General features: G+C 42.5%; 1 protein-coding gene across 4 annotated transcripts; it reads right to left on the bottom strand.

Moving 5' to 3' along the window:
* Positions 1 to 19,695: 19,695 nt before the first annotated feature.
* On the bottom strand, positions 19,696 to 45,499 carry GHITM (growth hormone inducible transmembrane protein). 4 transcript variants are annotated; one of them, XM_089683346.1, is made up of 9 exons: positions 45,351 to 45,499; positions 39,117 to 39,266; positions 35,758 to 35,860; positions 31,927 to 32,038; positions 25,884 to 26,025; positions 25,492 to 25,600; positions 25,137 to 25,325; positions 24,578 to 24,749; positions 19,696 to 20,611 (listed from the first exon to the last, which is right to left on the bottom strand). In XM_089683346.1, the coding sequence occupies exons 2-9, from the start codon at positions 39,243 to 39,245 to the stop codon at positions 20,524 to 20,526; spliced, it is 1,044 nt and encodes a 347-aa protein (XP_089539472.1). In that variant the 5' UTR covers positions 39,246 to 39,266; positions 45,351 to 45,499; the 3' UTR covers positions 19,696 to 20,523. The 4 variants fall into 4 exon arrangements, with proteins under 4 accessions (XP_089539472.1, XP_089539474.1, XP_089539473.1 ...); XM_089683348.1 differs by having other exon boundaries at positions 45,337 to 45,428; XM_089683347.1 differs by having other exon boundaries at positions 45,283 to 45,395.
* Between the last annotated feature and the right edge of the window lie 26,590 nt (positions 45,500 to 72,089).

Raw genomic sequence — 72,089 nt, 5'->3', positions numbered from 1 at the left:
AGCTGCCTTTAGCTTGAGTTACTGTCTGTGTTATACTAATGTTTTGTCATTTATGTGCCATTGATAGCCCCTGCGTGGGTGCATCTTTTGCTCTGTTAGTGTTAGAGCACTGTTTTTTCTATTTTTTTTTATGTGCAATTAATAGCCCCTGCGTGGGTATGATTTGTTGCTCCTGTCTTAAACTGTTTAAAAATTTATAAAAAACATTGAAACACAAAAAGTGAAGCATCCTTATGATGCTTAGGATAAGGGCAAAAAGATGCAATTGGGTACTGTCTGTGATACTTTTTTATCTGCATTAACATCAGAACCATATATTGCCCATTTAACCCTGGTCACTTCAGAATGTCCTGCTCCTCCAGGCTGAGGAGGGAACACTCCCAGGGTTGACTGGCCATGGGTAAAATTCAGCCCACATCTGTATGTTTGCATATGCACTAATACGACTATGATCACCTCAAGCATAACAAAAAGATGGAATCACAATTCCCTGATTCAAAAAGTCAAAGTCAAAACGTCTGTAAACCAGGAAAAAAGAAAAGGTCCCATGGAAACAGAGGGCAGCACCAGCAAAACAATCAGCGCAACACCATGTACAAAGGTTGTTGGGCATGACACCCTCCTGGTACTCAGGACATGGGCTTCAACAGCCATGCCATCAAAGCCAGTTAATGTAAGCCAGGATGGATGATTGGAAATTACAACAGCAAGTCTGGCTGACCTGAAGAGCCCATGACTTCTAGAAATTTACTTTGTTCACATATCACGCTGTTATTGGCCAAGCTGTTACAATCAGAATCATGAAAGTGTTCTACATATTTATCTTGAAAAACAGACAAGGAAGAAGCTGCAGTGGAGAAAAGGCAAAGATCAGATATAACTGATCCCGAAGAGTCACCAGGACATTCATTGCACATGCCCCAGGATCCCTGATCCAAGACACGAAGCTGTTCAGATTGTTGAATCTAGTCACCAAGAGATGTCCTCCACCACAGATAAATTGCTGCAAACACTCACCTGGATTTAGTGGTTGATGGCTGGGAAAATCCATCTGCCAATTTTCCACATCAGTGTGTGCACAGCAAAGAGAACCTGAACATGTTTTTCTCACTACAAGATCAGGTCTACTTTCTCTTGAGTGGCACAATGTCTTGTCCCTCCTTGATGATTAACATATTCCACAGCAGTGGCATATTCTGACTGCTCCCTGAAGACAGGCAGACCAATGCTGAAGAGACAGTCTCTCAAACTTCCAGGACATTGATTGGCAAGCTCTGTTCTTCTGATAACCATGTTTCCTGAACAGGTTTTCCAGAACACCTTCCCAACCCAGCAAACAGGCATCCCTTATCAAAACCTTCCAAGCCATCAGCAAGAAAGATTTTCCAGCATCTGTGTATAAATCCACCATTCCAGAGCTGACCCTGAAGATCAGTTACACGAGCAAATCCAAGAATTGTTGATGTCCATCTCATGCTTGACAATATATAAAGTATTGGGTAGTAATACCCTGGAGTGAAAATGGCCATACAAAACTGCATCAAAGGCAGTTACCATCTTGTCCTGTACCCACATACAGACATGAATAAAGAGACTCTTCAGCAACTTCAGAGACTGTACCTGAGGGCAAAAGGAAAGGCATGTCTCCTGCGGAAGCAACACCATTGCCTGTGCCATGTCTATGACCAAATCCAAAAACTCCAGACATTGCATCAGAAACAGCCTGACTTCTGAAGGTACATAACCAAACCGTTAGAGAACAAGCAATGTCTGTTTTTGTACAAAGCTCTAAACTACAAAGATAGAGGGATGGGATTCCTGTGCCCTGTGATTTACTTCAAGCTTCAGAGGCTTATGGCAAAAAGACAGCAAAACAATGTCCTTATCAGGGGCAGACTGACAACTCATGGGGCCCCAGGGCAATAGGGGATCATGGGGCCCCTGTGTCCTCGCCCACACCCAAGAAAGCCTATGAAAAAGCCAATGAAAGGTACCATGGGCATCTCATGGGGCCCCCTACTGACCCCGGGCCCTCGAGCAGTGCCCAAGTGCTCGAATAGTCAGTCCTCCCCTGGTCCTTATTGATATGGAACAAGGAAAACAGGGCGGTTGAGTCTGTAGAACCACCATGCCATGGTGTAGCTCCAGGAATGGTTCCTTACAGCAAAGAGTAGCCAATTCCGAACTCAGCAAGCCAAGGTAATGGCAGCCGGAAAAATAACCTTCCGAGTCAGGACTAAAGGAATATCTTGGATGGGTTCAAATAGAGACTTCTGCAGTACATAAAGCACCAAGTTGAGGTCCCACAGAGTCAATGGAGTTTCGAACAATGCACGTGATGCCTTATACAAAGGCAGGCACCAAGGAATGTGAAGCAATAGGATTCTGAAAAAACCCACCATGGCTGAAATCACACCCTTGATTGAACTTAAGGCCAAATCAACTCTAGATTAGAGAAAGGCTAGGATGTGGCCCACTACATGCTTGCAATAATGTATACGATTTCTACATTCTATGGTAAATGTTCCTTGAAGTCGCCTTCTGAGTCTTCAGTACGATAAGAATGACCAGTTCAGAGAATACTCCCAATACCCTAGTTCAACAGCCATGCTGTTAAAAACAGTGACTGTAAAGAAGAATGGAAGATTGGACCTTGTGACAGAGAGTCGAGTCAATCCAGAAGTATGCAAGGGTCGTCCGCTAACATGTTTACAATGCTGGAGTACCACGCTCTCCTGGGCCATGCTGGGTCAAACCAGATGTGGTAGACATCTGGTTGTAACAGTGGGAAGGAAGAAATTAGGGAGAACACTCAAGGATCTCTGGTCCTGGAGACGAACCTGTCCAGCTTCGCAGTGAGCCTGGATACCAAAAAATGTACAGCCCGGGGTGCCACACAGTTGACACAGTTTCATGAACATATCTACATGAAGGTCCTACTTCCCAAGAGACAGTTGTTCATGGCTAAGGAAATTAGCCTTAAAGTTTTCTATGTCTGAAATATAGACGGTGGACAATGCTGGAACATAGAGTTCAGCCCAAGACAGGATGAAAAGAACTTTCTCCTGAGCAGCCTGAGTTCTGGTGTAAACATGATGATTTATGTTTGCAGATCTGCTAATTTCCCCTTGCTAAACCTCTGCGAAGGCCTGCAAACGTCCCTCCAAGCAAGTGTGTGTTCATTGTTAAGAGAACTTGTTCCCTGGCTTAGCAGACTGTAGAGTCCATACTTTCTTGTGGGACTGAGACTATGGTATGGGCTTGGAGTGCGGGGCCTAAGGTCAGCGATAGAAATGCTTTTTGAAAGGAATGGCAGATTTTTGAACCATAAGTTAACTTTTTTTTTAAACAGTATCGGAATACTTTTACCACTAGTTACGATTTTGGATGTAATCATCCAAGTTAGGACCAAACAAACATTCTTTTACAAAGGATAAACTTTCCACATGCCTCTGTCAGGGTAATTCTACTGACCAACACTTCAGCTATAAGATCTTGCGCGTGTATACAAACAAGACTCCTAGATGAAAAGGTTGTTGTATGAAGTCTTTCAAAGAGGTCTACTGAGAAGCTGAGGGCATGTGGAAAATCTTCCAGGTTTCTGCTCATTTCCATATCTCTATTAGAAGGAACTCTCTTTCTCTTCATGTAATGAGCCCAGACCTTGAGACTTTGGCAGACTCTTATAGCCGCAATCACTGAATTTAAAGTTGCTCCCACTAGGGCAAATAAGGCTTTAAATAATGCCTCCAGACATCATCAACTGAGCGTAAGAGATAAGAACCTGCCAGATCAATACTTCAGTTCTAAATTAATTCACTATCCATGGGGTATTGTTGAGCAAACCTATTTGTCAGAATGAACACTTTGTTAGTAAGAGCCCAGTCTGTGTACAAAACATCCCTTAAATGAGGAAGTATAGGCAAAGATTGAGAATCTTGTGACAGATCCAAATACTGATACCTTTAGAGTAGATGACTCGGGAAGCGTCCATGTCAAATTAGTTGGGACAACTTTTGCGAGAAAACACACAAAGACCTTCTGGGTCTGTGATAAACCCTGACCCTGAAGTTTTTCAGGAGTAGATTCCACAGCTGAGGATTCTTCTGCATCTTCTTGTACCTCACCCACCACTGGTTCCTCTGCCACTAATATGAATTGAGGAGAAGAAGGAGGATGTTCCCATTTGCCACCAACGTGGTCTAAACTGGTAAATATTCCAGAAAACTGCAGCTGTTCTCCAGAAATAGCAGATGAGAATTCCTTCCTTGTCACAAAGGAACTGGAGGAAGGTGCTCTAGAAGTAGCAGAAATACCTGATAGGTGAAGGGAATCAAAGCCTCATGGAACAAACTGATTTCTAGTGAAAAATGCACAGGAGGCAGTGCCTAGGTTCCTCCCTACCTGAAAAAGGTATTTGGGATTCCTTACCTCCTACGTTCCTTTCTCTCTGCCTTTGATGAGACATGGCCTGCTGACACGTATATAGGGACCAGGGGCAGACTGACAACTGATGGGGCCCACGGGCAATAGGGGATCATGGGGCCCGTGTCCTTGCCCAAACTCAAAAAAGCCTATGAAAAAGGTACCAGGGGCATCTCATGGGGCCCCTACTGACCCCGGGCCCTCAGGTAGTGCCCAAGTTTCCAAAGTCTCACAGTCTTGCCTGTACTGCTGATCCATATATTCAAGATGGCAGTTGCAGAAACAATCCACCCTTCTTGTGACAACACAACTGTACTGTGCATGCGCGTGTAGCTCTGGTTGTTAAAGAGTGAAAAACAGGGGATTTCCTGTCTTCTTTTTTTCCAGTGTCCAATCACCTGAAGGTGCAGCTTACACACAGCTTGCTGAGAGGGCATGCAGAGGAAGGAGGAGTACTGAGACCCCAGAAGAGGAGCGAAGGGACCGTTCTGTTTAAATTAAAAAACATCCTTTACAATCACTTTAGGAGTATTCTTTGGCAGGCATCTTTTTTAGAACTTTTTTTCAAGTGACAAAGTTACTTTAAGGAAATCTCTATTGTAAAAAAAGGACTCCATTTGCTGACCTTCTTAAACAGTTGGTGCCTGGCTGTCTCTTGCATTAACATTTAGGTCATTGACCTGGAGCAAGCATTTTGATTTAGAAACAGTGAAGTCAGAGCTTAAAATCTCCTGTAGTCATTAAATAAAAATGACAACCAGGCAAGTAGCATATTCAGAAGTCATCAATTGCAGCCACCACACTCTTTCAATACACATTTCTGTAATAGCCTGCAGTATGTATTACATTCAGATCTTAAAGTCATCAACTTAATGGGGTAGAACACTGGTGGAGTGATTCGCATTTCTGTCTTGCATCCCTGCACTCAAATCAACCTGAGATGCTTTCTGCAAGAAGTTGACATGTTGTCCACATGTCTTCATATACACTCTACAATTGTTCAAAAATGCTCCCCAAAACTAAATTGGTTCAACAGTGTTCATGCATATACCTCTACAAGTGTATTCAAGACCCAGGACTATAAAGCCACCCTTACAGAGAGACCAGATGAACAGTTCTATGTTCCCTGTAAAGTGTGGTATAATACTTCAACACTTTGTAACTATAGGAAATTATTCTTATGTACCCTTATATTTTATACTTTGCAAAAATTGCCAACTGACTATGCCATTTATCCTTCTAGTTCATCCTGCAGAGATTGTGCTTTACTAAAAACAACAAATGTTTATAGATTTTTATTTCTGCATTCACTCAGTTAAGAGTCTAAAATTTCCAAAGACATGCAAAGTCATTCATGCATGCACAATCCAAGGACCTTTGGGGCAAAGTATCTGTAGAAAGCTCTATACATCTGTAAGTTCTCCAACTGTGTATGAAGAGTGGATGGAAGCTGGTTCTGGTTTGTCAAAGGGAAACAAAGGAGTTCCTGTCAAGCTGTGTAGACTCTTGAACAAGCAGCCACCCAGGTCACAGACCTTCTATAGACATAAGACTGTCACTTGAATGGAGTGACTGTCACCTCACTGCAGATTCCAATAGCAATAATAACATGATAAAAAATAATAACATAAGAAAAGAAAAAATCTGCAAATAGTGTACAAAGTACACTAGGTATTCTTAGGTTTAAAAAGGCACAAAGTACTTTTGAGGAAGAGTTTATTTGGTTCCTTTGGGCCCATGTCACTCCAACTAACAAGATTATCTTAATAAAATCAGGATATAAAATACAATGTAGAAATGCGAACAGTAACATTTGCATAAAGAACTACTTTAAAATGGTTGTAAACCCCTGAAATAAAAAAATGTACACAAAGCATACCCTTCTCTAGTTTGCTCAAGCGCTGTACAATATAGTGGGGGACAGTACATGAGACAATACAGTAACGAAACAATATACGAGAGGTTCGAGGGCCCTGCTCTTTCGAGCTTACAATCTAGGAGGGAGGGGATAGCGGTACAGGAGGAAGTGGCTGTGGGGGATGGAGTGGTAGGAGGAGTGGAGAAGATCGGCTGTTAGGTGAGGGTGGGGTAGGCTTCCCTGAAGAGATGGGTTTTCAGGGTGCGCCTAAAGGTGAGGAGGGTAGGTGACAGTCTGATGGATTGGGGTAGTGAGTTCCAGAGAATGGGGGAAGTCCTGGAGAAGTCCTGCAGTCGGGCGTGGGAGGAGGAGACCAGGGAGCTAAAAAGTAGGAGGTCTTGGGAGGAGCGAAGAGTACGGGTTGGGTGGTATTTGGGTATCAGGTTGGTGAGGTAGCTTGGGGCAGTGTTATGAATGGCTTTGTACGTCAATGTTAGTAGTTTTAATGTAATGCGTTGTGCAATCGGAAGCCAATGGAGGGAGTGACAGAGGGGGGTGGCAGATGCGGAGCGGTTGGTAAGGTGGATGAGTCTGGCCACTGAGTTCAGGATAGACTGAAGTGGGGATAGTCTGTGATGAGGTAGGCCGGTGAGGAGGGAGTTGCAGTAGTCGAGTCGTGAGATAATAAGGGAGTGAATGAGTTGTTTAGTAGTGTCTCGGGTTAGGAAGAGACGTATTTAGAGATGTTGCGGAGGTGGAGCCTGCATGAGTTAGTCAACGATTGGACATGGGGTTGGAAGGACAGATTTTAGTTTTTACTTGCCTCAATTTAGAACATTAGAACTCTTTCCTCTGCTATCTGCATGAATCACTTCTGACAGTTTTTCCTGACACCACACAATCCTCTGAGATGGCTCCTCCCATCAGCACACAGCAGGTGATTGACAGCCTCAGCTGTGCATGTTTCCCTGTGAGACTGTGTAGAGGGGGTGCGTCCATTCCCTCCACTCAAGTTTCAGAGTACACTCACCTCTCTGCTGTGCATAGTGTGACATCACATTCCTGCTTCCTGCAAGCTGAGAAATACATTTTGATCTGTGTACCTTAAATAGCTCTGGTAAAGAGAGGGCTGTAAATAAACAGGCACAGTTTATGTAAAAGATTTGCTTCCTCAGTATCATCTGAGGCCAGTCATTTCAGTGGGCTTATGTATGGGTCTATTACCACTTTAAATGAAAAGTTGACCTTTTGTAACATGTTACATGATACACCCGTATTCATGGTATAACATGTAACATGTTATTGTTGTGGAAGCCCTTCGCACCAATCACCCCATCACTGTGGTAGTAGGCCGAGGATCCTTTCCCCGTACCCGCTCTCACAATTAAAAAAAAAACATAGCCGTGTGGGGCTCTGTCCACCCAGCAGCGTCATTCACTCACAGAGTTCTGGGAGTGAGAAAACTACCAGGCCACTTTTGAGTGCTCTAAGTAGTTAATTGATGCTTCCTGTCAGTCATTAACTGCCTGCCAGTATTAGGTACAAGCTGACAGTTTGCAGGAGCCCAAGATTGTACCCCCGATCTGCTGATTGCGGGTGCAATGCTTTGCAGGCTCCTAGTAAAAATAAATAAATAAATGCAAATTTTTTTACCTGCGAAAAGATATGTATTTATTTATTTTTTATTACAAAGGTGAACTTATCCTGTAAAGTGTAAATGCACAAATCTTTGCGTACATGGGGCTGCTAATTTCTGTATTATGGAACATGGCATAGCACTGCGGCATCTGTCTGCAAGTGGGAGAACCCCGATGCAGGCCAGGTCCAGATACTTGGCAGAGCAAAGTAACGTGATTGCGCATGTACACAATCTTATATGCACCCTCAGTAAAACTGTCTCCTGGGAATGTGTTATGTCACAATCCAAGGAAACAGAAGATGTACATACGGAATTCTCACCTAGGTGAAATAGTAAAAAAGTAAAGTCAGTGCTAAAAAATGTGACAAAAAGGGACTAGCAATATGGGTTGATATACATACACCTGGATTAACCACATCAACTCCAGAAGGTTTTATCCCCTTCATGACCAGGCCATTTTTTCATATTTGGCACTGTGTTACTTCGACTAGTAATTGCGTGGCCATGCAATATTTTTACCCACACAAAATGTATATATTTTTCACACAAATAGAATTTTCTTTTGGTGATTTTTGATCACCACTGGGTTTTTAATTTTTTTGCAATATAAATGAAAAAAGACCAACATTTTAAAAAATTTGGATATTCTCTACTTTCTGTTATTAAAAAAATCCAATAAACTCAAATTTCTTCATAAATTTAGGCCAAAATGTATTCTGCCACATGACTCTAATTAGTAGCTAGGATTGCTTTTGCAAGAAAGCCAACTGCTGGATGAAAAAAACAATATCAGGGTGATGCCTGTAGCTGCAGGCATCATCCCAGTATAACCACTCAATGACATACCGTTACGTTGCTGGTTCTTGTTGGGCATACATGTAATATTCTTTTTTTTATACAGCCCATGGGCTGAAAAAAAAGAACAGATTCCTCCATTGACATCGTTTGATGTGGATAAAAAAATCTGTGCCACACCCCAAAAAAAATGCGTCAAAGCATAGGAGCGATCTGCCCACTGACCACCCCATGCCCCTCATGCTTGGGCATATACTTTCTTTTTTGTTAACTGTGAATGAAAAATCTCCTGCAGTTCTGACATATACAGTATATTCTGAGAGCAACACCCTGTTGCTGTCAGAAAAACAGATCAGTTCTGCAGCTGACTGGCATTCCTGCAAAGCAAAGGACAACGGTTAACAATAAAACACAGTAACAATAACATTAATGCAATAAAACAGCTTTTTTCCTACTTTTTTCATTTTTTATTTAAAACTTTTTTTTTTGTAATATAGTAGAAAAGTAACCGTAAAAGTTCCCCAGAGGTCTGGGAATGGGGAGACTCAGGCAGTTTTGGCCTGGCCTACTCCCCAGGCCAAAAAGCAGGTTTCGTCAGTCTTGGGTGCAGCTGGCTACGGTAAGACACCTGGGTGCAACTATCATGGCTCAGCTGGACCTGTGACTGACCTAGCAGACAGGAAACTGACGGAACTGGTGTCCTAGATGCTAGCAGGTAAAGAGGACTGTTCATCTTGGACGAAGGTACCTGTGGACCCATCTGGACGGCGAGTTCCAGAATTCACCTGTCCGGTTCCGATACCCACAGGCGCCACTACCTTCAGGTCAGATCTAGTCCTGGGCCAGAGGGAAGAGATGGGAGAGGGAAATCTCATTCTCTATCTCAACAAGAAACTACATCTCAATATGTTAGCATACGACACCCCTGAACAGAAGTGTTTTGTGAACAGGTGGGCACCCCGGCAGTTGCCACGATATCCGGATAGTCACAGCTGGTGCTCACCCCTGACAACTCACTTGGTTGGCACAACAGTGTTGCTGGGGAGAACAGCACCCTTCTCTGAAGGAATCTGGTTCTCCTGCAGTGCAATGGCACCATATCACCCCAAGGTGAACCTCTGGGCACAGTGGCTCTGTGCCCTGGTCAGGCAAACCAGCGGCAAGAGTCAGTTGCGTCAGGAGGGAAATTGCAGTTGTCTCCCATGCAACCACCTGAGGGGGGAGGTGTAGCAATAGTGCACACAGAGACGGACGTGGTCCTCCATTTTGTTAAGAGTTTTCCATGTTGTACCATCTCTCACTCCCAAAGCAGGCTTCCTCCTCCAATCATCCCCCCTCCCTCTCTGTTGAGTGACATGTGGTCTGTTGGATGCAGAGTTCAAAAAGGCATCGAAACCCAGTGGGAGGGCGTCCTGGCTACAAAACCTCTAAGGACTTACCAGAATCTGAAAGCCCCCTTTAACAAGGGAGCCCCTAGATCCAGCCCCCCCCCCCCATGTGAATGAGTATGGGGTACATGGTACCGCTACCCATTCACAAAAAAAGACCTGTAGTGTCAAAAAATACAAGAGTCAGGCTTTGACAAATCCTTTATTAAAAGAAGGAAAGTAAAAGAATGTCCCCCAATGTAGATCGAACATCAATCGCAATACCCTACCCAAAAAACAGAAGAAAAAAAATGGCTCCGTTCCTGACCATCTGACTGCTCTGCTGGCTTTACAGCTCTTACATATGCAAGGGACGGGGCCACCCAGTGACATTACCCATGTGACTCCACCCCTGTGTGACATCATCAACCGGGGCATGCTGGGTCAGTGATGTCACGCAGGGCGGGGTCACATGGGTAACAAATACAAAGGTGCAGCGCTAAAATGAATAAAATGTCCATATAAATATAAAGTGCCAATATGCAAAATGGTAGGTGACTATTATAATCCGACTGATGGTGCTCCAAAGAAATAGCTGAATTACGCACTCACCAGATGCACAATCGTAAATACGCATTAAGTATATATTCATATAGTAGAGGTCCCTTTAAAGTGATGAAACGGTCCCCCTCTGGGAATGGTCCTCCCTCTAAGTATGGTGGGATGAACAGGAGTAGTCAATCCAGCCGGTCAGAGATCCCTTGAAGGGATGGGTGGGTGTTGATGTCAGCTTAGGAACTCCCTCTCTGAATACTGGTAAGACAGGATCAGGTGGGCTCTAAAAGCAAATGGCTCCAAAACAGAAGCCCTAAAGAATGCCCATAGTGCAGTATACTCAATGAAAATAATGTTTAATGAGGTTTAAACTAATTTGCAAATTCGGATAACATACGGGTAAAAATCCACAGGGATCAGCGTTTAACTAACCCTCCAGGTGTAAAGATGGCCGCCAGGCCTCCACAAGGCGCCGGCGGCGTGACGTCACGGCATCTTTGGCTCCTACTGGCGTGTTTCGTGTGCACGCACTTCTTCAGAGGGCAGATACCAATGACACCATGATGTCAGTGGAATCTATTTATAGGTAAAGCGGCGCCTGCGCATTCCGTCGGTGCCATTTTATCGAAGTTTGGAATAGAAGTTGGCGTCCGCGGTGCCATTTTGCCATGGATTTTATGTACACCAAGTAAATGTAAGGCTGTTAAGCATTATATGATCGTAAACAGGTAAGTAAGGTGCAAGAGCGAAGGAAGAAAAACTACTGGAACTCGTACACAACTATGTATCGGTCAGAAAAAGGGGAAATTAATGAATAATAATAATATTACGGGAAACTTCAGTGACAAACTTGGTGATTGTTAAAATGGACATATGATAAAGATAGAATACCATTAATTGAAAGAAAAGAAAAATGCCATTGGTCAGAAAACAGGGGTCACATGGGTTATGTCACTGGGTGGCACTTCCCCTTACATATTGGAGCAGTCAGACGGCCAGGAGCCAGCGTCAGTAGCTGAGCCTTTTTTTCTTCTGTTTTTCAGGTAGCGGCAGTGGGCATCGCGATTGATGTTAGATATACTTTGGGGGACATTCTTTTATTTTCCTTCTTTTACTAAAGGACTTGACAAAGCCTGTCTCCTGTCTTTTTTCACACTAGTTTTTTTTTTTGTGAATGAGTAGCAGTACCATCTATCCCATACTCATTCACATGGGGGGGGGATCTGGGGGCCCTTTGCTAAAGGGGGCTTCCAGATTCAGATAAGCCTCCCACCCGTAGACCTCCACAACCACAGCCCAGGGTTGTGGGGAAGAGGTCGTTGTCATGAGGACAAGGTGCTTTGGGGGGGAGCCCCCTTGCCCCAAAGCACCCCATGTTGAGGGCATGTGTCCTGTTATGGTTCAGGAGGCAAGGTGATGCTCGCATGTCTCCCCCCTCTCCTGACCTGTCGGGCTGCATGCTCGGATAAGGGTCTGGTATGGATTTGGGGGGGGGACCCCACGCTATTTTTTTTTAATTTTGGCATGGGGATTCCCCTCAAAATCCAAACCAGACCCAAAAGGCTTGATATAGATGGAGGGGGGGGACCCCACATAGTTTTTTAAAAATTTTTAATTGCCAGCAATATTTTTTTTTACTTTCAGCTGTCAGTGGGGAACCCTGCTGACTGCTGATGACTCATAGGTTGTTAAGGACTAGGCAGCCACTTATTCCTTAACAATCCATGACAATATTGACAGATAACAGTACATACCGTACAGTACAGTACATACAGGCCTGGACCACTACTTATTTACCGCATGCATTTAATTATTTATTTCCTTTTGTGAATTGACTTTAAGGTCTTTATATACGGTATTTAGAGTGTTATTGCTATTTTCGGTATATATCGCATACTAGCAATAGTGAATTGACATTTTCATTATCGCATGCGATATGTGGTCATGTGACTGACTTAACTCATGCCATAAGCTTTAGTAAATTGTGCCCAGTGTTTCTTGACCAATAAACTAAAAAATAAAACGTATTCTTCCACTCCGCAAATCATCAGAGATAAAGATGGTACACCTCATGGGGTCAGGGGGTGTGGTCGGCCGCAGAGATGTGAGGAGTGCTCTGTGAAAAGCTCCAGCGGCACCAATCTTTTATCGCTGATCCTGTGGACACAGCAACCCGACATTCTACTTTCCACCTGCCTTCTGGGACAGCTGACAGCCCCCTGCTGCCACTGAGATGGTGAAGATTGGGCATGGAGTACCCAAGCAGACAGATCGTTCTCCTCAGCTCCCCTCTGACTCCAAAGATGGCAGTGGCCCGGCAGCCTCATGTGCCCTACCACAAAGCAAGAAGCACAAGAAAACAGTGGTGAGTGATGGAGCCCCCCCATACCCAAGAAAGCCGCCAGCATAAAGCCCAAAGCTCCCTCTACCATTAGGGAACATTTTACTGAGCACTCTCCCTCCACCCCTCTGAGAAATCATGCAGGGGGGGAGCTGAGCTGCAGTCTAGTTAGCATGGGATGGAGTGGGGCAAGGAGAGGGCACCCATAGCGACATCTGCATGCCCGCTCCTGTTTCTCCCACAATTTCTCCTGATCCTTCTAACTCACCTCAGGAGCAACTGACCCTTAAACGTGCTGGAAGTCATTCATAGTTGTCAGGCTACCCTTACTGCTCAAATTGATTCGGTCAAAGTGAACCTGTCTTTTCTTAAACATGATATGCAAGAACAGCATATTAGCGACATAGTGGATGCCACGGCTCCTTTGCACACTGACGTCCACTCTCTGCAGCAATCTACCTCGGATCAGGCAGCTAAATTGACCGATTTAAAGAACAGACTGCGGTGCAACAATCTGTGCTTTGTGGGCTTCCCAGAGGGATCTCAGGGCAAGGATCCAGAGGGTTTTATGCAGAACTGGCTTAAACACATGATGCTGTCGGACACTTTGCCTCCTCTGTTTGCCATTGAAAGAGCCCATAGGGTACCATTACGCCCATTGCCCTCTGGAGCCCTCCTGGGTCTCTGCTCATTAAGCTTTTGCACTTCAAAGATAGAGACCAAATTTTTCATGCGGCCCGTACCCTGGATAAGTTGAGTTTTAATGGGAACCACATCTCCATCTTTCTGGATTTTTCCGCGGCTACACAGAAGCAGAGAGCTGCCTACACCACGGTAAAAAAGAAGTTGCATGATAGGAATCTTCCATATACTATGCTCTATTCAGCCAAACTCTGAGTTTGTTAGTGATAGAAAAGCACACTTCTTCTTTACTCCTGAGGATGCCTGCGCTTGGCTTGATGGCTTGGCGTGAAATCTTTGTTTTTCTCTCCTATTGTATGTCGAGAATATGTCTCTGTCCCTCTGATGATGTTCCTTGCTTTTTATGTTTGTGATTGAACTTGCTGTGTCCCAAATATGAATTTTTAAGTTCTGCCATTCTATGATGTCGAAATTTTCTGCTCTCGCTTATTGATGTTTCTTACGTTTATCCCTTTCTTAGGGGGATGTTTTCTTCTATACTGTTTTGTCTATTGTACACTTACTAGGATTTCCCTTGAGAAATCTAGGGGTATGCCTCCTAAAGGTTCTACAGGTTTTGGGAAAAAGCCCGCTGTATGTTTTCTGGTTGGACCGGGAGGGGGGATTGGGGATTTCTGTTTTTGTATACCCTACAGGTATTGTCTTTACCACCCAGGTGTCTGTAAATCGATTATGCTCTTGATCTATCCAATGTATGTTGTCCCAAATGGTGCCTTCTAGGTATCGTTAAGGAATTGGAGATCCCTTCAGTGACCAAACATTTCCTTCACTTGCTATTTTATAAGCAAGGAAAACTATTGCTCTGCATTGGACCCAAACAGAGGTCCTACATCTTGGGTTATGGAAAAGCTTATTAATCAGAAACTGCCCCTTTATAAAGTAACGTATGAGACAAGGGGATGTCCTAGCAAGTTTCATAAAGTGTGGGGCCCATGGTTAGGCACTCAAGATACATCATCCACTGTCCCCATCTCTTCAATCCCGCATACAGTGCTACCTAGCATAAAGCGGTAAGCCCACACGTTCTGCCTCTGATCTCCAACAGACCTATTATGAAAGAAGAAATATAGGATACACTTAAGTCTCTGCCCAATCATAAGCCTCCTGGACTTGATGGTCTTTCTTATGAATACTACCAGACCTTTCTCCCTATCTTGCTACCACATATGGTGTGCTTATTTAATGGCTTTTTGCATCAAAGGCCTATACCTCAGGATATGCAGCTCTCCTATATCAGGTTAATACCTAAACCGGAGAAGGATCATACTCCTTGTACTAACTACAGGCTGATAGCCTTACTGAATTCAGACTTTAAAATATTCACTAAATTACTTTACATGCATTTCAGTGAGGTTCTCCCATCATAATACACAAAGATCAGGTGGGTTTTGTCCCGTTCTGGCAGGCAGGGGATAACACAAGACAGGTGATTGATTTTGGTTGATGTAGCCAACAGCGATAAACAGCCCATGCTTTTGCCAAGCCTTGATGCTGAAAAGGCATTTGATCGCCTTAGTTGGCCCTTCTTTTTGAAACCCTTCAACAGCGTGGGAATGACCAAATCAGAGACTCTCATGTTCCTTAATACCCTGGTTTCAACATCTATATAATTTAAGCAGGGACTGTAAGATCAGATAGATCCAGAAGGATAAAAAAGATCATCCACTGATATGACAAGAGTCTAAGTACCAAATTCTCCTGGGCTAGGCTGGGGGTGGTTAGAGTTACAAGAATTCCTTCCACCTCTTTCCTGCAACCTGCTTGAGGTAGAAACTGAAAAGGGAGGAAGGTATAGATTAGGGATGTGGTATCTGTTGTCAGGACCCTTCAAAAGAGAGGGAGAAACAATTTTCTTATCTCCAGCATTCTTGAGGAGATCCACCAATCCAAAGGCAGGCTTGTGCTGGGGACTACAGCATCAGGAATACAATGACTGTGTCCTATTGTCACATGCTACCAAGACATTAGCACTGTTGGGCAACATTGACCCTGCTGGAGAGGTCATGTTGGAGAGCCACTCTCACCTAGGAGGAGTCCAAGGTAAGGCCCAAATATTGTAACCTTTTAGCAAGGTGGACTTAAATTCGGAACACATGCAAACCTCTAACAAGTGTGCACTGTGTGAGACACATTGGTCTCCAGAAGCAAAGCAGATTGCTCCCTAAAATGTTGGTCGTCCAAGTACCCTATAATAGCAATACCTGGGTGTGCAAGATCCCCAGAAAGCACAGAAAACTTTAGGTGATGTGTATAAACATGCATCTTTGAAACTCCCTGTTGGAGAGAGACAACCACTGAGTGCACAGATTCCATCTGAAACTTTTACAGCTGTAGAAACTTGAGTCTCTTGAGGTTAAAGATTGGAGGAACATCGCCATTCAGTTTCAGAACTGTGAAGGTTTGAGTAGAAACCACAAAAACCTTTCACTCTCTGGAAAAGGAATAATCACTCATTGAGACAGCTGATCAAGAATTTGCAATTGTGCAAATCTTTTTTTGTGGATTCAAATAAACATTTAAAAAAGATGAAGTGCAGATCTTTGAACCACAAGTTTTGCCTTTTTTATAAGTGGTAACAGGGTACTCTTGCCCAGTCACCTTCTGGATGCAATCATCTAAAAGCAGGACAAAATAAACATTCCCCCTGGAAAGGTAAACATTTCACATTTCTTGTAGGGCAATTTCGCTGACCACACTTCAGTCACAAGGGCCTGCGCATGTGAATGGATTCAATCCCAAGATGTGAAAGTTGCTGAATGGAGTCCTTAGCTCTTTCACTGTCAGAGCCAGCTATACTTTTTGTTGCTCTAATTAAAACATAACTTTAGGTTTGAAAATTAGTTAAATTATATATTTTATGAAAGCAAAGACTCTTGAGAATAAAATAGTGGTAATTCCAATTTTTTATGTCATATACAATATTTGTACAACAGTTTATCAAGCACAAAATTTCAGTAATACACTGAAGTTAATTTTAGGGCACAAAAATGCAGCATATTACCCAATTTTTGTTAAAATTGAAAAGATAAAAGTTGCCCCAATTGAAAAAAATACAAGCTTTAAATTTGCACTTGCCTGCAAGGCAATGACAAACTTCAGTACCCCATAGGCGACAATTTAAAAGCCCCCATCAGTTTACAGTTAACCATGAATAATGGGCCTAAAATGATTGCGCTCACTCTGGCGTGCATGGCGATATGTAATGTGTATCGCAATGTTTTTGTGCATAACTACCCTGACAGGTGCATTTATATTTGCATGTGGACATGCTAAATATTTTTTTGGGGGGGTTAGGTGTTCAGGAGTACTTGGTTCATACTTTTTTAATTTTCACTTAAACTTTTTTTTATATCACATAGGGTACAAAGTCCCCTATGTAATATTTTTATGCAAAGTTCTCTTTAACAAGAGATCGGGGAGGGTACACTTCGGGGTCAAGGAAATAGATTGTTTTCATTTATCTGCTTGTGGAGTGTGTGTAAAGCCTTCTGCTTCCATCCCTTTTGCAGTGAAAGGGTTAAAGGTGTTCATTGAGCATGCGTAAAATCCTCCAGGTTTCAACTTGATCCTGCATCTAAACTAGTAGAATCCCTCTCTTGTCATGCAAGAAGTTCAAACCTTAAGGCACTGAAATATGCTGCAAACGCCGGATGTAAATCTGCTTGTACCAGCGCAAATGAGGCCTTTTGAATAGGCCTTGCTTTTTTTTTATGTGCTACTGGGACCTGTAGTTCCACAAGGACACTCTGCTGTTACCTGCAGTTCTTCAGGATGCTGCCACAGAGCTGTTACCCCAATTCTTTTCTGTCAATCTGTGCAGTAGTTTGCCACCAGGGTGCCCCACCTCACTCATGACAACATGGCTATAATGCATATATAGTTCTGAATATACAGAGTGCATGCAGGGTAAGGATGCAGGGTTAGGGGGAGTAGGGGGTTATTAGTATAGGTCACTCACTAGTCCATGCTGCAGGAGCCCCTAAGGTGTCCAATTTTTACCCATCACATCAGGTTCTGCCACTGATAGTCTTCAAGGACTTCCCAGCTGAGGATCACTGCACCTGTATAGAACCCTACCAGTCCACAAGGCAATATGTCATTATACAGGGTTCCAATGCCAACCAGCAATATTACAGGCCATCCTCGTGTGTCCAGAGCAGGGTCTGGGTACCATTCTTCTTAGTGTAGAAAGCCATAGGAAAAAGGATCTGGATAAAGCCAGTCCTCTAAATACCAGTCAGAACCGTCATGAAGCTAGCTATTCTGTTGTGCAATGACTGCACACATGACCATGTGCAATAAAGCCAAGGAGGGAAATTCCTTCTAATATTTTTTTTTTTTGCCAGTGTTTAATCACCTGAAGGTTGCAGCATAACCTTATCATACTAGTGATGAAGGTATCCAGGGTCCTGGGATGTACAGTAAAGAAAAAACACTAATAAAATATTAGGAACAATAAGAACAAATTTATTCTTCAAGCAAAAATATAGTAAAAGGTTTATGGTGCTATATAGCAAAAAACAACTGCTATTTACAACATCTATCATTTGAAGATACCATCCAACAGACAGAATTCTATAAAGTCGAATGACACATTCGGAGTTATTCAAAATATCTCCTTTTAAAGCAATCCCCTATATTATTTGTGTGAAATTATACTTTAATATGAGATAGAACTAATTAAATGTTATCAACTACACACAATATAAACAAGACATATTTGTCTTGATTATCATCACAAGATTAGATCTAGTGGATTCAAGACTGTCAGCAACAAAACTTTATTAATTGGATAGGCAAAATTAGACCAACAAGCAAAAAATTTTATAGCATACCGTCTGCTTTAAAATCATACCAGTGTAATCCTAGATGAATATTGCTTCTCACTATTAACAGCCTTATAAAAATGTATTATGATCTTTAAATGAGAATGCAAGCTAAAAGTATCATTGTACATACATTTGTCCCTCAAATTTGTGAAATAATTAACAAAGCAAAGTTGTAGCCATCTAAAAAAAATGTCATTGGATGCAGCTGGACTAGGTATTTTTTCTGAAAAAGTTCTTGTCCTATTAATCCTTTACTTTTTAGGCGCATGAGCCCTGATTCACATATATGCAATTTTAAATAATGGTTTAGAAGCCGGAATCAGAAGACAGTTGGCAGAAAGTGTATTTCTATGGAGGCCATTCAGGGATGTGCGGTTGATCCGCGCTGTGTTTTTACAAAAAGGGTCCCACGTGACTTTTGGCACAGCTCGAGCCGAGAAAGAGCGATAGAGAGCTCTTAAAACAGCATGCAAACCACATTCTGAATCGCAGGTATAATCGTACTTTTGCAACACTGATGTGTGAACCTAGACTGAATTTCTGTATTTGTTCCTGACCTGCTGTCAGAGTGGTCTGGGGGAGGGGTAAATGAACTTTGGCACCATATGAACTAGTGCAGATAACAGAAGTGTGTTTGGGACCTGCGTTTGGGGTGTTGCCAGCACTAACAGATTGCAACTGCAGTACGTTTTGAACGTGGTGTGGGAAATGCACACAGAACATAGGTTTTTTATACCAAGGTCTGGTGTGAACAAGGCTTTAGAATTTATGGTGTGTAAAAAAAATTAAACACATTAAGGGGCACAATTATAAAGCAGTGCTTAGATCTGCACAAATTTACCAAGCTCTCTCCGCTTCATTAAGCAGAGAACTTCATAGCGCTCCACCATCTACACCTTGCAACCTGAATTTTAGCAATGAGTGGGCCACAATGTGCATAGTGAGTCTCTGTCCATTAAAAGTAAACTTCGTATTTCTAAAAGGTTTTCCAAGCAATGGCATAGTTCAAAAACCTTGTGACTGAACTACCAAACTTAATGGACATACAAAGAATGCTGTGCATCAACCAACCAATATCCTGGGTGTCAAAAAAAAAAAAAAAAAAAAAAAAAAAAAAAAAGTGTGGTTACATAAGAAAAAAAAGGACACACCAAAAAAAAAAAAGTACGATTGATACTTAAATGTACCATTTTGAAGAAACAAAAACTTTAATAGCTATTCAAGTATAATACATAAATAACAATACAAACAGAAAACTTAACATTGTTTGGTAAGTTGTCCAATGTAATATGCCAACTTTTCCTTCACAAAGCATATTCATTTTTTCTGCAGACTCCAAGTGAAGGATTTATAAAGTCTGCACCAAAGCAGATGTTTGGAATATCTAACAGCTTTAGTGAACACCAAGGAATGAGTCTCCTGGTATCCTAAATTTTACACCCTGTATCTGCATGAAAGACCGCTCCACCACTGCAGTGAGATCTCTATCTGCATTTTTTTTTTATTTTCAAAAGCAGTTTCAAAAGCTTGAAAAGGGATACAATTTATTGTAAGATTGGCATGAATGCTCGGCTACTGCCTCTGCAAATATGCTTTAAATGTATTGCGTGACTATAAATTACTTTTTATTGCCAAAAGAAAATTGCAAACAAATCTTCTGAAGCTCAACATCCCACACAGAGTAAAAAGCATTTTTCTGAACATATACTGTTTACCCGTGCAATTTTATTTCAGAATGTAAAATCATTTTACACTACACCTTCTATTCTCAGATGTTTCTTAGAGTTGAGGAGCCAAATAGTTCTTAGGTGCTTACCTAAATTATACACCTGAATTGTGTGTTTATTCAAAGTAAAGACATATCAAAAAGCTTCAAATCAACACAACTGTGGTTATACAGAACAATATAAACAATCTTGTTGATGATGTTTATTATTAGCATGTGTTTATGGTCCAGGAGTTGAGTAAAGTGCTCCAGGCAATCAATAGGTGATTATGACTGCTGTGGGGATTCATTTCCTCCTGCTCCCTCCTCCACCAGCCAGCATCATGGCTACACGGATGAAGATATTCAAGGTGTCCATGTAAATTCCCAGGCATCTGCAAATTAAAATACAATGACAGGATATGTTGCATTTGTAAGATACTAAATTGCAAAAATACATAGTTATGATAGACGTAATAAAAAGGATGTTAGTTTCTAAACTAATGCATAGTGCAGTTCTTGTGAATACACACTTATTGATATCTTTCTACTAGTACTTCTTGCATTCTAAAGGCTTTTTACAGTATAATACAACAGGATCTATCTGGAATAATTACTAAAGGATTTTAAAAATTAGACCACCAACAAATATGCAATCTGCCACCCTTACATTTTTTTTCAAGGTTTAACTCTGTCATCATACTCCTTGCTTGCCTATACTGTGATTCAGTACCAAAGGACAAATGTGTATATCATATGTCCAAACAAGTTGAGCAACTCCCCAAGAAGACTTTAAAATAAAAGCCAGCAATGACAGTTTCCAGACCTCAATGCCTATTAACATACAGTACAACTCAAATATTCCACTACAGATGAGATAATATAATGGATTTAAAAAATAAATAAATAAAAAGAACAGAAATAGAATGTTCACTTGGCAAAGTCTATGTTCACTTAAATCAGTAAATAGGGTAAAGCTGTTTTCACTTCAGTAGTTAAAATCACATCCAAGCCCTGTTTCCTACCTTTGTATTACTGGATATATAAAATTAACACAACCTTTCCTTCTATACTAAGCCAAGTCAACATGCACTGTACAACTGTCCTCCAGTATAACACCCCAATGACAGATTTAAAGGAATGTGCACTGCAGCTAAACTCACGTTTAGGAGCCATTCAGCTAATTTTTCAGCAGCCCCTGAACTCTCCCTAATGTTTTCCTACGTGTCCATGTACACAGTCGTTTACAGGTAGTTGAGTTTACATTTGTTTTTCTGAACGCACCAAACTTGAGTTCAGGAGATTTTACAGACGTTCCAAACGCTTGTAAACACAGTTAACAGTTCCATGTCCAGAGCCTTTTTTCATCATCAGAAATACATGCAAAGTGTTTTCCATGTATTCAAATGGAACTAGTACACCAGCGCAGTCAGTTCCAGGTTTCGCGTAAAGGAAAAAAATTGGTAGAATGTGCTGCATTATGCTCATGATGGGATCCATAGTGAATACAACCAGAAAACACAGGTAATCTCAACACATAACTCTTAACAGATATGTCAAGTAAAAGCAATGACTTGAAGATAAAGAAAAAAAAAAAGCTAACAAACAATTAAAATGTGTAAATCAGCTATTAACCTCCCTAGCGGTCTGATTATGTCAGTATTTCTGTGCGCAAAGCGGTACATCATTTGTTTTTTTTACATGTTTTTTTTTTTTATTATAGGCCTAGAATTCTTAGGAATAACTCATTAAAAACTGTCTGAACAAGAGTCTGTCCGAACAAGAGTCTGATAAAGTTTGAAAACACGAAATCATAAAGAATATAATAATCATAAACAATAAGAATAAAATTCAATAATGTAATCAAACCAAAAACACTGAAATTTGAAATAGAGCGCCAAGTTCGCATATCACTGAGCTCAGTCGCAAAATCGTTTTCAGTGTCTGATGACGAATTTCCCCACGAATCATTATCACTCAATTCTGCAAGTGTTTCTAATTCACTATCGCTGTTTTCTAGCTGGTCTAAAACCGCTTTTGACCTAAAGGGATGCTTTTTGCACATTTCTCAGTCTCCAGGCAGAAAGAACAGTAAAAATGCAGGCAGGGCACAGGACAAAGCACTCGGGACAAAATGTATGTGGAATGTTATACTGTGTGATTTTAGTGTAAAATTTTTACATTTTTGAAATTCCCGCTGGTTCCGTCCCCCGTACATCCCAACGCTTGCAGGGAACGGAAGACGGATGCTTGCATCGGCCAGAGGACACGGCCAGGGTCGCTGCAGGGGGGACACCGTGGGACTGCAGGACCAGGTAAGTGTTCGAGGAATCCCAGAGCAACGCTGCAGTGTAATCCCAAGTGTAGCTCGGAGGTTACCGCTTCTGGTACTGAAAGTTAACCCCGAGCTACACTCGGTAATACTGCCGGGGGGGGGGGTTAAAGTGATTTTAAAGGCAGAACATTTTTAATCTTAATGCATTCCTTGCATGGTAAAAATGATTCCAGTAGCCGATTGGTCCCTCACCTCCCTAAATACTTACCTATAGAGTCCTTTCTCAAGCTAACGCTGTGCCTGTCGGCAGCAGCGCTGGTCTCTGCACCTCTCCTCATAGGACACAGAGGCACAGTGGGAGCCATTTACTCCTGCTGCTGTCAATCAAATCCTGTGAGGAAAGACAGGGCACAGGGCAGAGCTGTACTGTGCATGTCTATCAATGCCCATATCATAGCTTGGGAGAGAGCCCGCAGGTGTGCCCCCATAACAAGCAAGGAGGAACCAAGAGTGCGGGTAGCGGACCCTAGAAGAGGAGGAGGTTTGGTGCTGCTATGTGCAATAATTGCACAGAGCAGGTAAGTATACCTCGTTATTTTGGAGAAATTACATTAAATGTTTTAGGTCCCATTCACATCTGCGCGTTCCCAAAACGTGCAACAAACTGCACAGAAAATGCATGTAATCAGAAACACTCTGCAAATACAGATCTCGCTTGTGGTGCTATTAACTGCAGCAAACGCACCAAAATACTCAGTGAAGAAAATCACCATGCTCCCATAAAATAAAAGTTTGAGTGTTTGTCGCACGCAAGGCCCATTCAAGTGATAGCATGCAGGAACGGGGGTTTGAATGAATGGGGCCTAAAGCTTGTAAAAGTTCCCTTGTTGATACAGACTGCCTGTTACAAAACCTAGAATATATCATACAGAAGTAGTATAAAGCTTTGCCATGGCAAAACAAGGTGATATAACCAAAAGTTATGTAGTATTATTAGGGAGAAGCATTAGGGAGCACCTAAGGCAGGATCTAGTGATTGAAGCAAACATTACAGTGACTCTACACAATGGGGTCCAGGTATGGTGCCCAAAGTACAAACCAAGGGTAACAGATTCACAATCTGCTAAGAAACTCAAGGCAATAAGCAGTTAAATGTTGATACACGATTCAGGTCAAAGACTAATGGTCTGAGGGATAAAACAAATCAGGTGAGACTTCAGGAACGTATGTACAGTTTGGAGGAAAGAAGGGAAAGGGGAGACAAATAAAACCCTTAAATATTTCAAGAGAGTGAATAAGGTTCAGGAGGTCAGTTTTTAGTATGAAGCCAAGATCAAGAACACATGGACATGATCTCAAACTAGCAGGAGGAAAGTTCAAAACAAATCTTAGAAAGTATTATTGTATTGAAAAAGGTAGTTGATGCTTGGAATAGACTTGCAGCTGAGATAGTGAGTCAGTCAACAGTAAAAGGTATTTAAACATGCCTAGGATAAACATAAAATCTATACTCAAACAAAGTTTAACAAAACAAAAAGTAAGAGTAGACAAGGCAGACTCGATGGACCACTTGGTCTATTTTTTCACTCTATTAGCAAAAAATTGGAGCCTCATGGAGTGCACAGTGTTATATAAGGACAGACTAGAGGTAGTCCTAATTTTTTGCCTGTGTCCAACTACCTGAAGGCAGCAGCATACAACAGGGAGCCGCAGCTAGTTGGGCAGCTAATAAGAGCAACTTTAGGTAACTGGTCTTACAGCGTACAGAAAGCCTATGGAAGTGAGTGGAAAAAGGTAAGTATGTCACCATATTAATCCTAACCTAAGCAAAACAAGAAGCTATACCATGCATTGCATAAAAGGGGAGCTACTGAACGGGTAAAGTTTCTGTTTTTTCCCCAGATAGGGTAAATGTGTTCTAAAAGGACATTTCACTTAACAAGCAAACATTTCCTTTAGTGCAAATTAAAAGTCAGCAGACCCCGTTTGCCCAGGAAAAAAACTTGTACAGCACACAGCCTCAATGTCAATAATAGATTTTAGTGGGATATAACTTTTAGACGTGAACAGTTTTCTGGATACTTACGAATTTATAGGATCAAATTTCACCATTCCATACATGGGTGTAGTTTCAGCTCGTTTGATAACTTTCTGTGTGTCATACAATAGAAAGAAGCCAAAAAGAACAAGGCCTCCATAAACAGCAATTGAGTACAGTCCAGCACCAAGTGCAGATGTTGGTGGAAGGAATGCACTTCCTACCATAGAAACAAAGAAGACAAAATCAATATGTGCATTATTACAAAAGTAAGTTGAACGTTGTAGTCTGAGCATATAAAAAAAGTTAGCGGAAAACAAATGCCAAAATAAGTTCATCACAAACTGCTGTTCTTTTGCGTTAATCCATAGCAAACAAAAAGGCAATAACAGTTTTGGTTAACGTTCACTTGATGACCATAGCGTTCAGATACAATATCAGTGCCAGATCTTGCTTAACAAAAAACATAGAATTACATGGATTGAGAGCAGAAGGCAAACAGCTGATGAACCTATAACCATACCCTTACTATTTATCATAGTGCTGAACATATTCCTATTGAAAAATGATACAAATACATCAAAATGCAGATAAATATTGTACGTACCAATAGATGATGCCAGAACAAAGCCGAAACCAATGCCAAGCGGTCCACCTATGTTTAGGAACTTTTCACTTGGTGCACACATGGCTACAGTTGACAATCCACCTACAATACCAGCTGTATACCAAGCAGCTCTGACAAGTAGAGGGCCACCAAGTAATGTTAGTGGTGCAACCACAGCTCCCATTACACCTGCAGAAAGACACACACAATATTTTAATATTTAGTAGAATGTGTTGCAGCAACAGGAATAAATCTGAATCTATTTATCGGAAAACGTATTGGCATTTTTGTTATCAGCATGCATAAATTCATCAAAATGCATACAAAGCTTTGTTTTCATCATATGACGACATACCTGCATGTAGCAGCCAGGCTAGATGCTTGGCACCAGGACTTTGGTCATAAGGTATTGACCTAACCAGCATACCAGCTCCAATCATTGCTGCAAATGTTGCTCCAATGGCCTGGAATGCAAGAACACGCAATAATAAATTCTGATGTCTGATTCAGATATCAAAATAACAAGTCACAAAAGCAGTATAAGACAATTCCAGAAATGTGTGCCTGGTGGAGGGTGTCCATGTGAATGACACAAAATGCACTTAAACACCAGAATGGTTTTTGGGCAATTATATTCTCAAATTTGCTAGTGAAATTCTGTCTAAAAAGACTACATAAGATTAAGTAATGTGCTCCCTGTAAAATTAAATGTAAAGTAGTTTTCAAATCTCTTTTCTATGCACTTACCAGCCAAGATCCTCTCATCATGAGGCTCATCAAAGCTGGAGACCTACTAACAGCAACAGCAGACAATGCTGTGAGACCAATGCTGCCAGCAAAGTACATGTAAGTAGACCGGATCCTATCTTTCACATACTGAGGCCAAATTCTGAAAAACACACACAAGTACAGAAAGAATTAGCTTATGCTGCATCAACAATGCTTACTCATATACAAACATAATGTAGTTGTGCGTTTGTATGGCTTTTTAATAAAGGTTGTTGTGCAATGATTGTTTGCATGTTATGTTGCCTTCTTTGATGATGTCGGAGATGGAGTTTGATTTGGAAGCTGCATGAAGTCACAGGATTCACATGTGGAGAAGGATTTATACATTTATGCAGTCAAGGGGTTCATGTCAGAAGATGAGTTGACCCCTACAGGGGAGCCTTTTGGCTTCATCTCCATTCTGAAATTGTCTGAGTGATTTCAAACACTGATTGGCTCACGTTTCTGAAAATTCTGGTGCTGAAACCGAAATTCAGAATGCATGTGGTTGAAAACCGACCTGAAATGGAAATGTCTGCGTATGTGGGGAAGCTCCAATTTTTTTCTACTTTCATGTATGTTTATTTTTTTTTTTTTAAAACCAGTAGTCCCCTATGTGATAGCATATAAGTTGACAGGCCATCTTTGGGGGGGGGGGGGGGGGGGGTGGCAGTGTGTGCAAGGAAGGGGCAGGAGAGGAACAGTGTATACAGTGAGGGAGCAGTGTATACAGAGAGGATCCCTCACTGGCTGTCACTATGTTAATGACGGTTTTTAAATGCAATTGCCGGATTTTCTTTTTTCACTATAGCTCAGGTAATGAGCAGTCACTTTCCCCGGAGCTAAAGGAAACTTTGTTTCTTTTAGCTTGGGGAAAGAAACGGTTTCTTTTAGCTCTAGGGAAAGTTACAGCTCATTCGCTGAGCTACAGTGAAGAAAAAAAGAAAAAAAAAAAAAAAAAAAAGCTGACATAGTGACAGTAACTCACTGTATACACTGCTCCTCTCCTGCCTTTCTCCGCTGCCCTCCCCCTCACATCTGCAGCACACACAGTCCCCTGTATCGGCTAAAATTTTCCTATCGGCAAAAAACCGATAGGGCTATATTCGGCAGATATGTTTCGATGGCCAAAATGTCAGTGCATCCCTAGTGAATATATCAAATTCTATACATACAGTATTTGTTTTATACAAATTTATTAGCAGTATAACTTTATTGGTTTTGGTATTAACATTAGCATTGCAAATAGTATTCAGGTTAGACAGTATTATAGCCTACCTCTAGGAGGAACACCCAGGACAAAAAGACTTTAAAGCTGACCTCCATGTTTTACTTAACTTTAACTATCCACTACCCAGCCTAGCAGGATCTTTTTAATTCTGGTTGAACATTCTCCAAATCGTACACCCCCTGCACGCACTAGCGCCCCTGCTGCAACTTAATTTGTCATTAGCTATGTCCACTGAACACAGTGAAATGACAGATCATTGCTCTGTGCCGGGCCCTGGTACCATGTGATTGACTTGTGATTGGTCACAGCAAATTCACACAATGAATTGCTTTCATTCACAGCCAATCATGTACTATTGTGACTGGTCATAGTGATGACATGGTACAGACAGGATCAATCACAGCGCATCTTGTGTCATGTGATAGCTGTGGCTGTGATTATATAGGCAATCATAGTGTACAAAAAAAAAAAGAAATAAAAGAAGAAAAATCCTGATTACCTCACCAGAGTAGTAGTGTCACCATAGTAACACTGCATTGCTCTGGTCACAGTATATTAAAACATAAAATAAATAAGAACCTGACCCAAACTACCACTTCATTAACAGTTGCAGCAGCTGTGTGCACTATTTAAACCAGTAGCAACATACAGTATACAGCACTGTGAACCTCCCCCAGAACAAAATCAAGCAGGACTGAGTGCCACTCAGCCATTCCGAGGAAGCTTTGTATTCAATGAATGAATACAAAGCTTCCTCTGATTGGGTGAGGTGGAGAGGCAGGCTGACTAACTCTGCCTTAGCCAAACAGCTTAGTATAGATTCATAGTATACAACACTTCCTCCGAATGGCTGAACAGTACTCGGCTTGACCTAATTTTGTTCTCATCCTGCTGCTGGAACACAGTGCTGTATTCTGTATGTATTTGAGGTTACATTACAGTTCATACTGCAAGAATAGCTGCTGCAATTGTTAGTGAAGTAGATAGGTTGTTTGGACCAGGCTGTCCCTACTTGTCCTGCTATCCATAGTGACCTATGAATGGAGTCCACATCTGCCCTGAGAGTGGTGTGAGGAATAGGCAAGAAGATGTATGAACAAAGTCCCAAAATAAGAGGTCTTCAGAGAAGCTCTGAAGCATCCATCACCTTCAGACACTAGCACAAGTTGAACTGGAAGGGATTATGCCAGGGTATGAATTCCTGCTTATTTTGGCCAGTGACCATTCACCTGAAGGTGGGAGTATAACTGAAGTAGTCATGATAATTAACTCCTCTGTGTCTTGAGATGTACAGTTAAGAAATCAAATCATGCATCAGTGGTGTTCTTTTCTCCCCATTGCACATTTCTCACAGAAATAAAGAATTCAGAACTGGGCAGCTAACATGTTTGGACAGGGGATCAACACAACACACAAAGCTAACCAAAATAAAAGGGACTGTGGCCATTGGAAAGAGAAAATGTACCAGCATCAGTGGGAGTACACAATGCTTCATCACAGGTGTCAGTGAAAATGAATTGTGGCCATTGTTGGTGTCATTGGGTGGAAAGAATTATGCCCCATTGTTGGTGTCACTGAAAGGAGGAACTATAACCCCTCGCAGGTGGGAGGAATTGTGCCCCTTCACTGGTGGCAGGAAAGGGGGGGGGTGGATTATGCCCTACCATTGGTGTCAGAAGATGAAATATTGCCCCCAGGGCTAGATAAAGACAAGCCAAAAGGGCCGCCACAGTTTGAAGACCACTGCAGTACTGAGACTGAGCTCTACAGACACTTTTGCAGCAGTTGTTTTCCTATTCTGGGTCACAATCCCACGCAATGTGCTTTTGTATCCTTTGGTCCATTGGCCATGTCAGCCGTGCTTATGCTTATCAGACATTTTTCCAAAATATGTGCATGCTGTTATAACCTTTGATACTGTACATCGCAACATAGCAAATAAACTGGCAACTTCACTCACAGAGGCACCAGCTAAGCGGCACCAACAATTTTCCTCTTTGAGGCTCAGTAACATGACTCCATATTACTAGCAGTGCACGCCGTAAATGAGAATAGGGAGACTTCGCACTTGTTAGCTAGGTGTCTCATTACACAGTGGAAGCAAAAGAATGTTACATCACTTCCGCTTTCAAAAGAGAAACATGTGGTCACGTTCACACCTGTAAACTATGTAGGGTTTCCATTTTTTTTTTGGCTAACCCCTGTACTTCCGCATCCCTTTCCATTGGAATATTCCCATTTTCCTCTTGTGCGCCATCAGTTCTGCTTCTGTTAACACTGAGGAGAAGAAGGGGGAGAGAAGTGGGGGATGCGTCCACTTGCGATCGAGGCAGGCCATGGCAGCAAGTATTCTGAAAAGCTGCTGCTATAGTCCAGTGACAGCAGATGAGAATTCCTCCCTTATCACAAAAGAACTGGAGGAAGGTGCCCTGGGAGGTAGCAGAGATACCAGATAGATATCTGGTAGTCAGAATTTCATGGGGCAGTCTAATGCCAAGGGGATATATTGCATGGAGCTGTGCCCAGGCTCTTCCCTGCCTGAAGGTATTTGGGACCCCTGACCCCCTCCTCTGTTCCATCAATAAGACATGGCCTGCTGTAAACAGTGGCCCAAGTCAGAAAAGTGGGTACTGAGTCAAATATGCACCAGTGCGCTAGTTACCCTTGCAAAAATGTCTCTAAATCTGATAGAAAACACCCCCGTAAGGAAAAGTGGTGTGGCCTCTCTCAATATTTGCTGCAACCTATATTCTCACAAGGAAAGCTCTGCTGTGACCTGTAGTCCCTCAAGACACCACTAGCTGTCCCAGAGCCCGTGCGGCTCACATGGCGTACAGATGGTTGCCGCCCACTTGTGATGTCACAGTCATATTAAACCTAGTTTGCCTCCGAGTGAATGCAGGGGGCGGTGAACACACTCTGCCTCCTGTATTTGGTGTTCATATCCCCCTAGACCTCCCCTGAGCTCTGCAACAGCTATGTAGTGCTCAGAGAAGCCCAGGAAGCTGAAGTATGTACAAGCATTACACAGATTAAAATAAACAGTAAAAATAAATAGTTTAGAGAGACATGATCCTGTCCTATCCCCAGTCCATGCTGCAGGACCCCCTAGGGGGTCCAAACTTCACCCATCGCAGGGAACAATGCCACAAGGGCCTTCAGGGATTAAACTCCACAGCCGAGGATCATTGCCCCAAATCTGTACCACACCCTACTAGTCCACAAAGCAAATATTGTGCAGGGTCCTGATCCACAGTGTCCAGTGCTAACCATCAATGTTACAGGCTCTCCCTGCACGTCCAGAGTAGAGCCCAGGTACTATTCTTTGCAGCGTAGAAAAGCTGTAAAAACATGGATCTGTAAAAAGCTAGTCTCCTAATCCTAGATGGAATCACTGAGAATATAGATACTTTTTTTGTGCACAGACATGACCATCACGTAAGATACAAGCAAAAAAACTGAAGTCTTGCCTAAAGAGAGGCATTATGCCTAGGAGGGAATTTCCTGTCTTTTTTTTGCCAGTGTCCAATCGCCTGAAAGTGGAAGCATAACCACCTAGTGTAATGGAGATGAAGATACCCTGTGTCCTGGGATGTAGGATAAAGAAAGCCGAGTGAGAGATTAACATATCAACATACTGCTTCTCTTTCCACTGTCCAGTCACAGGCTGGGGAGGACAAGACCACAGCAGAGAAAATCAAGTCTCCTGTCCTAACAGACAGTACTGTGCTGAATTAGCAATTGTAGCTCTGTATGCACTGACAAAGGATGGGTGCCGGAAATATCAGGAGCATAGATCCAAAGCATTTTAGTTAGTGAGTGTTTTCTTTCAAAGTGAACCTGTTAGGATAGAAATATAAATGCTACTATTCAAATGTTAATAGCCTGGCTGTCATGTTGATTCACTTGCTTCTGCCCAATCAGTCGCTGACATGGAACAAGAATGCAGGAGATTTTCACTGATTGCATGCTTTTCTAAGGCAATGACTAAAAATACTAAAGCTAGGGACAGCCAGACAACCAATATTGTGACAAGCAGGTCAGCAATGACAACACATCTCAGTACAGGTTTCGTTTGAAGCAGAATTCCAATCTACTAACTTTGGACAGAATGAAAGGGTTAGAGAACCTCTGTTGTTCTTTTATTTGCATTCCTTAAGCCATTACAATGATCCTCCTTCACTTCCTGTTTGGTCCCTGTGACCACAAGTGAGCAAAATCTCTCCAACAGAGAGACAAACCATAATAAACTATGTTTAAAACTGTAGGAAAGGGTAAGTATACCAAATAAAGTATTGCTGTCTGTGTCCCTGTTGGGGACATCAAGCCTTCCAGATTTTCCCCAAAAATAAAAATGTATTTTTGGGTAGAAACATTAACCTTTTCATGGGCTAGGATGATAGATGAGATGATGATTGGCCAAAAATACCAAACGGTTTATCAAATATTTTTATTACATTACTTCCTGCAAACACAATGTAAACCCTTTTTGTTACATACTCAGGTTTGTAAAAGTGATCAAATAACATATACAGTTAACAGCTGATTTAGGAGATCAAATTTTAAACAAAGATAAAGTCTGTGTTCCTCTGAGTTTGTTTAAACCTACCATGACATGTGATACATGCCTTTAGTGTGATTAGTGCACCCAGCTCTTTGTATCCAAACCATCACTACATTATCGGCTTATTAAAACACATTATTGTTAAATGGAAAGTTGACTTTGCTAAACTCTAGAAGCCCAGAGGTAATAAAGCAAAAAACAGACGTTATTTAACCTTCACAACTTACACTGCTTTCTCAACTGCACCGACTTCACTGGACATCCCAAGGCCATAGTAACACAGTGCTCCAAGACCAACAACAGCACCTCCAGCAACAAATAACCTACCTGTTGCATCAACTGAAAGAAAAGAAAGGAAAATATCTTAACTCAGTGTTGAAAGATGTCTTCTAAGTTATAAATGTAGACAGAGGGTATGGAAAAAAAAGAAAAGAAAAAAAGAAAAATATTTTACCAGGAGGATTTCCCTCAGCTACTCCAGGAGATCAAAGCAAACCAAGCACACATGGCACTTCTGTCAATGATGGCCATCTGGGGCAGAAGTGTGCAAAAAAAAAAAAAAAAAAAAAAAAATCACTTCTGCTCTGTGTTTCACACATCAGAACCCCTACCACTCTGCCATCTATCATTCTTAGTAGGGGCACCAGTCTGCCTTGTTGCGGCTGCTAGAAGCACATCTGTGGTAGGAGCATCTCCTGCTTATGCATTGTCCAGCTACACTATATTGCCAAAAGTATTGAGGTACCTCTCCAAATCATTGGATTCAGATGTTCCAATCACCTCCATGATCACAGGTGTATAAAATCAAGCACCTAGGCATGCAGACTGCTTCTACAAACATTTGTGAAAGAATGGGTTGCTCTGAGGAGCTCAGTGAATTCAAGCGTGGTACAGTGATAGGTTACCACCTGTGCAATAAGTCCATCTGTGAAATTTCCTTGCTACTAAATATTCTACAGTCAACTGTTCATGGTATTGTAACAAAAAAGGAAGCAACTGGGAACAACAGCAACTTAGCCATAAAGTAGTAGGCCATGTACAAATGACAGTGGGGTCAGCACATGGTGAAGTGCACAGTACACAGAAGTCACCAACTGTCTGCAGAGTGGACTATAGAGCAGTGGAGACGTGTTCTCTGGAGTGACCAATCATGCTTCTCTGTCTGGCAATCCAATGGATGTGTCTGGGTTTGGCAGTTGCCAAGAGAACGGTACTTGCCTGACAGCATTGTGCCAAGTGTGAAGTTTGGTGGAGGGAAGGGGGAGGGGCGGATTATGGTGTAGGGTTGTTTTTCAGGGGTTGGGCTTGGCCTCTTCGTTCCAGTGAAGGGAACGTTTAAGGCATCAACATACCAAAGACATTTGTACAATTTAATGCTCCCAACTTTGTGGGAAGAGTTTGGGGATGGCCCTTTCCTGTTCCAACATGACTGTGCACCAGTGCGCAAAGCAAGGTCCATAAAGACATGGATGAGCGAGTTTGGGGTAGAGAAACGACTGGCCTGCACAGAGTCCTGACCTCAACCTGATAGAACACCTTTGGGATGAAATAGAGTGGAAACTGTGAGCCAGGCCTTCTCACCTGACATCAGTGCCTGACCTCACAAATGCGCTTCTGGAAGAATGGTCAAACATTCCCATAGACACACTCTGAAGCGATGAACCCGAAGGACTAAGACTGGGATGCCATTAAAGTTCATGTGTAAGGGCAGGCGTCCTAATACTTTAGGCATTATAGTATATGTCCTTCCCTCTGCAGGACTGAGCTGTCAAACTGCCAACTCAGTACTGCAGATTAGAATGGGAGATCCCATCTCTTCCCATTTAACCGGAGGCAGTGTGATAGCTGCCCACTGTGTATATGGAGATATGTTGATTATACTGGAAGAGCTGCATCAGTTTGATAGCTAAGGTCTTACTTTGCACTCAACATTTTTGTCACTTATTTTTCAATATGGCCTTCTTTACCTGCTTTTTTCTACCAATTTTTAATAAATGGTTTGTATGCAGAAAGCTTTTCATCAGAAACAGGATTCTAGCACCTGTATAAAAGGGTAAAATATATTGCAGAATAAAAAATATGCAGTGGGGGAAAGGGTATGGTGTACTTTATTATCCTTTCCTTGCTTTCCAGCAGATCTTGTACAGGGGCACACTTCACAAGGAAGGGCATAGTCTCCAACAAGAGACTAGGTGCAAATGTGGTTGGACCATGTTCTCTTGTCCCCTGAACCCAGTAGAAACAAAAAATCCTTGTGCTTTTACAAGCTTATCTAAATATTTAAAAGCCATACTCCAGCAGGCTCCCTATATCTGTGCGACTGCTCTCGGCTCTAGTTTGTGGCTGGTCGCTCCCCATCCTCATGTTCAATGGAGGCCTATTGGCCCTGAATTTTACTTAAAGAGGTCTGCATGCGACTAACTTGAAGCATCTTACAGAAGAGGCTTTGAGGAATCAGGCAAACATGATAGTTTTGTATCTCACAGAGTTGGGATTTAAAAAAGCAATGCTGAAATATGAAAATCAGGGGACAGACAAAAAAAAAAAAAAAAAAAAAAAAAAAAAAAAAAAAAAAGAGACCCTGTCAACAGACCCCACTTTTTAAACACTTGCAGTGGAAGAGAATAACTCATTGTTTCCCTAGAGTTCTGCGAGAGGTCCCCAGGCGTTCCTCCATGATCTTCACATCAGTCACAAGGCAGCTGACAGGGAGATCACATCCCCCACATGCCAAGCGGTGCTGGAAACGAAAAGGTATTTTCAGTGTTCCCTGCCAGCCCCTCCTCCCCTCCTGTCCACCTCAGGTGCTTGTATCTGACATTACCTGGGATGGACAGGAATAGAGGCGAAGAAAAGATTCCAGCCGCTTTCCTGCCAAGCTCAGAGTGTGATGGAGACCTGAACTATAAAGCATCGTGCCCCATATCATGCAGAGCTGTGCCCCATAATATGGCCCATATCATGCAGAGCTGTGCTGTGTGCCCCATTATGTGCCCTGCTTCCATGTTATGTGCTCTGTTTTCCCCTCATTAAGTGTGTCCTCCTGAACCCCTGTACACGGTTTATCTCAAGGTGGACCCAGAACGGAGCATCACTGCATAAAGGAATAAAAAAGAAAAAAAAAAAAAATCACAAGTATCACATTAAATAGGTAATTTTCAATATTTTATATAATGTGATTTCTAAAAATAATCGTTGTTGAGATCTCAATCTTTTTCCAGAGGTTCCTCAAAGGTACAATATGTTGAGAAACACTGGAATAACTACTTACAGAGTGCTTCAATTCTTCCTTAATGTGCAACTAAAAGGTGCAGTTTTGTTTTTTTAAATAATAAACATTATACTTTCCTGCTCTGTGTAATGGTTTTGTACAGAGCAGCCCTGGTCCTCCTCTTCTTGGGACCCCCGCCGGCATTCCTGGCTCCTTTTCCCTGCCGCCTGTGTGTCCATGAGATGGCAATGGCTCCTGCTGCTGTATCTCAGCCAATGAGAAGACAGAGACTCAGGAGAGCTGAGGCTCCCATGCACATCACTGGCTCACGATTGGGCTCAGTTCTGTATTAGGGGAGGCTGAGAGGGAAGCTGCATACAGGTAATGTTTTAGCTTCATGCATGGAATGCATGAAGGTGAAAAAACCTTCAGCCTTTACAACCACTTTACATTTTTTTTAATATTTTAGTATATTTAGTTACTGTAGATGCTCACTTTCCTTGTGCGAATTTCGCAGCTCACCCTCTGGTATAAGAGCTGAGACTGACAGTAAGAGCGACCACACAGAACATAGATAGCAATAAGCGTCAGAATTATACACACAGACAAGTGATGGAATGAAGAGGAGAGAGCAGAAGCTGGGACTGGAACTGACTAACACCCAACATTACTGGAACTGACTAACACCCAACATTGCTGAAACAGTCAGATCCTTGCAAACCTTGCATTGCTCAGAACACTGAAAAAAGCAACCATTTGTGCAATCTGTGAATAATTGTTATTCTCTACTGCTGCAAGTGTTTAAAAATAAACCTAGTGACAGGTTCTCTTTGATGGTATAACTTACAACGAGCTGCTGTTTCCATTGATGGTTCAAATGCAGCCTCCTTGATCTCCTCACGTGCAGATTTACCACGACGTAATCCAAATCTAGTTTTAGTACTATAACCCTAGTTAAAGAGAAGCAAGTCATTAGTGTGAGTTATCATTGAGGAAACCACCAATTGTGTGTGTATGATTATCATAAGCATACAAAGAATTCTGTGGACACCAGATCCATACAAAATGTGCCCATTATGACAAAAACATACCAAACAATGCATATTTGATCAATTTTCTCTTTCCTTAATTTACATGGGCCGGCATGGACACACATGGTTGAAATGTCCCAGCACGGAATCTATCTCCCTACTATATACTACTGCACCACCATTCCCTTGCCAAAGGAAATACTGGCAGACAGTTTTAGATGCTCTTACAAGATTTTGCACGGCACTAATACACACTAGATGGCATACAGCAACCTAGATTCACTATTGCCTCTGACGCACACTAGTGATTTCTCAGCCACTACACTGACGCGCACTAGCCTACGTTCCACTGCTGCGCTGACACACACTAACCTGCTCCCCACAACTGCACACCTCCCTACTCTGTACTGCATTAGTAGCTAGCAATAATCTAAAAATCAAAAGGAAACTAACACGTTTGCACATGACTATTACATAACACATTAGGTAGCTCTGAACACAATGGAGGTAGAAGAATAATTTTAGGTCCATTATTTGGGTTTAATTCTAAATTAATAATCTGTAAACGTTTTCAATCTGTTGGCCATTTATAATTTGGGGTAATATAACTTTATTCCGATTCCCAAATACACATTGTACTTCCAGAAAGTACATAGCCTTATATTTTTTAGTAAATTTTCAACTCACATTGTGCATTGACACTTCTAAGATTGGTCCAACAATGAAATTCCAGTTACTAACTTTTTTTTCCCCATTTTTTTTTTTTTAAATTGCTGTCTGCATTCCAAGTGAGGAGCTTTCCCTTTACTTCCGGTCTCAAGATCACAACATCACCAGGACAGGAAATCGCTCTAAATGGGGACCGACAAGGCAACAGCATTTTTTGTTTAAAAACAGTGGGTACACATTAAAACCTCTCTCAAGTCATTAATGTTGTGTCTATCTAGATGTAATCCGTTTCCCTCATTTCTTTTTCTTATCGCACAGAACTAAAGTGAGGGAAAATCTCTGTGGTCACAGATAGCCTCAGATTCCTGACAAAGAAATCATTTCCCTACTTATTACAAACCTAAAGCACACACCTGTCCCTGATGTCAATGCTTTAAGAGCCTAGTTTACCATTTGAAAAAGAAAACAAAAAAAACCCCAAAAAACAATAAATGCACCTTTTTTTCCTGTAGAAATACGTACATTATTTTTTCACAGGAGCCTGCAGAGCATTGCACTCATGATCAATGGATAAGGGGTGCAATGCCAGGTTCCTGCACACACTGCCTGCATCACTGTTGCCCATACCTCTGTACAGGCTGTTACAGAGCCGTATGCACTGTGAATGGCCTACAAGCGTGCTGATTAGCCTTAATCAGAAAAGCAAACACTGGACCACAGTTCATGAACTTTTCTCCTTCCCCTTGTTTTGTCCTGATGGGGGGATGCTTTGCTATGCTCTTATCACCTTTGGAATTGGCTCCTGCTGACATCTTTTTGTAAGTGCAATGACATTATTCGTATCCAAACTCTGTTTGTATATATACACCTGTATACATGACATTTGATACACTTGCACTATAATTTTTGTGTTGTATTTCATTCTGTAGGTAGCAGTCCAAATTATGCATTTTTTTCTCCTGAAGAAGCAAAATACACAAGCATGTCAAGCCTTATGGATGGTGGCGATTTCTGGATCATCATATCTCTAGTACTAACTGGACATTGTGTACCTTCATTTTGAGTATATGGCCACCAACTAAATTGATTTAAGAGTGAAAGAAGTTTTTAATTGTGCATTAATAAAGATAGTATAATTTTGTGATAATTTTTGGTGCCTATAAAGTCCATGGTCTGTGGTCCATTGTTTGATTCTTACATTAAACCAAATTAAAGGATGAGGCATCTTTGTATCTGTTAGGGTAACGAGCACTCAAACATTTTCACCTGCAGTGATCTACTTTCCTTTTAATCAATCATTTGTGTAGTATATTGGTTGATTAAGATATATATATTTATTACACACACGTACGTATCATTCTTGGACAGGCCAGTGAATCTTTGCTACGTTAATTTTATGCTAGGTCACCCTGATATTTGGGGAATAGCCAGTTTCCCTAATTAGACATTTCAAAGGGTACACGGTTTACATATTTAAGGGTGATAAAGAATGTGATTTGACCATACAAGATTTATTGATGGTAATTAGACTCAAGGGGGAATTCATGGGAAATGGTGAAAGGGTGACTTGTGTACCTGGTAAACACTAACGTGACCTTGTTTTTTACAGTAATGGCAAGTGAAGTCTTTTCATGCAAGATCAAAAGTGTTTTGTATATCACGGGAAGTTATTTTGGCTGGGAGGGGAGCTTCTTCCTTTCATTAATATGGAGGCACAGGTATAGATCATAACTCACACTATTGCATGCATGGAAGCTACCTAGATGCATATTATAGATTGAACATATGCTGGACAGTGTAGTATCTCCATGCTTGATATGAAGTATCTTAAATGGGACTCTGAGGACTGTTCGTTGTAATATTTACAAGTATTCAGCTGAATTTCTGTCACCTGTTGCAAATATCTTTATCAGAATAAATGCATCTCTCTGGAAAAGAACTGTTGGACTAGTTGCTGCGGGAAAGTACATTTATAAATATACACTCATCATCCGTCCACATGATGAGACAATTTGTAGAACTACAAGCTGTCTCGCGCAGTGACAGATAGGACTTGTAGTTTTCTCATTCAGACTCCTGTGAATAAATGACGTGGCTGTGGAGAGGAACCCTTGACCGCAGTCAAGGGGAAGGGAGGGGAAGTAAATCTGGAGCAGGTTACACAGTACACCCTAAACATAGGTGTAACATACACCACACTCCAAAAGACGAACATATCGTATATTGTTTCAACCTGGAACCTGCGTTTAAAAAAAAAAAAAAAAAAAAAGGAAAAAAAAAGAAAGAATTCTGACATTTACAGCATGCTTGTTCCAAGTCTGCCACTAAAGGATTTGAACCCAAACACCTAGTATTTTCAAATGAAAGCCAGAGATGGCAGTACCCATACTCTTCTCACAACAGAAGTACTAGAAAAGGGTTTGAGCTTCAATATGCCAGATTAGTGGCTAGCAAATGTTAAATTAACTCCTTTTGGTGGTAAAGAACAAATAAGACACACTCTTACCTGGTTAGGTTGAATGAGCCATTGTCTTGTTTTGAAAGGGGAACTCCTGAGAGCTGGAGAGGCCTGAGTCAGAGTTGGTTGGGCAAGGGTAGGAAGACCCCTAAGGCATGCCAGCCTTGCAGCAAACATCTTGTATCAATCTATGCAGATCTAAAGCAAAAAAGAATGAATACATTTCTTGTTAGATAGTAGCCCTTAGAGTAATTTGCCCTCGCTGTCTGTCCCGGAGACCTTTGTCACTAGGTCAGAACATGAAGGGAAATTAAAAAATGTTTGTCACTGTCACCAGAAGAACAATTCCAGGAGAACTATTCCAATGGGAAATGTAAACAGGGTTTTCCCCTACTTCATACTGCATCTCTAGGACAGGAGATAAAGCTGCATCTCTATGTGAACAGGGTCTAAAACTGAATGCACAGACTCAAACCCAAAGCCAGTCGAAACAGCACCTAAAGTTTTGGTTTGACGCCACCATATACAGTCATCAATTCACAACCAAACAGAAAAGAACTGGAGCAGACAAAATCTGGAACTGATATGCATGGCAACCAATCAGCTGCTATATTTAATTTTTAAAGTATAACAGAACAAGCTGAAGACAGAAACCGACTGGTTGCCATATGCAACTACTCCAGATTCTTGGAGGAATCAATTTAGTATTCTGCTAGGTGTTTCTCACAGTCACGAGCTATCATGAGGAGTAGATTGTTGGAAGCTCTTCTGCTTGCTTCGGTAGGAGCATTATTTTGGATTCATTTATGGACATCTGAAAGGATAAGATCACCTTTGGAAACATATAAAATTTTTCTTACAGGTACTTATACCGTACCGTCACTTACGCTGCGCTTTACACACACTATATACACTCACACGTTCCTAACCCTCAAGGAAAGTACAATCTAAGGTCCCTAACTCACATTCATACATACATATGCTAGGGCCAATTTAGACAGGAAATAATTAACCTACCATCATGTCTTTAGAGGTGGGAGGAAACTGGAGTACCCAGAGGAAACCCACGCAGGCACAGGGAGAATATGCAAACTCTAGGCCGGTTGGTGCCATGGTTGGGATTCGAACCAACCACTCTAGAACTGCAAGGTGGAAGTGCTAACCATTTAGCCACTGTGCTGTCCATGTTCCCAATGCTGCAGCCACCACCCCTTCCTTGTGACAGAAATATGGGGAGAAGTTTGCCGTACTATTGTCACTTCGTCCCTCCAGGAGGGCGTCATATGACGTCTTTTCCGGATCGCAATTTGCGCGTGCCCGCAGGGCCACGCTATGGTGAGATCTGTCACCAGTCGTGTACCTCAGACATGGCTGACGACAGATCTGTGTACCGACCCTGTTGCCAGTACCATGTGACCTGTTGTGACCAATCACAGCAGGTCACATGACAGTTGTATACAATGGATGGCTTCCTTTCATGACATCCAACTGTGTCTAGCTGTGAATAGTCACAGAGATCACATGCACAGGCTGGGCCAATCACTGCCCATTTGTGTCATGTGATTAGCCGTTGCCAATCACAGCTAATCACAACAAAAAAAACCTGAATGAATCAATTTCAATCAGTTAAATGCTTGCTTATAGCAAATAAATTCTTTGCAATAAGCAATAACAATTGAGTACTGTCCGTGATACTTTAGGACCTGAAGAAGGGGACACTCCCCAAAAGCTTGCCCTCAAAATGGTTTGTTAGTGCAAATGAAAAAAGTATCACGGACAGTACTCAACTGTTTCTGCCGCAAATGCACTAATACGGCTACAATCACCTCATTGCTATAAGCAATCAAATTGTGTAAAAAAAAAATACTGATCACTTTCCCAAAGTACTATTTGTTACTATGGTAACATTATACTACTTTGGTCATAGTTCAATACAAAAAAAAAAAAAAAAAAAAAAATCTTAAAAAAGAAAAAAAAATGTAATTATAATAAAAAATTAAAAACATTTTTTTTTTTTTTACTGTCACCAGTCAGTGTCCCTGATCACCGCCACACCAGTTATGATGACGTTGTACTGCACTGGTGACAGTATGTAAAAAATGACTTTTTTTTAATTTTTTCATTTTCCAAACAATGACAAAAAAAAATTAAAACTTCAAAAAACTTGCGATGCCTCTTATGAAATATGCTGGACTGTCTACTTTGCAAAAAGGGGTCATTTGGGGGATATCTGTACTGTTCTGACATTTTTGGGTCTCAAGAAATTAGATTGATAAAACAAAAAGTAATGTGGCGCTACTACTGTAGAAATCCTTCACATATTGACACACTGAAATTGCATAAATAAGTGAAATAGTGCAAATGAGTGAACAAAGACCAAATCAACAATACATAAACTGTGATGGACAACAGTGTAAAGTTACCTCACACAATAACACGTGTAACAAGTGCCAACCAACAGGTCCAATTAGGGACCAAGCTTAGGATGATAATGCCCCAAACGATCCAAATGGATCCAATAGTGATCAACAGACAACATAAAAAGTCCAAAAAGGGAGGTTTGCACTATTTCACTTATATTTATTCAGTGTGTCAATATGTGAAGGATTTATATGGTAGTAGCGCCACATTACTTTTTGTTTTATTTTTCATACTTGTCTATAGGTATATAACTGAATGTTGGCAGCTTTACCTCTGATTAGCTGAAAAGGTTTTAGTTAGGAGCGCAGGAGGCTATCACATTTGTATAAGAAATTAGATTTGCTGTCAGTACTTGAGGATTGATCAATTTTCAGATATATCCCATTGTGACGTAAGTGACTTTATCTGGAGGGGGGGGCTCATGGAACCCAGCTTACTTTGCAGAGGTTGGGAGACCCCTGTCTCAGCTTCCCATATCCCTCTTATGTGCAAGTCACCGTGTGTCTCTTAGGGGCAAAGGGTGACTAATGGACGCTGAGAATGCAGTTGGAATTACTTCACATGGGACAGTAATATTTATCAGCTATATGAAGACTATTCCTGGCTGTTGATTCTAAACTACTGTAGACACGTGACTTGAAAGAGTGGATTACACTGACCTCTCCTCTACCCCAGTGTAGGAGCCAGACCTTCTGCTCTATAGTGAGATCTTAATTCATCAAACCATTGTCTAGGTGTGAATTCCCATTCACCTTTTGTTTTGATCACCCAGATAGCTAACCTAATTAACTAACTTTAAGTCTATTTCTGTATATAGTTGTGGTTTGCATATGATCATGTGATCAGTCTCAGTGTGTAGTGTATAAAAAAAGCCCATGAGTTTAAAAGAAAGAGTTCCATGTTCAGACAGACTGGTGTCGTCTAGTCTTGTATGGTCGGCTGTGGTGTCTGTTGTCGGTGTTCGGATGGGGAAGCGGTATTCTAACGGAAGTACTCAAGCTCAGTCTGGGTCGGTTCCGTTACACCCATATTTTGTGAACTCTATAACTTTCCTACAGACTAAATAATAAATACTGATTTGGGTTATTTTCACCAAAGAAATGTAGCAGAATAGATCTTGGCCTATATTTATGAAGAACAATTATTTGCAAACTTTTATAACAGAAACATAGAAAAACGTGGGTTTTTTTTTTTCAAAACGTTCGGTCTTTTTTTGTTAATTTAGCAAAAAATAAAAACCCCAGTGTTGATTAAATACCACCAAAAGAAAGCTCTAGTTGTGTGAACAAAGTGATAAAATTTTCAGTTTGGGTACAGTGTTGCATGACTGCGCAATTGTCAAAGTGTGTGAATGCTGAAACCTGAAAATTGGCCTGGGCAGGAAGGGGGGTAAAAGTGCCCGGTATTGAAGTGGTTAAAAACAGCGTGGCCATGCGGGGCTCCACCCACACAGCCGCATCAGTCAATGAACTACAAGTCCTGACATCCTTAGCGGCTGTCGTCTTGTAATTCTCAATTTACTGCCACTACCTGCTCAAATGCTAGAACATAAAAATATGTAACACCCACAATTTTATTGTCTAGGGCAGTGGTCTCCAAACTACTGCCCGGGGGCCGCATGCGGCCCCTTGCGTGTCCTTATCTGGCCCTTAGGGCACTTTTTCTCCCACTGACACCAACAAGGGAGCATAATTCCTGCTACTGACAACAGTCACTATTCCTCTCACTGAAACAAACCATGGGGCATTATTCTTCCCACTGACACCAACAACGGGGCACTCTTTCTCCAACTTACACCAAAAATGGGGCGCTATTCCTCCCCTAATGCCAACGATTTATCGTTTACTCCCAATGATGCAGGACAATTTCTACTCCCAATGGCCATAGTCCAGCCCCCCTAAAGTCTGAAAGCCAGTAAACTGGAACTTTGTTTAGAAAGTTTGGAGACCCCTTCTCTAGGGCCTCAGCTTACCCGCTGCCATATAGTAGAACTACTGCTACAGAGCAGCAAGGGTTGTGCAAAATCACGTATATATACACGGGAATTGCATCTCCGGGTAGTGTGCGCTGACCTACCCACACTGCCATTGATGGCTAGGGATGTCAGTCACCGGATCCCAGCAGGCACTTGTCAAGGAAAGCTGACAGGTTAGAGACCTGTATGTAAACACCACAAGTCTCTCTCCTGTCAGCATAGACACGCTGTTCTGTATCTCTCTGCACAGGAGAGAAATACAGCATGCCTCCCTAGTAAGAAAGAACAGCACACAGTTAACCCTTTGATTGCCCCAGGTGTTAACCCCTTCCTGCCCACCCAGTGTCAGTGCTTTTTATTAGCACTGATCACTCTATTGGTGCCACTGGGGGTGACAGTCAGTCCCCCCCCCGTGTCAGAATGCCCGCCGCAGTCCGCCACCATTACCAGTATAAGAAAATACATTTTAAATTCCAGTATCTATACCGCCATTTGTAAACGCTATAACTTTCACATAAAACAATTAATTTACATGTATTGGGATTTTTTGTTGTAGCAAAGACATGGAGCAGAATACATTTTGGCCTAAATTTAAGAAAATATATTTTATTTTTATTGGATATGTTTTATAGCAAAAAGTAAAAAATTGTTTTTTTTTCAAAATGGTCAGTCTTTTTTTGTTTATAGCGCAAAAAATAAAATGCAGAGGTGATCAAATACTACCAAAAGAAAGATCTATTTGTGGGAAACAAAAGAACATAAATTTAATTTGGGTGCAGGGTTGCATGACCGCGCAATTTTCAAAGTAACGCAGCGCCGTAACGCAAGAAATGTCCTGGTCAGGAAGGGGGGGGGGGGGATCCTCTGGAGGGCAAGGGAGTAAAAAATGTTTGCGGGTCCCAAGCAGTTTTCTAGCAAGAAAATGCTAAATTTTCCATGCAGGAGATGCCCGGGCTGGAACTGGTTAAAGTGGCGGTATCAAGAACTACCTGAAGTTGCTGCGCGTCAGGAACGTAAGGGCTTGTTCACACTTGACTACATTTCTAACTCTTCAAAAGCGCCCCTTTAGCGTTAGACTGACGTTAAAGAGCTTTAGTATAGGAGTTCTACAAGCATTAAAAATGCTCCCCAAAAGCCCTATGCACGGTTTTGCCGCGTTTTATAAGCGTTAAAGCTGCACTACAAATGCCTATAATAAACTTTTATTGTATTAAACTCCCCGCAAACACCTACCAGGCATTTAAGGAGCGTCACTACAGATTTGAATGGGAAACGTTGAAAAGCTTTAACTCTTCCTGACTCAACATCAGGCTTAAATTTTGAAGTGACGCAACATGTTTTGCTAATGTGAACAGCACTGTGCGTTGCCCAAAGTATCCTTTCCGTATGCATTTGAGCAGTGTTAAAACCGCCCAAATGCCTGCTTTCACAGCCAGTGTGAACTAAGCCTTACCGACTTGGCGGAACTAGAGATAGGAGAGTGCTGGCAGAGCCATTCTGAACTCCCTTGTCTGTCTGCGCCCCCTCTGAGACCACAGGCAAGAGAGTGCTGGCAGAGCCATTCTGAACTCCCTTGTCTGTCTGCGCCCCCTCTGAGACCACAGTCAGGAGAGTGCTGGCAAAGCCATTCTGAACTCCCTTGTCTGTCTGCGCCCCCTCTGAAACCACAGGCAGGAGAGTGCTGGCAAAGCAATTCTGAACTCCCCGCGTGTGTGCTCCCCCTCTGAGACCACAGACAGGACAATGAATATAACAAGCACAAACTAATACAATATGGACTATTCTACACAGACTACAGGAGAAGCAAAGCACAATTACCTCCTATATACAACACCAATCACAAGAACAAACACTACACTTCCGAATACATACGAACACACACTCACGCTGCACCAATACGACACTACCGGTTCGCCTCTGATGTAACTGTGAGCAACCTTCCCGAACGCTCCCCAGGTACAAGTTCCGCTATACGGGGAATGCCGGGAAACGTAGTTTTCTTTCACTCCCCCAGCGGCCCGGAGTGAGGGAGAAGAGACCGGCTATAAACTACAACTCCCACAAAATCCTACGGCACCAACACCGCCTCCTCTGTGAAGGGCACCGCGCGGGGTTATGTAACCTATCCTGCGCACTTCTGCCTTCTGGTCATCGGCAGATTCAACAGCATCATATGTGATAATAAAATATATCCAAAATATACATAAAACACAGAGATAAATAGAGCAAAATAATACTAATGCATTTTATTTCATAATAAAAGAGATCATACAGAAACAAAACACCAAAAAGATAATACATGCGAGATAATAAAAGAATCATCGTTTTTTATTTAACCACTTCCTATCCGGACACTTTTCCCCCCTTCCTGTCCAGGGCAATTTTCAGCTTTCAGCGCTATCACACTTTGAATGACAATTGCGCGGTCATGCAATACTGTACCCATATGAATTTTTTACCATTTTTTTGAGACAGATAAAGCTTTATTTTGGTGGTATTTATTCACCGCTGGGATTTTTATTTTTTTTGCTATGTAAATGAAAAAGTCCAAAAATTTTGAAAAAAAGTGTTTTTCTTATACAATTTTGCAAATAAATAATCTTTCATCATAAATCTTGACCAAAATGTATTCCGTTATATTTTTAGAAAAAAATAACCAAAAATTATAATTTTTAAATTTTTTTTTTACATTTTTTTTTTATTTTTTTATATTATTATTTATGTGGTTTTTTTTTACATACTGTCACCCTAGCAGTACAGTGTCACCATGGTGACACTGTACTACTTGTGGGGGGTGATGAAGATTTTTTTTTTTTACAGTGATTGCTTTTACACCCATATAGGATGTAAAAGCAATCATTTCTCTTTCTCTCTGTCTGCATTCTTGCAGCCATTGAGAAATACTGAGTGAGCTGTGATTGGTCACACCTTGTCACATGGTACAAGGCTGTTGTGAATAGCCTTGTACCATGTGACCTCTGTGATCATTCACAGATTTCACACGTAGTAAGCAATGATGTCACAAGTGACATCTTGCTTACTACTTTGCATGTGATCACTGATTGGCCAATCAGTGATCACATGATCGGGACCTCGTACAGATGTCCCGTCCGACGATTGGTGTTTCACTGTGTCCGGAGGACACAGCGGGCACCGGATCGTGGTGCTGCGCGCTCCCAGGGAGCGCGCACATCTAGAAAAGGCGGGTGCCGTTTATGAATGGCAACCCGCCCCTGGAGTGCCACCGCCATGCCGTTTATAAGCAGCAGGCTACCGGCAAGTGGTTAAGTGTCATCTTTGTAGCAATATATAGCAAATGTTGCAGCTACATATGCAGGCTCATTTTTTTTACATTTTTCAATTAAGCAGGGTTATTATTATTATAATATTACGGGACTTATATAGCGCCAACTGTTTACGATATAAAGGTTATAACCCCTCCCAAGTTTTTTTTTTGCCATTGAGGAGACTTCCCTTCACTTCCTGTCCCATAGCCAAAGCAGGAAGCGAAAGGAAATCCCAACAAAGTGAGGGAAATTCCTAAAAAGTGAGAAGAAATCCCTACAAAGTGAGGGAAATCCCTGGTCTGATGTCCCCATTGGAAGATTCCCCCTGTATTACTGCACAGTTGCCAATATTTCAAAGTAGTTTTTAGGGAAGTATTTTTTTTTCTGTGTATTGAAAGCCCCTGTAGGCAGAGCATGGACTTTAGGGGCGGGGCATTCATATATTTATGGGCAAGAAGGTTAATGTGTTACTAAACCCACAACAGTAAAATCAGTCTGTATATGCAGTAAAGCATGCTTGTTATACTCACTGTGGAACATAAGGGGTTAATCCTCCACAAAGTGTAAAAAGACCATTTGATCCTGACTTCTCTGTCCCTTCCCTTTTTCAAGCGACCACCTCTTGTCTCCTGATAAGACAGACTGAACGGTAGGCAATTGCACATGCTCGGGTTGGTGTGTATTGCTAGAGAGGTTTTTTTTTTTTCTTGGAAGAGTGCATGTGATCAGCACAGGGCCAATCAGCACTGTCCAGACAGAGGTCAGGGGTTATGCATCCTCCTAGAGCAGAATGAAAACTCCTCCTACAAGCTTTAACCAGTGCTCTGCTGGACACTGATAGAAGTCACAAGACTGCTCTAACTGCTGATGGGAAAAGATATTTAGCAGTTCATATTTACTACAATAATTGCATTTCCATGTTGTGTGTACTGTGGGAGACCAGATATAGTGGATGCAGGGTCCTGGCGTTAGTAACACTTCAAAGTCATACTAAAGTCCTTTTTTTTTTTTTTTTTTAAATTAACAAACATGTCATACTTATCTACTCTGTGTAATGGTTTTGCACAGAGCACTCTGGATTCTCTTCTTCTGGGGTCCCCCGGCCGCACTCCTAACCCCTCCCTCCTGTCGGGTGCCCCTACAGCAAGCAGCTTGCTATGGGGGCTCCCAAGCAGGCACACTCCCGAGGCATGGCTCTGCATGTCCATTCACACACAGAGCTGTGGCTCGGCCCCACCCCCTCCCTCTCCTGACTGGCTCACTGGCAGTGATTGGTTGACAGCAGCAGGAGCCAATGGCTCCAGCTGCTGCCTCAGCCAATCAGGAGTGAGAGTCCCTGGAGAATCAAGGCTCCCCTGGACAAAGCTGGATCGAGAGGGGGCTCAGGTAAGTGTTGGGGGGGTGGCTGGGGCTAGGGGCGCTGCTAAACAGGTTTTTTACCTTCATGCATAGAATGCATGAAGGCAAAAGAGATTGAGCCTTTTGAACCATTTCAATCATGTGCTTCCATCAGGGGCAAAAATGAAAGGGTTAATCATGTCCAGCCAGCAAGGAAAGAGTTAATTATGTACAGCCAGCCAGCATTTGCTAGCAATAATAGGGATCTTAAGATCTGCAGCCTGAGCGATGACTGCTGCGGGGGAGATCTGCTCAGCAGTGCGCTCACAGACCATCTCAGCTTTCTTTGAATGTCTCTCATCTTGCCTGTCCATGACCAGCCATCATTTCCAGGACAGAGCCCCAGATAAGGTGTTGTACTTCTACAGGGCGTCAGGGCTGCGCAAAATCATGTATATATACGTGATTTGCATTTCCAGGTAGGGATGTCAATCACCGGGCCCCAGACAGAAATTCCCTGCCTGCACCTGGCGATCATTAGGGAAAGCTGACAGGGGAAAGACTTGTGTGTAAATAACACAGGTCTCTATCCTGCCAACAAGCACATGCTGCTTTGTATTTCTCTGCACATGCGCACTAGCGTACACGTCACCGCAACGCGGGCTATTTAAATCACCAACACAGTTTAGCCTATGCCTTCTGGTCTATAACGTCCTGTACTCCATAACCTGATTCTGTTGCCTGTATCTGATCTGACCCTAACTAAGAAAGAAATTCGCTTGCACCAACCCAACTTATCCCTGACTATCGCTCCTGTATCTGCACCTGACCTGGATCCTGGTTGCCGCCATACCTACCTGCTGCTGCACCTACGTTCCTGCACCCGCACCTGGCCTGCACCCTAGTTACCGCCATACCTGCCTGCTGCTGCACCCACATTTCTGCATCCGCCTCTGGCCTGCATCTGGATCTTCTGGGTCCTCATCTGCCTACCATCATCTCCAGACTCACCAGGCACTTGTGCCACTCTTGGCTCCGCACCCTCTGTCCCCACTATCAGGGGCTCTGAGCGGGAGTAGTAAGAGGACACCTCCTCTCCACGTCAGGCTTCCCAACCAGGTACGTGACACCATCTGTTGATAGTACAGAGCTCTAGGAGTCATTCTGCACATGCTCAGTTTGGTGTGTATTGCGGGAGAGTTTTTTCTTTCTTTGGGAGGATGAATGCGATCAGCACAGGGCCAATCAGCACTGTCCAGACAGAGGGTCAGGAGTTATGAAGCATCATAGGACAGTGACAGAATGAAACTCCTGCCACAAGCTTTAACCAGTGCTCAGCTGGACACTGATAGAAGTCACAAGACTTCCATATACTGCTGATGAGAAAAGGTATTGAGCAGTTTTTTATTTACTAAAATAATTGTATTTCCATATTCTGTGTAATGTGGGAGACCAGATAGAGTGAAGGCAGGGTTCTGGGTTTAGTAACACTTTAAGGGGTTCTTTACTGTTAGAGCAGTAAGGATGTGGAACTCCCTTTCACAGCTGTGTCAGTGGGGAGTGTAGCAACATATTTAGATGTGTTTTTGGCTATAAAAATAGGGGTTATTTACTAAGACTACATGGTGCAAAATCTGATGCAGCTATGCATAGAAACCAAACAGCATCCAGGTTTTATTGCCAAAGTTTAAATCAACAAGCTGCAGTTAGAAGCTGATTGGCTAACATGCACAGCTGAACCAGACAGATTCTGAGTGCACCAGTTTTAGTAAATCTTCCCCTATGTACAGGGATATGGATATTGAAATGAAACGATGGGGTTGATTTGCTAAAACTGGAGAGTGAAAAATCTGGTGCAGCTGTGCATGGTAGCCAATAAGATTCTAACTTCAGCTTGTTCAATTAAGCTTTGACAAAAAAAAAACTGGAAGCTGATTGGTTTCTATGCAGAGCTGCACCAGATTTTGCACTTTCAAGTTTTAGTAAATCAATCCCTATGTATGTAACAATATAAACCTTTCATCAGCATAAGATGTGCATTAATCATGTACCTTTATGGTGTAATTTGTTTCCCTGTGTGCACAGCCAATACTGGTGTAAGTCTTCGCATTCCAGTGTCAACAGTTTCTGTTTGTGTTCAAACATGAGGCATGTAGCATGGCACATAGTTACATAGTTAGTCCGGCTGAAAAAAAAACACAAGTCCATCCAGTTCAACCATAAAAGGGAAGAAAAAAAATGTATAATTCTATACCCACAGTTGATCCAGAGGAAGGCAAAAAAAAACCCCTAGCAAGCATGATCAAATTTGCTCCTGCAGGGAAAAAATTCCTTGAGAGGCAATCAGATACTCCCTGGATCAACATTACCTATAAATGTTAGTATCCAGTTATATTATGTGTAGCTAGGAAAGAATCCAGGCCTTTTTTTAAAGCAATCTACTGAGCTGGCCAGAACCAACTCTTCAGGGAGTCTATTCCACATTTTCACAGCTCTTACTGTGAAGAAACCTTTCCATGTTTGGAGATTACATTTCTATTCCTCCAGACGTAAAGAGTGCCCCCTTGTCCTCTATGATGACCTCAGGGTGAATAGCTCTACACTGAGTTCACTATGTGAACCACTGATGTATTTATTCATGTTGATATCCCCCCTTAATCTCCTCTTTTCAAGGGAGAATAAATTAATTCCCCTACTTTTCTCATAGCTGAGCTCCTCCATGCCTCTTCTCAGTTTGGTTGCCCTTCTCTGTACTTTCTCCAGTTCCCCAATGTTTTTTTTGTGAATTGGTGCCCAAAACTGAACTGCATATTCCAGGTGAGGTCTTACTAATGATTTGTACCGGGGTAATATGATCTCTCTCTCTCTCTGTCTGGAGTCTATACCTCTTTTAATACAAGAGAGGATTTTGCTCGCTTTAGAAACTGCAGCTGGGCATTGCATGCCATTATTAAGCTTGTGATCTACCAGAACCCCCAGATCCTTCTCCACCATTGATTCCCCCAGTTGTACCCCCCCTAGTATGTATGATGCATGCATATTCTTAGCCCCCAAGTGCAGAACCTTACATTTATCAACATTAAACCTCATTTGCCACATAGTTGCTCAATTAAACAGTGCATTGAGGTCGGCTTGTAAATTGGAGACATCCTGTAAGGACGTTATTCCACTGCACAGCTTGGTGTCATCTGCAAAGACTGAAATGGTATTTATAATCCCAGACCCTATATAGTTTATAAATATATTAAAAAGTAAGGGTCCCAACACTGAACCCTGAGGTACACCACTGATGACCCCAGACCATTCAGAGTATGAATCATTAACCACTACTTTTTGAATACGATCTTTTAGCCAGTTTTCTATCCATTTATATACAGATTTTTTCAAGTCTGTAGATTTTACCTTACATATTAGCCGTGTGTGGGGAACTGTGTCAAATGGTTTTGCAAAATCCAAGTATACCACATCCACCGCAACCCCGCTGTCCAAGGTCTTGCTCACACCCTCATAAAAAGAAATCAGATTTGTTTGACTTCTGTCTTTCATGAATCCATGCTGTCTGTTGCTTAACCCCTTCACACATAAGAGTAAAACAAATCTTCATGCCTAAGCACAATTTTGCAACTTTGGCACGTGTTAGCAAAACCCTACATCACATCACAACCCTTCATCACAATTACTATGTGCATCCAGGTGGATTATACCTTGTTTTTTTAAATTGGGCTTTCATTTGGTGGTAAATGGAAATGGATATCTCCTGATTTATTTTTTATTATGAAAGAAAGACTGTCCCAAAATAGTAAAAAAAAAATAAATTTTTTTGTCACGGTGTGTCTGCAGAGCTGCCCCACCCCCCCCTCCTAGTGCCTGTGTCCTGTGTGGCACTTACCTTCCCCCCTTCTCATCCTGTCACGGCCCTTTGAAGCTGCACCGCACAGGATGAGAAGTGTTACTTTCCTCACCCTGCCCTGATGAGGAGTTGTCACGGTGTGCCTGCAGAGCTGCCCTCACCCCCCTCCTAGTGCCTGTGTCCTATGTGGCACCTTCCTTCCCCCCTTTCTCATCCTGTCATGGCCCTTTGAAGCTGGGCCGACAAGATGAGAAGTGTTACTTTCCTCACCCTGCCGCGGTCATCTTCCTCCCACCCGGGGAGGAAGATGACCCCCTGCGTCGAGATTCACACCTCTCCTGGCCATAAGGCCCCCCCCAAGCGAGTGCGGCGCAGGCACGAGATTTCCAGCACCTGCACTCACTGAAGACAAAGGCCGCACTCTTGAGAGCGCGGTCCGTGTCAAGGGGGTGTGCCTCATTACCCGGGCACCGTCGTTGCCAGGACAACCGGGAGCGTCCTGCAAAAGCTTTAAGAAGGCTGATGCAGGGCTCTCCTGGTTGTTCTGTCCGCTGCCAGCTGCTGGGAGGTCTACGCTGAGGTGAGACCCCCGCAGCCACTCTGCAATACTCCCGGGAATAGAGACTTATTACCCGCTGAGCACTCTGCAATCCACCAGGGAATTGGGGATTATTACCCGCTGGGCGCTCTGAAATACCCCAAGGACTTGAGGATTATTACTTTCTGGGCACTCTGCAATACCCCAGGGACTTGAGGATTATTACCCGCTGAATATTCTGCAATACCCCAGGAAGATTGGGGACTATCACCCGCTGAACACTCTGCTAATGCTCAGGAGGAGTACCTGCTGCTATACTGCCTAATACTGCGTGGCCAGGATTGCTTGTGTTGCTGTGTGCTGGAGTATCAGGACTAGTGCCTGCTGTGTGGACCCTCTGCTGTGTGCTGAGAAGGGTCGCCTCCCTGCTGTCATCTGCTGTGAGCCGGGACATCCCTGCCTGCACCGTGAGTGTCTGCACCCCTGTTTTATCCCTCTATGGACTGTCCATGAACTCTTCCCCCTTCCTCTTCCCTGTCTGGATTACAATCTACCAGAGACTCTAACTTTGCCCCCCTGGGGCCGGATTACAATTGTTTTGGGTCCCCATCCCTGTTCTTCCCCTGCACTGGATACTGGGACGCTACCTTCAGACCCCAATTGAGTGACTGTCATTTTTTCAATAAAGCTTTGTGTGTTTATCATCTGCTCTGTGTGTTTTGTCCCTGCCTACGCTCCATCATAGTTTTATTTTAATTTTTAAATTTATCTGTATATTTCTTGCTACTATCATAACCTACCACCAAAGAACAACGTAAAATAATTTCTTGCACTCCTGACGATCACAGCGGTACCACATATGTGTATATTAGTTGTTGTTTGTACTCGTAGTACAGCCCAGAAACAATAGTGCACATTTTGCTTTTTTTTTTTATAATGCACTGACACCTATACTAATTTAAATAATTTAAAAAAACACACCAAAAAAAAAAAATTCTGACCCTTACCTTTGACCCAAACACTAAGAACCAGAGGTTCAAAGGGATTTGGGTAGAAAGAACCTCCAAACCCTGATTGCAAGGACTTTGGACCTGATGGGATTAATCTGGATGCATTGGAGTCCAGAAAAGGAAGTTGCACCAGTCGAAACCTGGCAGTGAGAGATTGAACTGGACACACCTTAGTGAGCAGGCTGAACTAGTTTGAAATTGAGCCATAGCTGAACCATGAGAGCCATCTCATTGGGACCTCTGAAGCGGACAGGATACCCCAAAACCCCAGAGTGGGACCAATGGTGGTGCACCTTGTTTCGTACCACTGAACCAGAGTTTATGGACTGTTTTGTGCTTGTTTTGCTGAAGTAAGAGATTTTGTTTTATGGACTGTTTTGCATATTTCAATAAAGACTGTCCCTTTTACAAGTGGCTGGCGGTGAACCTGGGCTCCCATATGACACTATTAAAACAACAAAAACATTTAAAAGTATACAATGCCTTTAAAATCTGTGAGTGTAGAGTTGTAAGAGTGTCTGTGTAACATGTACTGTATGTGTAATTACAAATATGGCTTTTAAAGTAAAGGCAGAAAATTATTTTGTAGTCTTATTCTGACATAGAATATTTCCTTGAAATAAGTCTGTGACCCTGCCACATAATCCTCAGCTATCTTCTTGTTAATATATGGCAGACATCAGGGAACAAGCACACATAATTTGTATACGTCATTCATAATCTGCCTCTGTCCTATTTGCCAAATGTCAATATGAGCAAACTCAGTTGTGATCAGGCATATGCCAATGGTTGGATGTGACAGTATTTTAAGTCTTTTGTGTAGGAGACAATGTAGCACTACCCCTGTAGGAGATGATGGTTGATTGGGTTCTTTGTTCTTCTGCCTCAACCTCAAGAACAACCTCAGCCCCACTGACACATCAGGTTAAGCAAATGGACACTGCATTGCTACTGGGAACACAAATATTGATACCCTGCACACAACTGAGGTTCAGAATCAAAAAAGCAAACATCAGACATGTTATTGGTAAATGAACCCAATATATTGTCATGGGTTTACAGTATGCACATAGTAAAGAATTAGGTCAATCACAGTTCACTGGCCAGTATATTCACTAGGCTATAGCAGCATAGAATGGAGATCTATGCAGCTAAAGTACAGTAAACCTGGTAATCCACAAAATCAGCAATAAGTAATGGCATTAGAGAACAGTAACAGCAAAGATAATCCATACTTCATAAACTCCTCTTTAAACAGTGGGCTATATCCACTTTACAATGTACTCTATATGAATGGCAGTGATGAAAAGTAAAACTCACTAAAGAGGTACCTCTCGCTATGAACAATAGGAAAATGTTTGTGAAGCAGCTGTCAGGGCTCCGGGTGTGACCAGAAGTGTGTGGACTGACACAGGGAAACGCAAGCTTCAGATATGGTATAAATAAGACAATTTATTAAAGACTAACAATACAAACATAAACGCAGTGCACCAAACTCCAAGCTAACACAAATACATACAACAAGGTGAAACAAACCCAAACCTAAACTGATACAGATACACAGGTACATACACATATAGAGCACAACGTAATCAGGCAGGCCGGGTCGATAACTATCGGGCAGGTAGGTACAGGAGGAGCAGGCGGAGAGAATGGTCAGGGTCACAAGCCAGGGATAAAAACAGGAGAAGTCAGCAGAGGTCCGGATCAGGCAGGGTCGGCAACAAGTCAGTCGAACAGCAACAGGAATTCAGGTAACAAGATACAGGGGCCCATAGAAAAACACACACCAAGGCACAGACTGCAGGTCTGGCCATCCCTTAAATACACCTCCTAAATCAGCTTCAGGTGTTTGGCTGGCTGCAGGGTTGAGTCTCTGATTGCTGAGAGCACCCGCTGGCCAGCCCTGGTACTGCAGCCCACAAGGCAGGTGAGTCCCACCATTACTGGCAAGTCCATTCCTGACAGTACCCCCCCTCAAGGAGCGGCCTCAGGACGCTCCAAACAGTCCTAGCTGGGCAAAATGTTCCACCGCTCGGGTCTGGTAACTGGCGGGATATCAAAGACTGGCACATCGGGCTGGACTCCGGGCAGCGGCACATCGGGCTGGACTCCGGGCAGCGGCACATCGGGCTGGACTCCGGGCAGCGGCACATCGGGCTGGACTCCGGGCAGCGGCACATTGGGCTGAACACCGGTCCACAAGGCGGGGCAGCAGGCACTGGGCCACCAGGCGGGGCGGCAGGCACCGGGCCACCAGGCGGGGCGGCAGGCACCGGGCCCCCAGGCGGAGTGGCAGGCGCCAGGCCCCCAGGCGGAGCGGCGGGCATTGGGCCCCCAGGCGGAGCGGCGGGCACCGGGCCCCCAGGAGGAGCGGCAGGCACAGGGCCCCCAGGCGGGGCGGCTGGCACAGGGCCCCCAGGCGGGGCGGCGGGCGCCGGGCCCCCAGGAGGAGCGGTAGGCACCGGGCCCCCAGGCGGGGCAGCAGGCACCGGGCCACCAGGCGGGGCAGCAGGCACCGGGCCCGCAGGCGGAGCAGCAGGCACCGGGCCCCCAGGCGGGGCAGCAGGCACCGGGCCCCCTGGCAAGGCAGTGGGCACCAAGTCACCAGGCACGACAGTGGGCTCTGAGTCAATTGGCACGACAGCGGGCACCGGGTCATCAGGTACCGGATCGTCTGGCTCGACAGCAGGCACTGGGTCATCTGGCGCTGGATCGTCTGGCTCGACAGCGGGCATCGGGTCACCAGGCATGACAGCGGGCACTGGGTCATCAGGCATTGGATCGTCTGGATCTACAGCGGGCACCGGGTCATCAGGCATTGGATCGTCTGGCTCGACAGCGGGCATCAGGTCATCAGGTACCGGATCGTCTGGATCGACAGCGGGCACCGGGTCATCTGGCGTTGGATCGTCTGGCTCGACAGCGGGCATCAGGTCACCAGGCATGACAGCGGGCACTGGGTCATCAGGCATTGGATCGTCTGGCTCGATCAGTTCATCAGGCTGGGTACAGACATCAGGCTGGGTAGAGACATCAGGCTGAAGTGCGGGTGCCGAGGCACCAGGCTGAACCACGGAAGGCAGGTTCTCAGACGGCAGGCTCACCGGTTTGGATACTGGCAGGATGGTACTGGTTGGAAAGAATTTTCGCTTTTATCTGGTTTTAACTACTGGAGCACTGCAAGTAAATGCAGGTCTGCAAACGAATGGAGCAGCTGAGGACAGAGAAGAGCTGGAAGATGGAACAGAGGAGGGAGCAGCCGCCACAGAGGACCTCTCCACAGGGCCAAAGAAAGGATAGGTGCAGCGAGTGGGAGCAGGGGACTGGTATGTGGTAGTTAGCAGAGTATACTGGGCCGTCACTGGGGGTGCTGTCGGGGATGCAGGAAGAGTGCCTTGAGCAGAGGAATGACGTTGCAAGCTGACTGAGGCTGGGTGCAACAAGTCTGACCATGTCTGCAGTATGGGTTGAACAAAGCTGAGCTTACACAACGCCTGTCTGGTCAAAGACTGCACTGCGTTTATACAATCCCTTAATACCTGTGGTGAACATGCAGCATAATGCTCCAAGAAGCAATCCACATCATCCTCTAATAACCATACCAGGGACTCTACCTGGTCTGCACTAAATGGTGGCAAAAAGTCATTCCTGCTTTCAGGGGTACCAGATGAAGCCAACTCTACACAAACCTGAATCAAAGGTTGCACCTCAGAGAACTCTGTGCCCTGATCTACTAGAACATGAGCGATCCGTATACATTCTAGCAGTTGATCCCGGGTATACTCCCTCAGAGTCTGATAAGCATATTCTCTGTCATCAAAAACCAGCAGCGACAAATACACAACCTCATCAAGATCCATCCTTCCCAGCAACAAGCCAAGATGGCTTCCCTGTGCAGCCACTTCTGGTCAGGATTGGCCTTGGTGTAATGTCAGGGCTCCGGGTGTGACCAGAAGTGTGTGGACTGACACAGGAAAACGCAAGCTTCAGATATGGTATAAATAAGACAATTTATTAAAGACTAACAATACAAACATAAACGCAGTGCACCAAACCCCAAGCTAACACAAATACATACAACAAGGTGAAACAAACCCAAACCTAAACTGATACAGATACACAGGTACATACACATATAGAGCACAACGTAATCAGGCAGGCCGGGTCGATAACTATCGGGCAGGTAGGTACAGGAGGAGCAGGCGGAGAGAATGGTCAGGGTCACAAGCCAGGGATCAAAACAGGAGAAGTCAGCAGAGGTCCGGATCAGGCAGGGTCGGCAACAAGTCAGTCAGACAGGAACAGGAATGCAGGTAACAAGATACAGGGGCCCATAGAAAAACACACACCAAGGCACAGACTGCAGGTCTGGCCATCCCTTAAATACACCTCCGTAATCAGCTTCAGGTGTTTGGCTGGCTGCAGGTTTGAGTCTCTGATTGCTGAGAGCACCCGCTGGCCAGCCCTGGTACTGCAGCCCACAAGGCAGGTGAGTCCCACCATTACTGGCAAGTCCATTCCTGACAGCAGCTGTCTGAGTGAGAAGTCTTTAGCCCTAGTTCTTCAGCCAGCTAGCGTTGGGGCCCAGTTTTTATGGTGGTGCACATGAGTACAGTCGCAGTAAAGTCTGATGCAGTAAAATGCAGTAAATAATGCTGCTAGTTAGAGGGCCAGTTCCTGTGCTCAGTCTCTACTAGCAGCAACAGGTTAATGGCAGCAGTGTCCAGTACCAGCGATATAGCAACAGGGGTCTCACTGTTCAGATGTCAGCGCACTTCTGGTTCCCCCTGGAGTGACTCCAGTCCTCTGCATTTGGCTGCAGGCTTGTAGCAGGTTGATGTGCACACCTCGGTCTCCTTGTAGCAAAAAGAGAGTCCTTTGGTGTTCAGCCTGTGAAAATACAGATTTCTCTCTCCCTATATGCTTAGCTCAAATTGGGAATTGTAGTCCAATGGTCCATAGATTGCCAAAGTAATGGTTCTTTCCCAAATTTCAACCCCCATGATTCAGTACTGCCAACAATCTCTTTAGCTACTTCTTCTTGTCAGCTCCACCTGGTGGATGGAGGTGAGGTAATATTAACCCATTCAGCTGAAGTCCAGTGAAGACACAGAAAGCACTACAGCACAGTTTCTAAATCACTCTCTGTATCTAGCCATGCACCAGGCTACACACTAAACATAGGAATACGCACGCTTTCATTCACCATCACTTTTGAATTTTTTTTTTGGGGGGGGGGGTTTATTTGCAGTATTTCTCACCTAATGGTGGTCTTTACAGTGTCATGTGATGCATAGAACATTTTGAAGATTCCTTTACATATGTATTCTGATCTGTAACTTTCAATATGAGGTCAAATTTTTTTTTAGTTCACACTCTGTAAACCACGGCCACATCTGCACTATAAAACCAAAATCCTTCAGGGAAATCCTTCAACAGCAGCTGATTTTATTTAGGGCTCATATGAATAATTTATTTTTATGCAATATTAGGACAGATTGCTTTAGTCTGAAATTGGAATGAGCTTGAACATGTTACAAATTCAGTTATAAATATTTTTTACACTTATTTAACAAAATAATGGAAACAATTAATTTATTCACATACAGCAATCTACAAGATTGTTGCTAAGGTGGATAATGTTTGATATATAAAAAAAATTTGTATATAAATTTGCTACAACTTAATATCATGGTTGATATACACTCACTGGCCACTTTATTAGGTAAACCTGTTCAATTGCTTGGTAACACAAATTGCTAATCAGCCAATCACATGACTGCAACTCAATGCATTTAGGCATCTAGACATGGTGAAGACGACTTGCTGAAGTTCAAACTGAACATCAGAATGGGGAAGAAAGGGGATTTAAGGGACTTTGAACATGGCATGGATGTTGATTGCAAACAGGAGTATTTCAAAAACTGTTTATCTACTGGGATTTTCATGCACAACTATCTCTAGGGTTTACTGAGAATGGTCCAAAAAAGAGAAAATATCCAGTAAGCGGCATTTGTGTGGACAAAAATGCCTTGTTGATGTCAGAGGTCAGAAGAGAATGGGCAGACTGGTTTGAGTTGATAGGCAACAGTAACTCAAATAACCACTTGTTACAACCAAGGTATGCAGAATACCATCTCTGAAAGCACAACATTATGAACCATGAAGCAGATACAGCAGCAGAAGACCACACCAGGTGCCACTCCTGTCAGATAAGAACAGGAAACAATGGCTACAATTTGCACAGGCTCACCAAAATTAGACAATAGAAGACCGGAAAAATGTTGCTTGATCTGATAAATTTCGATTTCAGCTGCAACATTCAGATGGTAGGCTCAAAATTTGGTGTAAACAACATGAAAGCATGGATCCATTCTTCATTGTATCAATGGTTCAGGCTGGTGGTGGTGGTGTAATGGTGTGGAGGATATTTTCTTGCACACTTTGGTCCCCTTAGTGCCAATTGAGGATCATTTAAAAGCCACAGCCTACTTGAGTATTGTTGCTGACCATGTCCATCCCTTTATGACTACAGTGTACCCATCTTCTAATGGCTACTTCCAGCAGGATAATGCACCATGTCAAAAAGCTCAAATCATCTCAAACTGGTTTCTTGAACATGACAATGAGTTCACTGTACTCCAATGGCCTCCACAGTTACCAGATCTCAATCCAATAGAGCACCTTTGGGATGTGGTGGAACGGGAGATTGGCATTGTGGATGTGCAGCCAACAAATCTGCAGCAACTGCGTGATGCTATCATGTCAATATGGACCACAATCTCTGAGGAATGTTTTCAACACCTTGTCAAATCTATGCCACAACGAATTAAGGTAGTTCTGAGGGCAAAAGTGGTTCCAGCCCAGTACTAGCAAAGTGTACCCAATAAAATGGTGAGTATATGTTACAAGATTCTTTCTTTGTACACATTTTTGAAGAATGAAACTCAATGGGGTTGATTTACTAAAATTGGAGCAGATATAGTCTGGTGCAGCTCTGTATAGTGTAGAAACCAATCAGCTTCCAGGTTATTTTGTCAAAGATTAACTGAACAAGCTGAAATTAGAAGCTGATTGGCTACCATGCACAGCTGCACCAGATTCTGAGTACTCCAGTTTTAGTAAATTTATCCCAATATGTAACTTGATCTGAAATATATTACTAAGAGTATTGACATGTTACAAAGTCTATTTGTAGAAAATGTTAAATATCTACTATTCTGTAGGTCTTGAAGGCCTTTGCAAAGCTCACAGTTTGAATTTTTGAGAAGTAGACACTGACTGATATTTTTCCAAACAAGACTTAAGAAAAGAAAAAAACCTACATTGCCAACTAAAATTAGGTATTCATTCTTTAAATGAGATATTCATTTGTAGATTACTAATTACATTTAGATGTACCATTATGCAAAATATATTTTGCTGCTTCAGGGTGTTTTGTATAATCACAACTCTGTCCCTAAAGATAAATCTCATATTTCCTCCTGTAATGATGCAGTGCCATGATTCTACTGTTGTTGTTACCCCTGAGCTGTGTCCTTTATTTAGAAAAACAGTTTAAATGCAAATATAACAGATTAGCTAAAATCTTATAATAATAATAATAATTCCAAGGAAATTGTTAATTTAGGTAAAATATACAAAATCTCTTTATCAACTACCAATTTTGTCCAGATACACCTAAAAGTTGAAGTTTAATCAAAACCCAGCTAAAGCTAAACCTAAACCTATTCCCACCCCTATTCTAAGCCTATTCTATTTACTTTGTAAAGAAAAGATCTGTATACTTACCTATTTTGAGGCAGTTATGGTCCGGTCACATCATCTCTGCAGCTGTTGCTTCTGTGTAGAGGAGAGATCGCCGACAATGGCTGCAAATGTCTGGAAGATGACATCACCCATAGGCTTCCTATGGGGCATCCATTGTCAGCTGCCCCTCCTCAACAATGAACCTGCTGCTGATAGCTGATCATTGGACCGGACCAGAGAGCCTTTATAGGTAAGTATACAGATCTTTTCTTTACAGGGCTAGATAGAATAGGCTTAGAATGGGGTGGGAGTAGGTTTAGCCTTAGTTAGATTTTGACTAAATATTAAGAATTTTTTTAAGTGTATTTATTTTTTTATTTTAGTCTATATCCCCTTTGGGAACACCCACCATCTCTGTTAGTCCTATTGACCATTTTTACCAGGACAGAAAGTAAGGGAAAAACAAAAATTTTGAGTTGTCACTGGAACATATGGGAACACTTGCTGTGGTGACAACTGTTTAAAGCTGTCAATATACCGTTCATCAGGAGCCGGACAAATTTTGATCAGAGTGGGCGTCCCTGCTCAATGGAAGGGACATGTTGAAAGATATTCCCCAATCCTTCTGGAGTGCTGCTGGCAGAGTACCAAGTCCCAGCGGTGGGAATTCCTCTATCCACCTCATTTGTGTGGATGGAGTAATCTGTTGATTGAAGAGATTCCCCTCATTTTGGAGACATTTACTCTTATGTCTTGTTGTGTTTACAGGACAGGAAGTGATGTAAAATCTCCTCAATGGTTCACAGCAAAATATCACAGTCATTTTAATTTTATTTTTAATGTAAAGTCAACATTTCATATTTCTGATATGTGCCTGCTGTATCATGTACTATGAAAAAGTATTATTTTCTATTTGTATTACTTTCTTCATGCAACATCTCTGGTGTTCCTGCCAGTCACCCTGATCATTTATTAAAAACTGACCACATTAGGTATGATGGCACAGCATGGTCAGTTCTCTAGCTGTGCTCTCCTGCAATGATCAGACTTGTCCTGACACCTCCCCACCTTCCCACTGCATAGCCATTCACTGAAAAGTTCAGTGTACTTCTGTTTCTCCTTGTCTCCTAGCAGTGGTGTATTTAGGTTTTGTACTGCCCTAGGCAACACAAAAATTGGACTCCCCCACCCTCCTTGGCAGAGAGAGGGCCTCACACCGACCAACACCAGACAGCAACCCCCCCCCCCCCCCCAGCAGAAAGAGCCTGACTTTGACCAAAAACACCCCCACCCGAGAGGGCCTTCCACTAGCACCCTCCCCCCCCCGGCAAAAATACTCACCTTCACAGCTCTGGTCATCCTCGGGAATTACAGTTTGGCTCTGCATACACCATTAAGCAGCCCACAGCCTCTCCCGGATCCCACCCGGTCCCCATGCCCCTTCTTCCAGGGGGCAGTGCTGCCCCCCAAGGCAAATGCCTTGTTTGCCTTATGGTATATACACCCCTGTCTCCTAGTTCCCTAAGCTCCTTATGCAGCTGAGAACAGAGGGTATGTGATCACTTATAAAATGGGAAAACAAGTATTTATAATTTTTTTATATCTGTTTTATACACTAATATTTTGCCTTTCGTTTCTGTTTTAAGCTGAATGGATTTAGAAGGTGAGGGTTTACATATACTTTAATTAAAAATATCTGATAACAGCCCAAGTTTCATTATCTCTATCAATCACTGAAAAGGATCATCACAGCTCTAGTGTAGTATTTCAGACATTGTTTTTCTGTCATAGTACAGTGACCCTCTGTGCTGTGAATACTTTATATGCTACATGCATGTAAATAAAAAAGGGCAAATTTAATAGTTGGGCGACTACAGATATAGTATATAATTAAGTAACTACCAAAGGGCAATTTTTAAACCTTTTTATGTCATGTCGCTACTTTTCCTTTACATGCTACATTAAAACAATCACATTTTAAAAACAGATAAGTCCTGCCAAAATGTTTTGAAAGCAAAAAACACACAAAAGTACACAACTAAGAGTATAAAAATTATTTTTTTAATTTTAATGTAGCACTGCACCAGGGTCTAATTATGTTGTCTACCCTGGAGAAAAATGTACAGCTGTATGCTCTAGGAATCTTTGAGGCTCCTAACTGTGTGAAAAATCACAAAGCCTTATGTGCTGTATTTAAATACAAAAAAATCCTGAATAATTTACTTTTAATTCCAAAAACCAACAGTCCACGTTCATTGCCAGGAGATGAATTCCTATATTTGACAAGTAGACAGAAATAGAGATGAAAAACGTATAAGCTAGGACTTGATAGTAAAGATGACTAAAGGGCAATTTTTTTTTGGATTGGGTAGGGGTGGGTTATAAAGCCTGTCAGTTTTTTTTTTGCTTTCTCTGTCCCATTTCCATTCACTTCCTGTCCCATAGCCAAAATAGGAACTGAGAGCAAATCTCTGCAAAGTAAGGGAATCATTGGCTGCCATCAGAACTAGTGGCTTCATTGGAAGATTTCCCCTCTAATACTGTTCTAGTGAAAAACCAAAATACGGGATTTGCTTTTACTTTCATTCTTGGTGAGAACAGTAAACGGGATAAATAGGGTGAATCTCCCTGATGGATGATCAGACATCAATAAAAACATGACAGATGATCTAATTCATCCCTACTCCATCCAAAACTAACAAAAAAAAAAGTTTTTTGTTGTTTACAAACTTTTATGGAGTAGAAGAGAGCACAATTGTACAATAACATATGAAGAATAAGCTGAGTATGCCAGAGAGGAAAAACTTTCAGTAAAAACAGTAAATCAAAATCTGATGAAACATAAAGATGAACAGTAGTCATAGAAAAAAAATATAATCTTTTGTACGAAAGGTAGGGTAAATCATGTAAAAAGAGGTAGAATTATCAACTTACATACAGTCATGGCCAAATGTATAGGCACCCCTACATTTCTGTCAGATAAGGCACCACTTCACCCAGAAAATTGTTGAAATTACAAATATGTAGGCATTCTCATGTTTATTTCTTTTGTTTGTATTGGTATGACATAAAAAAAGTGGAAAAACAAAAACCAAATCTGACACATTCCATGCAAAACTCCAAAAATGGACCGGACAAAGTTATTACTAAACCACCACCAAAGCCCTACTGCTCAGACATTGGCACCAGTACATCGGACACATTTTTGAACATTTTGGTGCAGTAATGTCAGAGGTCACAGCAACATACAAACTCTCATATAATGCCCTATTCAGTCCAGCAAATGGCATGCTGGCCAGGACATAGATGCCAACTGAAGGAAGGCTGGCACAAGTAAGTTGCAGTCACTTTTTTTTACAACCTATTAAATCACAATGTAGCCACATGAAATCACATATAACCCGTGTGCTTCTTTTGTAAAATGAATATCTTGCTTGGAACTTGGTTCCCCTAAAAGATGCAAGTCTTATTTTTGTAGCCTGAGGTGACCTATGACAGATTGTACTCCAAATGAAATTCTCAGAAGAAAAAATTTACAATAAAAAAATAACTGCAGGGAGATGATTTCTGCGCTTTGTTTGTTATGAATGTTTCTGTTATGAAGCCAAAAGTGTTTGAGGAGCTGACCCGTGACATTCGCTTCTTAAAACGCTAGGCCGGGAGACCTGTAATTGTGACCTGTATCTTCACAGTGCGGTTAGCGACAAAAGGCTTCATTGCAGAGAACATTAGTTCCTGTAAGGCTAAAACATCAGGGAGGGGTAATGTTTGTCTGGGTGTTCATCACTGGAGAGAGATCGGCAATATTTGTTCTATCAACATCATACAGTATTAATGGGAGAGCAGCGGTGGAATGCATGGGTCAGTGTCTAATAAGCACAATAAAGTTGGAGATTTTTGTCAGGGCAGATCAGCTCTATTTCATCCCATTGATTTACTTGGCCAGTGTCAGTGGCGTCATCGTAACTGATAATTTCCTCACTTTTAAACTGCAGTGTTCTGAACATGGTGCTTTATTTTAATGAGCACTTTGATATTCATTTCACTTTCACTTAGTGTGATTGGTTTCCACCTGGTTAAAAGGGAAATGTTCTGAGGTTTATTACCATGTTTACTCATGCAAATATATTCTCATCCCCTTTTGGTGCATTCTCCTGGGAGCAATTACACAAATAAAATATTAACGTACAAGTACAGATACCTGGCTGTGCAGTCCTTCCCTGTGTTTAAGCAATACAAATGTCTTAGATCCTACTCACTTGTCAACAATTAGAGAAGCTTCGCCGTCTTATTAAAAAGTGAGGAAAGGTTAAGTGTGTTGGTACGCAGGACGTGATTGCACTTTTATACTTGACGGAGTAGTATGATTTTTTTTTATGGTGGAAGTAATTTATTGAACAACTCCTAGCTAGTAAAGAAAACATTCAGTATGCTGCTAATATTCTACTTCTGAAGTCTATTTATTTTATATGAACTTTCATGAAGTGTTTTCATGCTATACCACAGCTGAGGACATGATGGGAAATCACCCCAATTCAAAACAACTCTTCCTTACTCTATCCAAAATGGAAAAAAAAAAAGGTTAGCATTTAGTTCTACTTTATGGATTGGTAAGATGCAATATATTACATTTTTGCTTTGGTGTTTAGATATGTTTTAAAGGCAGAATTTTTTTCTACTTTAATGCATTCTCTGCATGAAGGTAAACACTTTCCGCATGCAGCCCCCCCCCCCCGTCTCCCCAATACTTGACTAATCCAGTGATGTTCACAAGAGCTGAGGCTCTCTTGGCCCTCTCCCTTCCCATTGGCTCTCACTGCTTTCAATTACAGCCAGTGAAGAGGGAGCTGGGAGCAAGGCCAAGATGAGCTTTGTTTGTCAATGGACAAACACAGAGGAGGAGGAGCCAGGAGCGCTGGTGGGAGACCCAAGGAGAGGAGGAATATTTTAATGAAAGTGTTTAAGATGTCCGAGCCTTGTTGTTGCTAAATGAATAGTTTTAATAATGTTAAAGCGGAACTTCACCCAAAAGGGAAAGTGCTCCACTTTTCCTCCTCCTCTCTCATATTTGGGATATTTCTTGGGGGGGGGGGTGGCAGATACCTGATTTTGACAGGCACCTGCTCCTACTTGCCTAGCAGTCGGAGCAGACGTTTGGCCCCCCTACTTCCCCCACAGGCTCCTGGAACACATCACAGGTCCCGAAAGACTGCGGGACTAGTGGGAAGCTGGCTGTGAAGCCGTAAGGAGTCACAGTCAGCTGCCCACAGTTAAGATCCTGGTGCCAGAACCTGAATACTGGGACAGAGACAAGTTGGGTGAGAACATTGCTGGATCCTGGGACTTGTAAATGTGTGTTTTTTTAAAAGTCAGCTACAATATTTGTAGGTGCTGACTTTCAATTTTTGTTTACAGGGTGAATATCCTCTTTAAGAGTTTGAGTATTGAGCAACTGTTATCAAATTCTCCATACATGTTTCTGGTAGCAAGTAAAGAGTTACCTTGAATATTGCAAACTTGCAGCACAGCTCAAAGCCAGAGAGAAAGAACCTTCCCCGCCGATGTCCAGAAAATGGGAGCAGGCGTTCAAATGCACTAATTCAGGTGTGTTGGTAAGCAGAAGATGGATGCAACCATCCCAATCCTAGTAATGGTGTTGACCTCAGCCACTGCTCCAGCCATGCCACCCTGATGAGGGGGGGGGGCTCGTGACAAAGTCCACTGTGCAGAGCGAAATGCGTGGCTGGAGCGGCAGCTGAGGTCAACACTATTACTAGGATTGCGCTAGTTCGAGCAGCGTCCAACTTCTTTTTCCTGGTTTGGGCAGCGTCCATCTTTTTTAACCTGGTTTGAGAAGCGTCCATCTTCTTTTACCTGGTTTGAGCAGCGTCCATCTTCTTTTTCCTGGTTTGAGCAGTGTCCATCTTCTTTTTCCTGGTTCGAGCAGCGTCCATCTTCTTTTTCCTGGTTTGAGCAGTGTCCATCTTCTTTTACCTGGTTTGAACAGCGTCCATCTTCTTTTACTTGGTTTGAGAAGCGTCCATCTTTTTTTACCTGGTTTGAGAAGTGCACATCTTCTTTTACCTGGTTTGAGCAGTGTCCATCTTCTTTTACCTGGTTCGAGCAGCGTCCATCTTCTTTTTCCTGGTTCGAGCAGCGTCCATCTTCTTTTTCCTGGTTTGAGCAGCGTCTATCTTCTTTTTCCTGGTTTGAACAGCGTCCATCTTCTTTTACTTGGTTTGAGCACGTCCATCTTCTTTTACTGGTTTGAGCAGCGTCCATATTATTTTACCTGGTTTGAGCAGCATCCATCTTCTTTTTCCTGGTTTGAGCAGTGTCCATCTTCTTTTTCCTGGTTCGAGCAGCGTCCATCTTCTTTTTCCTGGTTCGAGCAGCGTCCATCTTCTTTTACCTGGTTTGAGCAGCGTCCATCTTCTTTTTCCTGGTTCGAGCAGCGTCCATCTTCTTTTTCCTGGTTCGAGCAGCGTCCATCTTCTTTTTCCTGGTTTGAGCAGTGTCCATCTTCTTTTTCCTGGTTTGAGCAGTGTCCATCTTCTTTTACCTGGTTTGAGCAGTGTCCATCTTCTTTTACCTGGTTTGAGCAGTGTCCATCTTTTTTTACTTGGTTTGAGCAGTGTACATCTTCTTTTTCCTGGTTTGAGCAGTGTCCATCTTCTTTTTCCTGGTTTGAGCAGTGTCCATCTTCTTTTTCCTGGTTTGAGCAGTGTCCATCTTCTTTTACTTGGTTTGAGCAGTGTCCATCTTCTTTTTCCTGGTTTGAGCAGTGTCCATCTTCTTTTACTTGGTTTGAGCAGTGTCCATCTTCTTTTTCCTGGTTTGAGCAGTGTCCATCTTCTTTTACCTTGTTTGAGCAGTGTCCATCTTCTTTTACCTGGTTTGAGCAGTGTCCATCTTTTTTTACTTGGTTTGAGCAGTGTACATCTTCTTTTTCCTGGTTTGAGCAGTGTCCATCTTCTTTTTCCTGGTTTGAGCAGTGTCCATCTTCTTTTACTTGGTTTGAGCAGTGTCCATCTTCTTTTTCCTGGTTTGAGCAGTGTCCATCTTCTTTTACTTGGTTTGAGCAGTGTCCATCTTCTTTTTCCTGGTTTGAGCAGTGTCCATCTTCTTTTTCCTGGTTTGAGCAGTGTCCATCTTCTTTTTCCTGGTTTGAGCAGTGTCCATCTTCTTTTTCCTGGTTTGAGCAGTGTCCATCTTCTTTTTCCTGGTTTGAGCAGTGTCCATCTTCTTTTACTTGGTTTGAGCAGTGTCCATCTTCTTTTTCCTGGTTTGAGCAGTGTCCATCTTCTTTTACTTGGTTTGAGCAGTGTCCATCTTCTTTTTCCTGGTTTGAGCAGTGTCCATCTTCTTTTTCCTGGTTTGAGCAGTGTCCATCTTCTTTTTCCTGGTTTGAGCAGTGTCCATCTTCTTTTACTTGGTTTGAGCAGTGTCCATCTTCTTTTTCCTGGTTTGAGCAGTGTCCATCTTCTTTTACTTGGTTTGAGCAGTGTCCATCTTCTTTTTCCTGGTTTGAGCAGTGTCCATCTTCTTTTACCTTGTTTGAGCAGTGTCCATCTTCTTTTACCTGGTTTGAGCAGTGTCCATCTTTTTTTACTTGGTTTGAGCAGTGTACATCTTCTTTTTCCTGGTTTGAGCAGTGTCCATCTTCTTTTTCCTGGTTTGAGCAGTGTCCATCTTCTTTTTCCTGGTTTGAGCAGTGTCCATCTTCTTTTACTTGGTTTGAGCAGTGTCCATCTTCTTTTTCCTGGTTTGAGCAGTGTCCATCTTCTTTTACTTGGTTTGAGCAGTGTCCATCTTCTTTTTCCTGGTTTGAGCAGTGTCCATCTTCTTTTTCCTGGTTTGAGCAGTGTCCATCTTCTTTTTCCTGGTTTGAGCAGTGTCCATCTTCTTTTACTTGGTTTGAGCAGTGTCCATCTTCTTTTTCCTGGTTTGAGCAGTGTCCATCTTCTTTTACTTGGTTTGAGCAGTGTCCATCTTCTTTTTCCTGGTTTGAGCAGTGTCCATCTTCTTTTACCTTGTTTGAGCAGTGTCCATCTTCTTTTACCTGGTTTGAGCAGTGTCCATCTTTTTTTACTTGGTTTGAGCAGTGTCCATCTTCTTTTTCCTGGTTTGAGCAGCGTCCATCTTCTTTTTCCTGGTTCGAGCAGCGTCCATCTTCTTTTAACTGGTTTGAGCAGCGTCCATCTTCTTTTTCCTGGTTCGAGCAGCGTCCATCTTCTTTTTCCTGGTTTGAGCAGCGTCCATCTTCTTTTTCCTGGTTTGAGCAGTGTCCATCTTCTTTTTCCTGGTTTGAGCAGTGTCCATCTTCTTTTACTTGGTTTGAGCAGTGTCCATCTTCTCAAAAGTTACCTTAGTGTGTTCTGGGAACAAAGTACAGAAAGCTAATATAAAGAATCTATTTTTTATTTTGTGCAAAGATTCATTTAGGACCAGACATAAAAACCCTTCATTTGTATGAAAAGTGACACTTTCCAAGGGATCGTATGATAATCTTATCGTTAGTACACAGTAATCATCCAAAATTACTCAAAGGGACAAGCACGAACATTTTTGTCATATGATACCAGATCATACGATTTTCATTTAACCAGTACAGTATTTGTTTTAAAATACAATACAAATACTTTACAATACATTACATCACTTCTGGATTTTTATTCTGTCATACGAGAATTTTCAGAACTTTAGTAACCTATTCACTTTCGATATGAGACTAGTATGCAAAAAAAACAAATGGATGATCATTCGTCCGATATTCTCAACAAGTATACGGGGCTTTAGAGACTGTGGCTATGTTCAGTTGAATATAACCAATGTCAGCTTTAATGTTTCTTTTAACAATGGGCAGTAATTGCACACCTAAAAATTTCAGAGTGTAGGAACTTATTATTATCAGCAATAAAAGATTAAACACAAAAACTGCTAAGAAAAGAAGCATATTCACACCAATTAATGTTTATTTATGTTAAAAAGCGTTAAAAGCAGCATATTTGCATAAATAAAGATTGCCTAGTGATTAAATGGCAATTAGAAGTAATATTCTACTGCAACAGGGTTGCAGTTACAATGAGATGCTTTCATTTGATTCATTCTTATTGGCAAACTGATTTTAGAAGCCATCAGTAAAAGTCACACTGATTGACTATCTATCACATTAGCTACACACATAAGCTCAGCTAGTCTCCATCAACGACAGAGAAGAACAAACTGATCTATGCAATTTATATTTGACCTAGATCTCACATATTAGTTTGGTGAAAATATTTCTAAACTATTGGCAATGTATACTGCTCAAAAATAGATTGAAGGAACACTTTTCAATCAGAGTATAGCATCAAGTCAATTTAACTCCTGGGATATTGAACTGGTCAGTTAAGTAGCAGAGGGGGTTGTTAATTAGTTTCAGCTGCTTTGGTGTTATTGAAATTAACAACAGGTGCACTAGATGGGCAACAATGAGATGACCCCCAAAACAGGAAGAGTTTTACAGGAGGCCATTGACACTTTTTCCCCTACTCATCTTTTCTGAATGTTTTTCACTAATGTTGCATTTGGCTAGGGTCAATGTCAGTACTGGTAGCATGAGGCGAAACCTGGACCCTACAGAGGTTGCACAGGCAGTCCAACTCCTCCAGGATGACACATCAATACGTGTCATTGCCAGAAGGTTTGCTGTGTCTCCCAACACAGTCTCAAGAGCATGGAGGAGATTCCAGGAGACAGGTAGGAGAACTGGACAGGGACATAGAAGATCCTTAGCCCATCAGCAGGAGCGGTATCTGCTCTATTGTGCAAGGAGGAACAGGATGAGCACTGCCAGAGCCCTACAAAATGGCCTCCAGCAGGCCACTGGTGTGAATGTCTCTGACCAAGCAATCAGAAACAGACTTCATGAGGGAGGCCTGAGGGCCCGACATCCTCTAGTTGGCCCTGTGCTAACTGGCCCGCACCATAGAGCTCGATTGGCATTTGCTATTGGCAGGTCTGCAACTGGTGCCCTGTGCTTTTCACAGATGAGAGCAGGTTCACCCTGAGCACATGTGACTGATGTGAAAGGGTCTGGAGAAGCCGTGGAGAATGTTATGCTGCCTGTAACATCGTTCATCATGACCGTTTTGGTGGTGGGTCAGTTATTGTCTGGGGAAGCATATTCATGGAGGGACGCACAGACCTCTACAGGCTAGACAATGGCACCCTGACTGCCATTAGGTATGAAGATGAAATCCTTGGACCCATTGTCAGACACTACGCTGGTGCAGTGGGTCCTGGGTTCCTCCTGGTGTATGACAATGCCAGGCCTCATGTGGCGAGAGTATACAGGCAGATCCTGGAGGATAAAGGAATTGATACAATTGAATGGCCCCCACGCTTGCCTGACCTAAATCCAATAGAATACCTCTGGGATATCATCTTTCGGTCCATCTGACACCACCAGGTTGCACCTCAGTCTATCCAGGAGCTAAGTGATGCCCTGGCACAGATCTGGGAGGAAATCGCCCAGGACACCATCCATCCTCTCATTAGGAGCATGCCTCGACGTTGTCAGGCATACTGTACATACAAGCACGTGGGGGTCATAGAAACTACTGAGTACCATTTTGAGTTGCTGTAATGAAATTTCAGCAAAATGGACTAGCCTGCTACATCATTTTTTTCACTTTGATTTTTGGGGGGGTTTTTGAATTCAGTCCTCTGTAGGTTGATAATTTTCATTTCCAAGATGGGGCATCTTTATGTTCTTAACACATTATCCAGTCCATAGCAGTATAGATATCCAGCATATTTGTCCCCATTGAGATCTGATTTTCTGTTTTCAAAGTGTTCCTTTAATT

This window comes from Staurois parvus, unplaced genomic scaffold, assembly GCF_062004578.1.
Source record: "Staurois parvus isolate SC_StPar_1 unplaced genomic scaffold, SC_StPar_1.0 ptg000306l, whole genome shotgun sequence".
NCBI classification, from domain to species: Eukaryota; Metazoa; Chordata; class Amphibia; order Anura; family Ranidae; genus Staurois; species Staurois parvus.
The sequence above is the reverse complement of the archived record's forward strand: the minus strand, read 5'-3'. Positions and strand labels throughout refer to the sequence as shown.

What these genes read in the sequence shown, in the direction of transcription:
- GHITM (XM_089683346.1), bottom strand. Translation starts at nt 39,245, where the DNA reads ATGTTTGCTGCAAGGCTGGCATGCCTTAGGGGTCTTCCTACCCTTGCC. An exon ending in GGTGCAGTTGAGAAAGCAGT is followed by an intron (nt 26,026 to 31,926) that starts GTAAGTTGTGAA and finishes TGTGTTTTTCAG; the next exon opens with AATTTGGCCTCAGTATGTGA. An exon ending in AAATTTGATCCTATAAATTC is followed by an intron (nt 20,612 to 24,577) that starts GTAAGTATCCAG and finishes TTTAATTTGCAG; the next exon opens with ATGCCTGGGAATTTACATGG.